This window comes from Zootoca vivipara, chromosome 12, assembly GCF_965207765.1.
Source record: "Zootoca vivipara chromosome 12, rZooViv2.hap1.1, whole genome shotgun sequence".
Classification (NCBI taxonomy): domain Eukaryota; kingdom Metazoa; phylum Chordata; class Lepidosauria; order Squamata; family Lacertidae; genus Zootoca; species Zootoca vivipara.
The window spans coordinates 41734091-41805031 of record NC_142595.1 but is presented as its reverse complement, the minus strand read 5'-3'; the positions used below and the strand labels follow the sequence as shown (position 1 = coordinate 41805031).

At 42.6% G+C, this 70941-nt stretch overlaps 9 protein-coding genes across 9 annotated transcripts; 2 read left to right on the top strand and 7 right to left on the bottom strand.

The window, feature by feature from the left end:
• The first annotated feature begins 5665 nt into the window (after positions 1–5665).
• LOC148684024 (uncharacterized) lies at positions 5666–11813 on the top strand. The gene is made up of 2 exons (XM_088654750.1): positions 5666–5901; positions 8066–11813. Exons 1-2 carry the CDS (start codon positions 5841–5843, stop codon positions 9103–9105), a joined length of 1101 nt encoding a protein of 366 aa, XP_088510876.1. The 5' UTR covers positions 5666–5840; the 3' UTR covers positions 9106–11813.
• Positions 11814–16834: 5021 nt separating this feature from the next.
• Positions 16835–17776, bottom strand: LOC118095632 (olfactory receptor 4Q3-like). Its single transcript, XM_035136878.3, has one exon. It carries the CDS (start codon positions 17774–17776, stop codon positions 16835–16837), a length of 942 nt encoding a protein of 313 aa, XP_034992769.3.
• A 6960-nt stretch (positions 17777–24736) lies between these two features.
• On the bottom strand, positions 24737–25684 carry LOC118095634 (olfactory receptor 4Q3-like). The gene has a single exon (XM_035136879.2). The coding sequence runs from the start codon at positions 25679–25681 to the stop codon at positions 24737–24739; it is 945 nt and encodes a 314-aa protein (XP_034992770.2). The 5' UTR covers positions 25682–25684.
• A 10044-nt stretch (positions 25685–35728) lies between these two features.
• Positions 35729–36673, bottom strand: LOC118078060 (olfactory receptor 4Q3). The gene has a single exon (XM_035101786.3). The coding sequence runs from the start codon at positions 36671–36673 to the stop codon at positions 35729–35731; it is 945 nt and encodes a 314-aa protein (XP_034957677.3).
• Positions 36674–41043: 4370 nt separating this feature from the next.
• LOC118095636 (olfactory receptor 11G2-like) lies at positions 41044–42412 on the bottom strand. The gene has a single exon (XM_035136881.2). The coding sequence runs from the start codon at positions 42055–42057 to the stop codon at positions 41098–41100; it is 960 nt and encodes a 319-aa protein (XP_034992772.1). The 5' UTR covers positions 42058–42412; the 3' UTR covers positions 41044–41097.
• Positions 42413–46727: 4315 nt separating this feature from the next.
• On the bottom strand, positions 46728–47743 carry LOC118095637 (olfactory receptor 11H6-like). The gene has a single exon (XM_035136883.3). The coding sequence runs from the start codon at positions 47726–47728 to the stop codon at positions 46946–46948; it is 783 nt and encodes a 260-aa protein (XP_034992774.3). The 5' UTR covers positions 47729–47743; the 3' UTR covers positions 46728–46945.
• Positions 47744–53885: 6142 nt separating this feature from the next.
• Positions 53886–54891, bottom strand: LOC118095920 (olfactory receptor 11G2-like). Its single transcript, XM_088655367.1, has one exon. It carries the CDS (start codon positions 54843–54845, stop codon positions 53886–53888), a length of 960 nt encoding a protein of 319 aa, XP_088511493.1. The 5' UTR covers positions 54846–54891.
• Positions 54892–61858: 6967 nt separating this feature from the next.
• On the top strand, positions 61859–62818 carry LOC118095638 (olfactory receptor 11G2-like). Its single transcript, XM_035136884.2, has one exon. The coding sequence runs from the start codon at positions 61859–61861 to the stop codon at positions 62816–62818; it is 960 nt and encodes a 319-aa protein (XP_034992775.1).
• Positions 62819–67153: 4335 nt separating this feature from the next.
• LOC118095639 (olfactory receptor 11H6-like) lies at positions 67154–68128 on the bottom strand. The gene has a single exon (XM_035136885.3). The coding sequence runs from the start codon at positions 68114–68116 to the stop codon at positions 67154–67156; it is 963 nt and encodes a 320-aa protein (XP_034992776.2). The 5' UTR covers positions 68117–68128.
• Positions 68129–70941: the final 2813 nt, after the last annotated feature.

Genomic DNA, 70941 nt, shown 5'->3' with positions numbered 1-70941 from the left:
ATTCCTTTCTTGGGCTGCCATATTTGCAAGTTCTGTGAATTCTGTCAATTTGTGCAGCCGTTGTTTCTTTTCGGTTGGGCTTTCTCTTTCTATCCAATTTATGCTATTTTGGCCACTGCTGTTGCATAAAGAAATAAGTTGTGTACCTTCATAGGGATCTCATCACCAATTATCACTAATATAAAGGCTTCAGGTTTTTTTTTTTAAAAATGTGATTTTAAGAATTCTTTTGAGCTCATCATAGGCCAGCTCCCAGTATTTTGGGGCATGTTTGCATGGCCACCAGAGCCCTCTAATCTGGTGTCCAAGCAGCTCAGCCATCAATCACAATCCTCCCTTCACTCAGCAGCTGGGAAGGACTTGATAGGTACACAGGCGCTGGGCGCATGTCACAGAAACCACCTAGTCCTAGAGGCTGCCTGCAGGTTTTGTTTCATAACGTTGTTGTTGTTGTTGTTGTTGTTGTTGCTGCTGCTGCTGTTGCTGTAGCCTGCCTTTCCCACAAACTGGAACTCAGAGCCACTTTACACATCAAACAGAAGTTAAAATCATGGAAAAGATACAGTTAGGTAGCTGTGTTGGTCTGACGTAGTCGAAACAAAATTAAAAAATTCCTTCCAGCAGCACCTTAAAGACCAACTAAGTTTTTTATTTTGGTATGAGCTTTCGTGTTCATGCACACTTCTTCAGATACCTCAGATGGAAAAGATAATCATTAAAAAGTTATAAAACACAAATAGAATTAAAACAATGTATTGAAAAGATCTATTAGAAGTACAGATAATAGCAACAATAAAAATACCACAGCGCCGGCCCTTTCCTCAAAACACAGTCAGTTCCCATCTGCCAGCAAGGAGGGGGCCCATCTAGCTTCCCTAGGCAGGGAGTTCCAAAGTTCTCTGGGAGGACTAGAGACCTTGCACCAGTTCTTAACTGGTTTGATAAATAATAAAAGGGAAAAGACCAGCCAAAAACCACATCCTGAAAAGGAGAGACAAAGCAAAAAGCTGTAAAATCAGTTGAGGGAAAGCAGGGGGAAATAGTGTGTAAATTTCAACAGAAGGTAGCAAACCAGTTTCTAGGAGTGGCTCATGCTTAAGATGTAAAACATTTTGAAAAATGTATGTTGCGGTTTCGGGAATGTCCCCCCGTTGACCAATAAATTCATCCATGGGGCAGAGATCAAATTTGTTATTAACACATTGACCTGCAGAGGAAGATATACCAGACCTTCATGGTTTCAAAACAATTCTGTTGTCTGCTAAGTGCAGAGCTCTGTATCCGATGTCCCTGATGTTTTGGAAGCAACCAAAGAATGGCTACATGCCCTGAAACAGGGTTTGAATGAAAGCAGGGCTTACCTGCCCATTAGGCCATGTGAGGTGATTACCTCAGGTGTCAGGATCTGCCCAATCCACCGGGCAGCGAATCTGACCCCCAATTTATAGGTGCCACTCCCACTTAGATATTTCTCCAACTGCACCCAACCCCTATCTTACTGTGGCCTCAGCCCTTTAGATATTTGAAAATGGCAATTATATCTCCTCTCAGTCTCCTCTTATCCAGGCTAAACATGCCCAGATCCCTCAACCATTGCTTATGAAGCCTTGACTTCCAGAGCCTTCCCCATCTTGGTGGCCTTCCTCTGCACCTGTTCCAGCTTATCTTTATCCTTCTTATATTGTGGTGCTCCAAACTGGACACAGTACATCAGGTGTGGTCTGACCAAAGCAGAATAGAGCAGTACTATTATTTCTCTTTATCTGGACTTTATCTGGACTTGTTTTGATGCAATCAAGACTAGCATTAGTTTTCTTTAGTGCTGCATCATGCTGTTGACTCATGTGATAATTGTGGTCTACCAAGACCCCTAAATCCTTGCCCCATGTACTACTGGCAAAGCAGTTGTCCCCCATCATATATTTGTGCATCTGGTTCTTCCTGCTTAAGTGTAGAACTTTATGGAGAAGACAGAGACATCTTCAAATATCTAAAGGGCTGTCACATGGATGATGGAGCAAGCAAGCTTGTTTTCTCCTGCTCCAAAGGGTAGGACCCAGAGCAATGGCCTCAAGTTGCAGGGAAGGAGATTCCGGCTAAACATCAGGAATAACTTTCTGACAGTAAGAGCTGTTTGACAGTGGGACAGACTCCCCTTGGACTCCCTTCCTTTTTAAAGCAGAGGTTGGATGGTCATCTGTCATGGATGCTTTAGCTGAGATTCCTGCATTGCAAGGGGTTGGAGCAGGTGATCCTTGGAATCCCTTCCAACTCTACAATTCTGTGATTCTATGCAATAACAATAGTGAAGATTATAATACCGGTAGACACTAATGATGATAGCAAAGACATTCTCATTTATTTATTTTTGCAACCAGCAGAATTAAAATTCAAAAGTTATTCTACACTATAACATGGCAAGTTGCCAGGGGATGGAGGAAGCTGCATGTATGAATGGACAATCCCCTGCAACAAAACCTACCAACAAACAAAAAGCTGGACACAGAATAGCAGCATAGCAAGGAGAAGGCTTTAGTGTAGCTTTCTCGAGTTCCAATGAGCCCTCTGCACAAGCTTCTCCTGTGGAAAAGCTGCAAAGCTCTGTCTGTTTACAATGGAATAAGGCACGCCAACCACCGCAAACTCTCACACACAAATGAATTTTTCGCTAACCTATTGCAGCTCCTTAGTGAAGCAAATTCACTCATACATTTATACCGGTACATTTGTATCTCACTTTTCCAAGTTCAAACCATGCTGTTTGGCTTACCACATGAAGAATTAGTCGTAATGACAACATAATAAAAATAATCATAAGCATTAATCAAAACACCCAAAAGTGCATAACCAAATTGTATAATTTGTATAATTTCCACATAAATTGTAATAAGAACTTTTTACAAAATTAATATAGTGGTACCTTGCTTCTCAAACCTAATCCGTTCTGGAAGTCCGTTCCAAAACCAAAGCGTTCCAAAGCCAAGGTGCACTTTCCTATGGAAGGTAATGCAAAACGGATTAATCTGTACCAGACTTTTAAAAACAACCCCTAAAACAGCAATTTAAAATGAATTGATCCATCAGATGGAAGAAATAATCAATGTACTGTACTATAAAATAAATAAAACAGTATTGTAGATGATAAAAATAAAAATTGAAAAAAAATTCTTACCTACACTGATGATAGTCATTGTTGGGTGGGGGGGGGGGCTTTTATCCATTTCCACAGTCACACAATCAATCAATCATAAAACGAAAAACAAGCCACAGACACAAAAATGAAAAAAGCCACACAAACAAAACCACAAAAGATAGCAAAACCAAAAGCACCAAATATCACCTCAGAACACTGCAATAAGAAACGGAAGGCTTTAATCACGATGGGGGGACTTAAATTTGCTGCTTAAGTGTTAAACAGGAGGGGGAAAGGCTTAATTACGATGGGGGGATTTAAATTTGCTGATTAAGTGTTAAACTGGGGGTGGGGCTAAAATTAACTGTGCAACAGTGAAAATGGCAATTCAGGAGGTTGTTTGGCTTCCGGGGCAAACCGGAACACCTATTTCTGGGTTTGCAGCATTCAGGCTCCGAGTTGTTCGGGAACTACCGTAAGCTGTTCGAAAACCGAGGTACCACTGTACTGTATACCAAAATTAAAATAAATCACAACAGCCCTTTCCCACTGCAACTGCACGCCCCTCCAAATCAGCGGGGGAGCAGGCCTTCCAAGTGGTTGGGCGAGCGCAGCAGGACGTGCCCAGGGTACGGGGTTCGGCGGCCTTGTGAGGAGGATGCAGCAGGAGAGTCACATGCCCTTCCAGTCAGACAGGTGCACACACCTGCCAGAGGCCAGCCCAGCGGAGGAGAGGGGCAGCGAAGCAGCCATTGCCTCTCTTCCTCCTTGCCGCTTCCGCCTCTGGTCAGGCCTGACCCGGGAGTGCAGCAGTGGCCAGCCCTCCCTCTCAACTGGCCCGGAGTGGCCCTAAAGAGAAGGAGCAGCTGCCACTGCAATTCCAGGGCATGCGAGGGTCTGTGTCATAGGGTCACCTTGTTGCACCCCCTCAAAAATGTGGCTGGGGCAATGGCCCCCCCCAGCCCCCATCACCATTGCCCTAAATCAGGCATCCCCAAACTGCGGCCCTCCAGATGTTTTGGCCTACAACTCCCATGATCCCTAGCTAAGAGGACCAGTGGTCAGGGATGATGGGAATTGTAGTCTAAAACATCTGGAGGGCCGAAGTTTGGGGATGCCTGCCCTAAATTATATACCAGCCCAAGAGTATGTTCAGCAGCCTCAGCTTTTGTAGCTGACTTTTTGGAGCCAGTCAGGGCCTCACCGCCACCACCCCCAGCCCAGGTGGGAAAAGGCCTCCAAGGCAGGGACCAAGTCTTCCAGGACTCACTGCCACACATGAAAGCAATAGCCACACATACAGATTTCGAACAAAGGAAAAATAAGAAGGAAGGGAAAGTTAGCATGGCAGGGTTGAAAAGAGGGCAGGGAAAGTTCTCGGGTGGGGGGGGGTGGAAAAGAAGGGAAGAAAAGACCAGCTTTGGGGCATAGAAGTGGGGGGAAGATCAGCATTGGCAAATGGAGGCTTTGGCTTTCCCTTCTTCTGAGTTGTCATCAGCTGCCCCTCTCCGGCCTTGGTGAAAAGAAGGCAAAGTTGTTGCTGCACAGGGGCCCGTGATGAAGAAGGAGTCTGAAGCTGAGCTGGAAGTCAAGGTCAGAGGACAGCCGTGGGCTGAAGACCTACGCAGGGGGAAGCACCTATGAGTTGGGGATCAGAACTGCTGAACTGTGGATTGGGCAGATCCTGACACCTGAGGTAGTCTCTGCACATGGCCTAATGAGCAGGCAGGCCCTGCCTTCAGTCAAACCCTGTTTGGAGGCAGATAACCATTTTTTTTTGGGTGCTTCCAAAACACCTGTTACTTTGGATACAGAGCTCTGCACTTAGCAGCCAACCGAATTGTTTCGCAATGATTAAGTTCTGGTATATCTTCCTCTTCAGGTCAATGCGTCATTGACATGCTTGATCTCTGCCCTGTGGATGAATTTATTGGTCACAGGAGGGACACCCCCAAAACCACAACATACATTCCTCAAAATGTTATAAATCTTAAGTATGAGCCACTCTTAAAAACTAGTTTTGTTACCTTCTGTTGAAATTTCCCATTTTTCTTCAACTGCTTTCTCCCCCGCTTTCTCTCAACTGGTTTTTTTTACAGCTTTTTGCTTTGTCTCTTATTTTCAAGATCTTGGCTTGGCTGCTCGGTGACTACTGGTGCATAGAACCAAAGACAGATGACTTGAGGTTACTTGAGTTCATAAAGAAGTGAATTAATTGTATCGTGCATATCTAGATCTCATCCCTGGAACCAGTGAGTTATGGCTAAGGAACCAGATGACACAGAACATCTTCCAGCCCTATGAGGAGATCCTGGGTATTGAATCTGGGATGTTCTGCAAATAATGCAGGTCATGCTCAATAAACATGTCAGCTGCAAGGGGCCACAGGCAAGATTTCCAATATGACTAGTGTGGAATGCAGAAGGATCAAGGGGCAACTCCATGGGTGCTCTGTGGGAGGCTTGGTCTTAAACAGAGATATGCTTGCTATGAGAGGGTCCTGTTTGCCTGCCCTCTTCCTATAAAATTGTGCATACCTTATAATCTGGAAAGCAGCTATGAAATGCTGCCCATCAAGATCTGCAAGACACTGTGTGTTATGGGCACATGTGATTAGCCAGGGTCTTTCATAACCCACCTCTGCAGCCCCTCACACCAGCTATTTAATAAATGGCCGGAGCCTTTCTGAGCACTAAGGAGAAGAAAGATGCTGTCAATCTTCTTGTTCCTCCTGGCCTGCCTATGTCAACAGGGGCTATCAACCCTACGTGAGTATTGAACAGCTAGCGCTTGGTAATGATTTCTTTTAAACAGAACATGAGTGTCTTGAGCAGTGGTGGGAAATATAGTTATTCATTTATTTTTTTAAAAAAAATCTCGACTGCTAAAAAAAAATCAAAGCACTCCTGGTGTTTCAGAGGTGAATGCCATAGTTCCTGTAGCCAAATAGCATGATTTGTGCACAAATAATCAGGGGGTATCAGGAGGCCCACAGAATGTCCAAGGTTCTCACAGTTCAAATAACAGGAATGTGTGGGTTGGCATGATTAATTGGGAGGGGAAACAACCCAGCGAGACCTAAGCTTGCTGAATTTTCATGGAATGTTGACTGACTGAAAGCACACAGGAGTTGAAATGGAGTGTGCTGCAGGAGGGCATGGAGAAGATGGCACTGAAATATAATAATAATAATAATAATAATAATAATAATAATAATAATAATAATAATAAATTTACACCCCACCCACCTGGTTGAGTTTCCCCAGCAATTCTGGGCGGCTCCCAACAGAACATCAAAAACAGAATGCTTCTACAGGGAACAAAGCTGTGTTGGACTCCAGCTCTCATCAGGCACACCCAGTGAGGCTAATGGTCAGGAATGATAGGAGACGTAGCCCTACAAAATTTTGGGACACCATGTTGGGGCGGGGATCAGTCTTAGACCTGTCCAACAATCTGGTTTAGTGACCCAGTGCAAGAGTTTTATGAAGGGGGGGGGGGCTATGCACTTTCTCTACATGATGCATACATTTTATAAAACTCGACCTCAACCCCTATACTTTAGTTACCTTTTAACTAAACCAAAAAGGCCCAGACACTACTACTACTACTAATTTATTATACCCCACCTATCTGGCTGGGTCTCTGGGTTATTTGTGGGTCCTGCCTGGTGTTTTTACGTGAGTAGAATGTGTCCTTTTATTTAAAATGCATCTCTGGTTTATTTGTGGGGCATAGGAATTCATTCATTATTATTTTTAAAATATAGTCTGCCCCCCCACAAGGTCTGAGGGACAGTGGGCCAGCCCTCTGCTGAAAAAGTTTGCTGACCTCTGCTCTAGACGGTCCTGAAGGATGTCATGATTGATGGTATCAAAGGCCACAGAGAGATCCAGCAGAACTAGCAAACAGCTTTTAGCTTTATCCCTAGCCTGCCGGAGATCATTGACCAGTGTGACCAAGGTGGTTTCAGTCCTATGATGAGGCCTGAATCTTGATTGGAAGTGATATAAATGGTCCGCATCCTCCAGGCGAGTCTGGAGTTGTTCAGCAGCCACCCACTCAATCACCTTGCCCAAGAATGGAAGATTTGAGACTTGGCGGTATTTTGCCATATTGGCCGGGTCTAAAGATATTTTTTTTTTTTTAAGAAGCGGTTTTATGACTGCCTCTTTCAGCAGATCTGGCCCTTCCTGGCACACTTTTATAAACCAGGATGGGCAGGGATCAAGGAGAAAGTTGGTTGGTTTCACTTGACCAAGAAGCCTGTTCACCTCCTTGGAGGTAACAGTTTGGAATTGATCCCATATAACATGACTAGACAGGACTCCAGCACTCTCCCACCTCAGTCCTGCTCCCATGGTGGAGTCTACCTCTTTCCGAATCTGATGACTTTATCTGCAAAAAAACATTTGCAAATTCATTGCTGGAGTTCTTGGGGGCCTTACCAGGCCGCGATAGTGCAGGCGGTTCCGTTAAATTACAAACCACCTGAAAGAGTATCCTGCTGCTGTTTTCTGCAGATGCCATAGAGGTGCTGAAGAAGTGCAGCGCCTCCCCCAACGGCGGCTCTTCTGCCTGCCCATGCGAGAGGCAGTGGCGGGACAATCGGCGAGAAAGGAGCCCTTTCTCGCTGCTTGTCCCTCCCGCTTACAAGAGCAGGCAGAGGAGCAGCCGTTGGGAGAGGTGTAGTGCAGCGCCTCCACCAACTGTGGCTCCTCTGCCTGCCCATGTGAGAGGCGGCGGCGGGACCAGCAGGATATTTTTTTTCTTGTTTTCCTCCTCTAAAAACTAAGTGCATCTTATGGTCCGGTGCGTCTTATGGGGCGAAAAATATTGTATGCGTTGGGGTAAGTTGGTGCAAGGAAGCTGAACAACAATTAACCAAACAACTGAGGGAACTAACTAGCCATTTCCTTCTTTTTTCTAAAGAGGTGAATGGAATACTTCCCAAGAGCAAAACTAAAGGAGTTGATTTCTGTGGTGTGGACGAGTATTACTACATTGTCCGTTCAGACCTGGGCTGCTACATGAGATCTACTAATTTCAATCAAGGCAAAGACCTCGAGATCTTCAGTCTGCACAATTCTGTCCGTGATGGAGACCACTACCTGGCCTATAAGGATAACTTATTTTACATCATCAAGGGGAACTCTTACCGCCGAGTAACCAACATGAATACAGACAGTGATAGTGTGGTCTACTCTCTCCATCCCAACTGCCGAAACGGGGACTTTTACTTTTCCTATGATAAGTACTTCTTCATTATATTCAAGAAGAGGGGAGTGTACCGCCGTGTCACCAATATGAATGAAGACTTAAATGCTGTTGAGTCTACCCTTCACCCAAACCTTAAAGACGGTCTGTATTACTGGGGAACCAAGAACTATATATACCTTCTGAGACCAAATAGCCAATGGGGAGTTGAGTATTACCGAGTCGAAGACATGTCAAGCAGAAACCCTTCCACATTTTCCATACATGGTAGTGTGCTCAACTTCCTCCCTGGAGGGGTGTCTTTAAATCATGGTAAAGCTTTTGGTGTCTGGCAGTCTGTCAAAACCATCACAAATGATGCCCTAATAACTGTTGCTTGGGAACAGCAAATTACCAAGAAGGTTGGATATGTGAAGGAACAGGTGAACAGCCTGGAGCACAACTGGAAAGTATCTTCGACTGTTACAGTTGGGGCAGAAGGTCTCGGTAAATTACTGATGACAGCACAATTTTCCCTAACAGCTGAATACGGTGGAGCAAGTATTGACACCACTGGTGAAACATGGAGTGAGGCAACTGAAGTCACTGAGAAAGTCAGCTTCCCTTTGCCTCCGAAGACCAGCATTTATTTCTGGCAATACAAGCTGGGTTTGGGCCAGGCTGACGTATTGTACTGCCGTGACCTAGCTTTTACTAATAGTTCTGGGCCACCTACTTATGTCCCATTGCCACCAGCAGCTGCAAGCGTGGCATAGTGGTTAAGAGTGGTGGACTCGTAACCTGGTGAACCAGGTTCGATTCCCTGCTCCTCCACATGCAGCTGCTGGGTGACCTTGGGCTAGTCACACTTCTCTGAAGTCTCTCAGCCTCACTCACCTCACAGAATGTTTGTTGTGGGGGAGGAAGGGAAAGGAGATTGTTAGCCGCTTTGAGACTCCTTAGCATAGCTGCCAAGTTTTCCCTTTTCTCGCGAGGAAGCCTATTCAGCATAAGGGAAAATCCCTGTAAAAAAGGGATAACTTGGCAGCTATGCTCCTTAGGGTAGTGATAAAGCGGGATATCAAATCCAAACTCTTGTTCTTCTTCTTAACCCAAAATAACATACCAATAGGCTGCTAATTCTTTCCTCTGGTTTATGGTACTTTTAAATTGTTTCTGTTCAGGCTCTTCTATTTCACCATCTGTGTTTTTCTTCACCTGCTTTCCTTACTTTGAGGTGTGGCCCTAGCGCAATTGTAACACATATACTTTCATTCGGTAGGTCCCAGGTTCAATCCATGGTAACTCCAGGTGGGCCTGGTTCAGACCCTTTCTCTGAAACCCTCGAAAGCAACTATCTGTCAATATAGATCAGGTGATGGAAAACCTGTTGCTCTCTGTGGATGTTGCTGAGCTACAACACCCATCTGCCCAGCAAACATTGCTAATGGTCTGAGATCGTGGAAGTTATACCTGGAGAGTCAGAGGTTTTCTAAACCTGATGTAGACAATACTTAGCTGTATGGACCAATGGTTTGACTCCCTACATTCCAAAATTGTAAAGTTTCAAGGATCAGGATGGTGCTGCAAAAGTAACTTTATCTGCATGGGTAACTAGTGGGGGCTGAGGAGTTTGCCCCCCCAAAAAAAAATTCAAAGAGGGATCTGGGCACCCCAAAACTGTCTGGCAATGTGCACACACACATGAAGGGTATGCCCTCTGTAACAAACCTCTCCTCTCTATTACTAACAGAGTGCTGAAGGAATCTCAGTTGTTGTTCAAACAACACACTATTCCTCCTTCCTCCCAAATAAATTCTCTTTTTATATGGGGTTGCCAGTATATAGAGTACAATTCCAGCTTTCCAAATAACGTGGCTCTGTATCCTTAAAAACTCCAGGCAAATTTTACAGGAACAATCTTGTGCCCTCAGTAAGGTTTCCCTCTCAACTCAGGTTCACCTCAGCAGCCGTTTGCCTCAGCACTTTAGCTCAGGCATCCCCAAACTGCGGCCCTCCAGATGTTTTGGCCTACAACTCCCATGATCCCTAGCTAACAGGACCAGTGGTCGGGGAAGATGGGAATTGTAGTCCAAAACATCTGGAGGGCCGAAGTTTGGGGATGCCTGCTTTAGCTACTTCGTGGCACTCTTTCCCTTCACTTGCCTCTGCTGTGCGTGATTTTGAGATACAAACTATCCACCTGCTACTCAGGCTTAGTTTTATCTCCACTCTTCAGTCACCACTTTTTTGAGTTTAGATAAATTGCTGGATTAAGGAGGAACATCCAATTTGACACAACATAGATGAAAGCTTTATTTAACTGGAGAACATGTATATTTATTTATGGCTTCATTTGTTTAATCTCTTACTTCATATTATTACTTAAAGCTGTAAAACTAGTACATTGGAATTAGCCTAGCATCACACTCAACCTCCTGCTCTTTTTTTTCTTCACCCCAACTGTCATAACTGCTCTTTTCTCCTCATAGAATGTCCATAACGCTGCCCCCACAAGCATGTGCTGTCACTCAAGGTAGAAGATGTATTAACCCTTATACATCCAGGTTGTAACCAAATATATCATCTTAGGGTTATTTCGTTACACCCTCCACGCTTGCACCTTTAATGTCATGCAGGGAGAATGAGGCTGAGCTTGAAGCCAAGCAGCTGCACTTTGCCTCCACATCATCACACTGTGTGGCATGAGCCCCCTCAATTGTGTGTGGGGGGGTGCATTAACTAGATGATGCCTGGGGTAGCTTCCAGCTTTACAATTCCATGATTGTTCTTCTTAGAAAACTATTGTTCTTCACTGAGGAAACAATGGAAGTGTACTGGAGGGCACCTCAATTCCATGGCAGGGCAGAGAGATCCTTTTCAGTCTGAGGTCCACCTTCCCCACTGAGCACAGTTCCATGACCACATGACAGCAGGATGCAGGGCCAGAGTCAAATGTGGGTCAGTCAGTGACAAAGGGTGCAGAGCAACAAATGAGAATGTTACCTTTGTATGCTATACTAACCCCTCCCCCTTCCGCTTTCCCCATTATATTACTCATCTAAACAATCAAGAGGCCTTATCACAGTTTGGAGACTCATTCTAGCCAGGTAAATATACTGACGGAGTGTGGAAGGCAGGGCCAGGGGTGTGGGGCCTGGCAAAGTGGAGTGTGGAAGGTAGGGAAGGTAGCCTGGGGAAGAATCCAAAGGGCTGAACAGAGAAGCCTGTGAGGCCATGCTCAGTCTGAGCTCTTTTTTTAAATAATAATTTTTATTGGTTTTCAATTACAATCCAATAATAGCCTAATTATAACAATACCAATTTATAATACAATTATTTATAAAACAATTACTAATACCAATTGTTCAAATACTGAATTTAGATAAAGTGGTCCCCCACATGCTAGATTTGATCATAGCTGCCAAGTCTCCCGTATTCCCCGGGAAACCCCCGTTTTTCCAGCTGTTCCCAGCCGGGGAAAAATGGAATTTTTTGTTTTTCCCCAGTTTATTCTGGCACGGTGGCCATTTTGGAACTGGGCGGAGCATGCTCAGAAGTGACTTTTGATGCTGCTCTGCCCAGTTCCAAAATGGCTGCAGCGCGACTTCTGGTGTGGCGGCCATTTTGGAACTGGGCAGAGCAGCATCAAAAGTCACTTCTGAGCATGCTCCGCCTAGTTCCAAAATGGCGGCAGCACTACTTCCGGGCTGCTACTTCCGGTCCGATCCCTTATTTTTCAGGCAGGAACTTGGCAGGTATGGATTTGATGGGTTGATTATTTGCTTTATTTCTGCATTCCAAAATCTTTTCCATTACACTCCAGGCATAATAATAATCCCTTATACAACAACTGCAATATTAATAACTTCTATTCATGTTGACCCATTAAACGATTTATAAAGCTACAAGTGAGGAATTCAAACTATATCCCCACCATCTTTCGCAGCGAATGAAGTTATCTCTCTAGTTCAAACCTTTATGACCTTGGAGCTGGTTCTGTTCCACAGTTTGTGATCTCACCTTTTCTAGCACGAGCCTGTACTTTAGTCCAAATTAAGCTCTAATTAACAAGAGTACCTCTGCTTCTTAATGGTGGCATTGGAGGGTTTTCGTCAGGCGAAGTGCTTTTGCACTCAGTGCATCCCTGCCTCCCGCAATCCATGCCGGAGCGAGACGAACTGTGAGTGAAGCAGATCCCCCCCCCCCGTCCCTGGGGGGAACTTGCAAGGATAATTACCCTCAATCATCCTTGTTTTTCCTTCGCCACTGATCTCCTACTGTCGTGGGCACTGCCTCCATTATGGCAAAGCAGAACCGGAAGCCTGCTTTATTACACTTTTTGTAATCTTATTGTACACTGCTCAGAAATTACAGTATTAAGCAGTATCTAAATTGCTCAAACAAACAAATGCTGAGAAAGAAATTGACACTGTTTCATTATCTCTAAAATTGGTAAAAATTATTGATCATTGCTTGATTTCACCTGGAGGAATTTCCCTCCAAACTGATGTCTTGCTGCTTGTTTCCCCTTACTGGTGTCTTCTGTACTTGTTGCTGGGAAGAATTGAATAAAGCAAGGCATAGCTGCCAAGTTTTCCCTTTTCTCGCGAGGAAGCCTATTCAGCATAAGGGAAAATCCCTTAAAAAAAGGGATAACTTGGCAGCTATGAAGCAAGGTTGGTGTCTCTGAAGTTCCTGTGTTAAGCATCACAGTCTTTCAGCATTAATCATACCCCTCTCTCAGTATGCTTCAAAGAGCAATTCTTAAAGCACTCATTGCTTATTAAGAGATCCCTATCTATTAGGGAAGGGACCCAGGTGGCGCTGTGGGTTAAATCACTGAGTCTAGGGCTTGCTGATCAGAAGGTCGGCGGTTCGAATCCCTGCAACGGGGTGAGCTCCCGTTGCTCGGTCCCAGCTCCTGCCAACCTAGCAGTTCGAAAGCACATCAAAGTGCAAGTAGATAAATAGGGACCGCTCCGGCGGGAAGGTAAACGGCGTTTCCGTGCGCTGCTCTGGTTTGCCAGAAGCAGCTTTGTCATGCTGGCCACATGACCCGGAAGCTGTTTGCGGACAAACACCGGCTCCCTTGGCCTATAGAGCGAGATGAGCGCCGCAACCCCAGAGTCGGACACGACTGGACCTGATGGTCAGGGGCCCCTTTACCTTTACCTTTATCTATTAGGGTAAAAGCAGACATTAGTCAAATCAGAGCCTTGGAAAGGGTCAGGCACTAGGGAATCATGTATGGGGAAAATGCTATAAATTGTCTTTGTAACCTATGCCCTGGGTCCAGAATCTGCAAAGAATTCCTCTGGCCAATTTAATGCTTTCTGCAAACTGCAATAAATCATATCTCTTTCCACACCACGTAAGTGTTTATTTAAAAGAACCAGCTATCTCCAGACATCCTTTGCAGGGTAACATTTTTACAAGAGCAGCATTTCCACACTTGAGGTATGTCAAAAATGAATCACTTCATCTCCTCTAATGTCTTGTGGGCAGCTAGCCTGAAATGTGTGAAGAGCTGCACTTCTGGAATTACCACTTCCTAAGGCAGATAATGGGGAGAAACCCTTATTCACAACAGGCTTAAAGAAAGATCCTTCTGACTCTGCTGAGGAGAGCGAGCAAGGTAGAAATGCGCAGGTCAAAAAGTGCTCTAACAAAGGACAGCCACCTGAAAGATTTAAGGATGCATTTGCCAAAAAAGGTGTTTGCTGGCAAAGCTGTTTTGGAACCAGAGAGTTTTAGGAAGATTCAGAATTTATCCCCTGAGGAAGCTAAGCCATTGATTGCTGCTATGCAAGCTGAACTAAATTCCTAAAACAAAAACCAAAAAAAGACATGGAAATTAGTCAAAAGACACTCATCCATGAAGCTGATAGATAGCAGGTGGATTTATAAAGGGAAAAGACAGATCAATCTGGTCCACCGGCACCACCTTGCATAAATTATTGAGGGGGCGCAACATAACTTACATGACCTCACACGTACATTGTGTCAGGCAGCTCAGTTTGGAGCAAGGGGAAGGGAAATGCAAGTGGGTCCCTGTCACAAAAATGCTTCCTGTGGCAGCGGCTCCATCCTTGCAAATAACACACCCTGCATGAAGCACACACACAAAGCAAGTTTGCTGCCCCACGTACTGGGGCACTGGAGCCCCTTTCTGCTTCTCAGTGGGGCAGGCGGCAGCAGCAGTTATTCCTGGAGACTTGTCCTCCCTCCGGCTCCAGTAGAACAGCCTTCTCAAAATCAAGCAGGCTTTGGGAAGGTGTTCCTAGTCCATGGGCAATGGTGTTTGCATAGGAAGGGCCCAGAGCAAGGCTTGGATAACTTAAGGTGGTTCTGGGGATTGTGCCAAAAGAATAAATACACAAGTATCTCTTTCCTTAATTGGGCATGCTAACTCATGAAAGAGAGGGGGAGAGAGGGAGAGAGTGTGTGTTACATCATAGGATAGACTTGGGGTTGAGGGTGACGTGGTTATCTTTCTTTGTACAGATCAGCAGTTTATTTAAGTATTAACTGTCATTTCAATATTTTTTTAAAGCTAATGAGTTTGGCAGAACTGTAACACTGTTTATCTTTTTATTAATATTGTAAATAACAACCCCTATTTGCATAAAATTGAAAATATACATTTAAATTATCAATAGGAAGCCAGAAATTAAAAATAAACAGGACTAAAAGAGTAATCCAGAGGCTGTTAAAATATACATATTTAAGAAACACATATTAAAATGCATGTGAGCTTCCTGCAGTGCAGGGGGGTGGATTAGATGACCGTTGGGGGTCCCTTCCAACTCTTATGATTCTATGTACACGACACTGAGATCCCCAGAAGACAAAGGTGGTATATAAATGTAATAAATAAATAAATAAATAAAATACATCAAAAGGGGAGGGAGAGCATAAAAATATTTTTTTTTAATTAAAGTCATCCTGAGGACCTAACAGCATGTTCCATTAAGTGTGTAATATTAGGGTTTGGGGTTGTTGTTTTAAAAGTTGATATGGGGAGGGTGGTGATTTTACAGAGGGACTAAAGTGCTTGGGGGAAAGAAAATTTCAACTTTTGTACCCCAAATCATTTGGAAGGATACAGTTAGGCAGCCTGCCCTACACCTGATATCATATATGATGTATGATGTCAGCTGTGTGTCAGGTAAAGATGCAAGAGGTGCAAAGGGATTTTTTTCAGACAACGATAAAAATCAGTGGTGCCCACAAACCCATGCACACTTTGCTTTGGAAGCACTGGCAATCAGCTGATGGCCATGTAAGGTATACTGAACGCCACCTCTGAAAAGAAAAAAATGTCTATATTTGGTCAAGGGGGGACATACACAAACACACAGATATAATATTGTGGCAAATAAGTCTTTCAGATTTATTGCATAGCCTTTAGCAAGGGAGGGGAGGAAAATGTACATTCTTCAGCTATGCCTTTTGGCATCCTCATTTTCTCTTAACGGGGCTACGAGGTTTGCAGATTCTGTCATGAGACAAAGGTTCTTGAGAGCAGAAGCAGTAAGGCTACAAAGGCTACACAATTATTCAAGCCTAAGCCTGCTAACTGCTAACTGGTAACAGCAAACTGCTAAATCACTGTGACTCGTGACTCATCTTGAGTCATGACTCATTCTCCCTATAAAAAGTAGCCAGCCTCTCTGTGGGTCTCTCTGTGTGTCAATGTGTGTATTGTGTTGTTGCAGACAGAGTGGCTCCAGGACTCTAGTAAATCAGTAACTAAGACTGTGCCTCTGAAGAGTCAGATAGCAGCTAGGAGCACTCTGTGTATGCTCTTTAACTATGCTGTTTATGAACAACTTAATTGTCTTCAGTAAAGTTTTATTCTGTTTATGAAGAAGACTCTGCATTGATTAATTTACCGCTTCACAACAGTGTCACCCTTTCTTGGGTGTAGTACAGAGCAGTGGCAGGCTGGAAGAAGGGTGCTCTTAAGTTCCCATACTCCCCAAGCCAAGCAAAGATGGCAGGTGACCCTGGAAATAAACAATCTACTGCATTACACACACATCCAGCGTTTTGCACATGCCTGAGAAAATGCTGACACCCACCTAGCCACACACTTTTCAACTTCAATTCCCTCAATGGTCCCCGCTCCATTCTCCACAATTTTTTTTTTTGAAAGTCCCTTCTGATTCAAAACTGGTTTGCCTTAAGATACAGGGCTCCCCTTTGAGGACATGGAAGGGAGACGGACCTCAGACAGAACCTGGTCCTTATACAATATTCAAACTGCTGTGACATATGTGCACTCTTCCACTTGACCCAAGAATGCTTTCTTCCCCCCTTCTACTTTCTCTTTCGAATAGGAAATTATAGGATGGCATCTTTAAAAATTTCACCCCATAACATGGTAATGGAAAACTATTAGTTGACTCCAGTCACACGGCTATTCGGAAAGCAGGAAAAGTCTGAGGCAATATTACAGTGATAAAACACTCCTGGCAAGAACTACTTGTACATTACCCATCACCTACTTTTACACAAAAATGGAAGAAAATGCAGTGGCTTTTTCCACCGCCCCATAGCCTCCTTCATTTCTCTATTTCTTAGTGTATATATGATAGGATTCAGTGCAGGGGTGACAATGGTGTAGAATAAGGAAGCCATTTTTTCCACACTGGAGCCGGAGAAGGGTACAAGATATACAAAGAGGCAGGGCACAAAAATAAGGCTGACTACTGTCAAGTGAGAGCTACAGGTCGACAGAGCCTTCCCTCCACTCTCCTTGAAGTGGCCTCGAAGGGTGGCCAGAATGACCCCATATGAGAGTAGTAAAACAAGGAAGCAAACCAGGGAGAGGAGGCCACTATTAGCTGCCATGAGGATTTCAGTGATGTAGGTATTGGCACACGCCAGTCTGACCACTTGTGGGACATCACAGAAGAAATTGTCCAGTTCATTTGGTCCACAGAATGGGAGTTGGACAACAAGGATAAACTGGGTGGCCGAGTGGATGATGCCTCCAGCCAAACAGAATAAGAGGAGCCTAGTGCAATGTGGGCGGTTCATTCTGGCGGTGTATGTCAGTGGATGGCAGATGGCCACATAGCGATCATAGGCCATGAGGGTGAGGAGGAACATCTCACTGCCCCCAGAGAAGTGAAGGAAGAAGATCTGTGTCATACAGCCGCCAAATGTGATTGTCTGGCCAGAACTGGCCAGCTCTGCTATCATCTTGGGGACAACCACGGAACCCACAGAAATATCAAGAATGGATAAACAAGCCAGGAAGAAGTACATGGGGGACTGGAGGAGGCGGGGCTCCACATGTACAGTCACCACAATGAGGAGGTTGCCCAATAGGATTACAGTGTAACAGGTGAAAACCAGAAGAAAGAGAAATATCTGGATGGAACGGGAATTGGAGAGACCCAGCAAGACAAACTCGGTGACATAGGAGTTGTTCATGGAGATGGATGGACCTGAATAGGAGAGAGATACAATGGGTGTTACCATGAGCAATTTTGATCAATCTATCCTACTATTCAAAGACAATACAGAAAAACCAACTATTGTGATATTTTCATAGGTCAACTACTACTACTGCTTCTACAACAACAACAACAACCATAACAACAACAACACTAGTAATTGCAACCTTAGATAAGATTCAGTTAAGTTAAATCATCTTTAAAAAAATTTAATATGATATTGACTTAGTAATTTAAAAGCATACATTGTGATGTTCCAATTATAATCATTGTTATTTGAATATTTTTCTATTGTCTAATGTAGTTCTAAATCATTCTAAATATAAAATATTAGGAATGTAAGAAGAAGACTTTAATTGATTTTAAAAATATTTTTTACCCATCAAGATACACGCACACACACACACACACACACACACACACACACACTGTACATCTTTATAATATCCATTCATTATTCATAATTCTCTTCTCCTACCAATAATAACATATTGGTGAACTGTGGAGGAGGGATCTCCCTGTAATTAAAAAGCAACATAAATTATATTGATGCATATTTTTTTTGCCAAATCATTTCCCCCCCCCCCCCAAAAAAAATTTTTTACCAACTCGGCCACAAAGTAAGACAAAATGAATACAATTTTTCCAAAAATTGGTTTCCCACACTCCGTTCTTGATGTGTCCAAGTTTTCATCTTGTGTTGATGCATTTTAATATATTTTAGTATACTTTTTTACTGTTTTTGAATGTTTTAAATTAACTATTTTAACTGTTTTTATTAATAATTTTAATATTTACTGTAACCTTTGATTGTATCACATTGCAACCTTCGATTGCATTGTTACAATCCAGCAGTATTGTATTCGAATTATGTTAATTAAATGATTTTTAAAAAAAATCTTCATAAGAGGTCATATATTTAATATATCCAAGCAATATTATTAGCAAGACCTTTAACATGTTATCACATTATACAAATGCAATATTAAAGCAACTGCTTGTTTTTGTTTAAATAATTATCTTTGTTTAATCTTTCAGTGCTTCATTAGAATAGAACCCAGAATACCAGTGGATTCTCAAACTTTCACAAGATATGAATTGGATTATGGAACATAATTAAAGATTCAGTCAGAAATATTCATTCAAATCTTTTATGCCAAACTAGTAATAAGGAAACTATTACCCCAGCCCACACCAAGTCACAAATTCATTCCTCAGTGCATTGCAGATATTTTGGAGAGAAAAAAAGATGCAGATATCTGTATGATTCAGTTCTTCCATAGGCTGACTCTTCTATAGTCTATAAGCAGATCGGTTTGTATTTGCCACAATGTGTTTTAAATTTAAAAAGCAAAGGGGTAGACAATGCATGAATGTCTTTACAGTGTTTAGCATCTGTCTGTCTACAGAGAAAATGGAGTACACCTCTGTGGGTGAAGTCAAGCTACTGAGTTAGCAGCACCAATGTGACCTTCCTGGGCACAAGCCAAGCCTGGGCAATCTTTGCCATCTCTATGCAAAAGTAAGTCTCATTGGGTAGTACTCACTCAGATGACAAACATACTTAGCAGTATAGAAACTACTACATTCCAAGCCAGACCATTGGTCCATCCAGGCCAGCATTATCAATACTGACAGGCAGTGACTCTCCCAGGCTCCAGGTAGGATTCCCCCCCCCCCAGCCTCACTTTGAAATGCTAGGGATATAACTTTAAACCTTTTTAATGCAAATAATGTTTAAGGCATTGACCGTAGCACAATCTTAGAGGATCTGTTTTGTATGCAGCAGCTCCCTATTCAATCCCTGGCATCTCAAAGTAGGGCCGGAAAAGATACAGTGGTACCTCTAGTTACGAACACAATTCGTTCCGGAGGTCTGTTCTTAACCTGAAACTGTTCTTAACTAGAGCCGTGCTTTCGCTAATGGGGCCTCTTGCTGACGCTGCGCCGGCGGCACACAATTTCTGTTCTCATCCTGGGGCAAAGTTCTCAACTCGAGGTAACTCTTCCAGGTTAGCGGAGTTTGTAACCTGAAGCGTTTGTAACCTGAGGCGCTTGTAACTCAAGGTACCACTGTATCTGGTCTGAAACCCTGAAGAGACACAGCCTGTCCATGTAGACAATACCGAGCTGGATGGAGCAAGGGACTGACTTGGTAAAAGGTAGCTTCCTATGTACCATTAAGTTACAGCCCCTCCCAATTATAAATCCATTTCAGCGTAACTAACAATGCAACTAGGAACACTTTCCCATATTATCAGATTCAGAGGAATGGGCTCTCACAACAGCAACTAGAACCAGAGATGCAATGACAAAGCAATTCTGCATGCTTGGGACATGGAACATACTCTGATCCAAATGATTCCCCACCCCCACCCCCACGTTAGCATCTACACTGCCTTCACTCAATATCTTCTTCTCATTAAAAGCGAGACATATATCAATGACTTAGTGTCTCTGCAATAATGATCCCACCTCATATTCAGAAACTTGAGGAAAAACCTGGATTACCACGACACCTATCTCTGATGCCTACTTACCATTCATGGATTCAGCACTCTGCTCCATTTCTCACATACCTTATTCTCAACCAGCATTGATCTGTCTTAATATATCCCCCGGGGTCATTGGTCTCCCAAGATGGCGCTGCAAGGATAAAGAAAGATTCAGGGGGAAAGTCTTAAGCACAAAAGGAAAGAGATGGGAAAGTGATAAAGAAATCTGGAAAGTCTTCTCAGATCTCTGTGTAACAAGAGCACCATCAAGGCTTAAGAGCAAGCATTGAACAATTCACAACAGCATCAAGTAGGAAATGTCTAGATGGAATCCTGACGCCCAGTCTTTCCTTTTACTCTAAAACACAAGCATAAGACCACTTACGCTTAGACCCAATGTGCATCTAGCCCACCGATCTGTTTACAGCAATAGTCAGGCTCATAACCTCTCAAGCACAGCATCATAGGTTTCTCATCTTCACACTTACCATCTCTTTAGGAAACCCCATTCTCTTTCTAGAGCTCAGGGTGAGAGATCAGCAGTGCTTGTCCATGCTGCTGGCAAGGTTAGAGGTTCTTTGAAAAATCAAGAACATCAGTAGCCATAAATCCATTACTTTGCTCCGCTTCCAATTCCAGAAGTTCCAGCAGGGCTCTGGCCAGGGAATGAGTCCTCCTCCTTCTCTCTCTCTCACACACACCTTCCTTCTTCTTCTCTCAGTGGTGAGCCAAGAATATATCTAAAATATTTCAGCAACCCATGATTACATCCCGGGGGGGAAGGGGTCACAAAGGCAAATCCCAGATCCCCATTCAGATACTTTTGCCAAAAGAGATAATTGTTGATTCATAGATGCAGGGCTAGGAGCCAGAACTCTCAAGTCCCTTTTGTCTACTGCATGAGAAAGAAAATGTACATATGTGCTTAAATTCCAGAAAGTCCACTTAATACGATTATAACAATGGTACAACCACAAAGTCAAAGCCATCACACTGTTACACAACACCCCAATCTCCAAGATAACAGGGGTTCCAGGAGTCTATCCAGGGATCACTTTCCTTGGAATGAGGAACAGCAGAAACCACGGACTTTGTGTTTTATATGATTTATTTACAAATATATGCAACCTGAGCCTACAATGGAAGTGCTCACTACCTTCTCCCCTTGTCACAACCTTGGATTCAAGCAGAAATCAAGCATAGTAGCTAATGATGATGATAATAATAATACATAATAATTATTATTTATAACCTTCCCACTCTTGGCGGCTCCCAACAGAATATTAAACAGAATAAAACATCAAACATTAAAAACTTCCCTAAACAGAGTTGCCTTCAGATGTCTTCTAAAAGTCAGATAGTTGTTTATTTCCTTGACATCTGATGGGAGGGCGTTCCACAGGGCAGGCACCACCACCGAGAAGGCCCTCAGTCAGCAGAGCACGTGAATGTTAAACTCAGGGTTGTGGGTTCAAGCCCCATGTTGAGCAAAAGATTCCTGCTTTGCAGGGGGTTGGACTAGATTACGTTTGTGGTCCTTTCCAACCATACGATTCTATGGCTCTGTCTCTCCAGTTGCTGCCTGCATCGAAGCCAGGTCTTTCACAGCACTCTGGCATCAGCACTCTGGCATCTTCTTTCTCACTACTGGTAGCAGTCGTGAGGGAGGGGGACCCACCCATTTGCCCTCTAGCACAGAGCAGCTTCTTTTATTATACTCATGACTTGGGGTCCTTGCCTGGCTAATTCAACAAGGGAATCCTTCATTAGATTTTAACACTTTGATCCAGGGGTTAGATCTAGGAATTAGAAGGGACTCAGGCATAATGTAGCCTAACCTGCTTCCCTTTCCCCACAGAACTTACAACTGTATTTTTCTTGGAATTATAGGAAGAATATCAATGCCATTTTGTTACACTGGGTGTCTTGGGTTCTGTTTTAGAATTATGAGTCCAATTCCAATCCCATCCCAGGGAGTGCACTAAGGTATCCCCATCCCAGTTGAAAATGGAAACCTTTTAATGTTTAGAGGGCCTATTTTGTGACCAGTTTTCTCTGCCAGGCATGCCCCTCATTTGCAATCATCATTACCCTTTGCACAAGGGTGTGAAACTGGGAAATGAGGTGAATCTTGGAAGATGGTCCCTCCATGGCAAGTTAGTAGCCAATGGTCTCTTTGTCTCAATCCCAGCGTTGACTAGTTGGGGTAATATGCAGTTTTTGGGGACCCAGATGTCAAGAGGCATTCATGGAAGTTAACCAAGTGTGCATTAATAATAATTGGATAGGTATTCCCAAGTCTGTAATCCATTCACATTGTGTCATTATCAATGTGAGATAGCATACCAGTGGATGCCCATAGCCCCATCTCCACCCACATATTCAGCTCCAATGAGCTGTTGCTAAGAAATGCATGCCCTCAGCAGGATATGGAGGAAAGGCTTGCCATGGAGTGCAAGTGTGTAGCTCCCAAAAATATGATTCCCCATTGCTGGTGTAAACAGCAGTGTAACCCTGACTGGTTGCAATGATGCAGAAAGGAAGCTTCCCCTCTTCCCACCATTTGCACCCACTGGGTGGGTGGATAACCTGATGTAAAGTCTCAAAAGGCCTGATGAACTCATGACTTGTATCGCTTTATGAGATCACAAACACACTCTCCCTGAATTCCAAGTAATATCCAAATGGGGGATCCTGAAAAGTGGGGATATTGACAGACAGACAACACATTTCTCTACATCTGTGCAAGAGAGGTGGCTGAGATTTTGAGATGTATTCATTTCTGACAATACAGCAGACTGGTCCTCCACCACCTTCAGAAAACGCCTCAATCCGGATTTTATTTTGTTTTATTCTGTGGTAGATTTACAAGAAGAAAAACACAAACCAAGAAACAAATGTTAGAAAGGGGCAAGGTTAGACATGGAGGCACAAATCATTCTCTTTTGGGGGGGAGAGAGAAAAGGCTACCTGGCACTTCGCTCCCCTTTCTTCCCACCCAGGGGCCCCCACACTCTGCCTGACCTTCAGAGCCAGCACACCATGTGGAGCTTGGCCTCAGCAGCAGATGCCTCTTCCTCACCTGGTCTCCAGCAGCTGCTACGAGCTCCCCAGAGGTGGAGGTTGGCAACAGCAGCTAAGGGGATGCCATGGAGAGGCAATGGGATGCTCCCTCATTGCCACCACTACTCGGGATGAGTGCCGCCTCATCCTCCTGCTTGAACTCAGTAGTGGCAGCAATGGTGAGGGAAACAGGGAAATTTGAGGATCAAATCAGAAGCTGGGATGGCTTTCGTAATTCTAGGACTGTCCATGGAAAATCAAGACACTTGGAGGGTGTGTCCTGAGACTCCTCTAGTAGTATAACTGACCAGGGATTGCCACATCCCTCCAACTGGTTTGGGTTTCTTATCTTTCTCAAGAAGTTCTTTCCCCTCCTTACTGAATGGAGACCTAAGTGGAGAACAGCTCTACTTTTCCCATCCCCAATTCAGCTTCCCATTTTTTCTCTTGCCTGTATACTTCTAAAAAGACACTAATTAGTTTCTTTCGATCTAAGCTCAGATACTTCCTTCTCTTGCTACAGATATGTTCCTCCAAGTGGATTCTACACACACAGTTCAGGAGCTTGCCCCCATAACCGCTGGGCACAGTGACATCACACGCCCACATTGTGGGCATGGTGACGTCGTGCACACACGCCTTATAGCATGTGCATGCAGCAGTCAGCACACTTTGTGGGTGCCCAGCTCTATTCAAACTGCTAACTAGCAGATGGTTTAACGATTTTCTTTTTTGGATACATTTTGGAATCATGTGAAATTTCCATTTGAGTATCGATGGTATGCACTAAAACATAATTCTAATATTTCTAAATTAAATGGCAAATACCTTTTTTTTCCATATTTCTTCGAAGAAAGTCATTGTTTTTTTAAAAAAGTTACTTAAATATTGTCAACCTATTTCGTATACCAACAGTTCAATTTGAATTTTATCCAAACATTTAGGCAGGGGTGGCTAACGTCTAGCCCTCCAAATCTTCTTGGACTACAACTCCCTTCAACCCTGACCATTGGTCATGCTGGCCAGGGTGGGTGGTAGTTAGCATCCAACAACATATGCAGAGCCACAAATCAACCATCAGTGCTCTAAGCAATGCCTATGTTTTGTGGTTGGCAAGATAAAATTGTGGAAGGAACCAAAATTTACATTCACTTCAAAATTTAGATCTAACCACATGGATTCAAGGAGAACATTTCTTTCTATCTGTGCATATGTGGGTTTTGCATAGCAGCTCCTGGGACACTAGCCATGAAATAGGCACAGCCAAAGACCTCTAATTATACAGAGAGCCAGTTCTCCGTAGGTTTTGGTGGCAAAGCCATTCATAAATCAGGAGAGGAATGTGGGACTGTAGTAGGTATAATATGTTGGGGGAGAACTCATTTTTGTCCATTGACACAAGAATGGAAGAAGATGCAGCGATTCTTCAACCGAACCATAGCCTCCTTCATTTCCCTATTCCTTAGAGTATATATCATAGGGTTGAGTGCAGGGGTGACTACAATGTAGAAAATGGAAGCCATTTTGTCCACACCAGTACTGGAGAAGGGTACAAGGTACACAAAGAGGCAGGGCACAAAAAAGAGGCTGACCACGGTCAAGTGAGAGCTGCAGGTGGACAAAGCCTTCCCTCCACTCTCCTTGAAGTGGCCTCGAAGGCTGACCAGGATGACACCATAGGAGACTAGCAAGATAAGGAAGCAAACCAAGGAGAGGAGGCCGCTGTTGGCTGCCATGAGTATCTCAGTGCTGTAAGTATCGGCGCAAGCCAACCTGACCACCTGTGGGACATCACAGAAGAAATGGTCCAGTTTATTTGGTCCGCAGAATGGGAGCCGAAGAACCAGGACCAGCTGGGTTATAGTGTGGATGAGGCCACCAACCCAACAGGATGCCAGGAGCCTCCTGCAACGTGGGTGATTCATTCTGGTTGTGTATGTCAGTGGGTGGCAGATGGCCACATAGTGATCGTAGGCCATAATGGTGAGGAGGAGCATCTCGGTACCCCCAAAGAAGTGAAGGAAGAAGACCTGGGCCATACAACCACCGAATGAGATTGTCTGGCCATAATTTGCTCGGCCTGCCAACATCTTGGGGACAACCACAGAGCCCAAAGAAGTATCAATGATGGAGAAGTTAGCCAAGTAGAAGTACATTGGGGTCTGGAGGAGATGGGAATCTGCATGCACAGTCACCACAATGAGGAGGTTCCCCAATAGGATTGCTGTGTAGGAGACGGAGTCCAGGACAAAGAGAAGGAGTTGGATGGAGGGGGAGGGGGAGAGACCTAGGAAGGCAAACTCGGTGACACTGGAAGTATTCATAGAGCTGGCTGGATCTGAAGAGGGAAGAGACAAAGACATGTTAAGAGTCAGTAGCTCTCGTCCATCTTTCCCTCACTGTTCAAAGACATCACAGAATAGCCTTTTGTTGGGATTTACATAGAAGTATGACAAGAAAGATTAACCTCAGATAATGATATTCAGTAGACTTAATATATTTTACCACATTATGCAGTGATAATGTTAAAGCATGTGTTTATTGCAATATGTCAGTTTAAATTATTAGCATAGGATGCAGAATAGTAACTCAACTAGGCAGTGGATCCAAAAAGTTCCACAATGCATGACTTTAGGGAACATATTGTCAGGACGATTCGTTGTAGTCTTTCCTGCCAAACCAGCAATAAAGAATTTTTTTAAGGAAAGGAAAGAAATTACATAGACCTAACCCCTTTCTGTGTTCTGATAATCTTCCCTTCTCACCCTAAAGCAAGTAACACCTTCACCATGCTTTCATCCACCCCTCTCTTGCCTTGACAAACCTAATCATGTCCTAGTTTGCATGCAGTGTGTTCTCAGGCATGAGTTTAGAGAAATGGGTGTTTAACTCTTTCTTCTGTTCAAACACATTTTATTAATTTTGCCAAACATCTCTAGTGAATACACTCAAAAAAGTCCCAGAACTGAGTATCAGAAACATGTTAACATTGCCTGCTTTCATGCGAACCAAACACTGCATAACACTGGCAAAGCATTTTGAGATCCCACAAATTATTCGGTGTGTTCTTAAGATACTTTTATCATCAAGAATTATATATCTTATCCTGGAATCAGAAATGCAATCATGGCTTGGACTCTCAGTCTCCATAGTCCCTAGTCTTCTGTGCTTCACTTGACCTTGAAGCTATCATCAAAACCTGTTTGCTGCTCAAGGTGCTATTCTTAGCCATCAGACAAAGGGCACATATAAGAACCAATAGATTAATGCAATAAATTATTTGACCAAAATATCTTGCTGTATGCATTCCCATCCATTTCTACTTTGAAGCCCCACTCAGTCCAATACTCCCAGGAAGTTTGGAAAGGTATGTAGGCTTAAAAGTCTGCAGTCTATACTCTCCCACTGTCAGTATTGACACACATTACAAAAAAACCTGTCTGTTTATATTCTGTAACTGTTTGGTGGCCAGTGACTTTTTTTGCCAATTTACAGTTGGGGGGAGTCCTCATTCATATGCTAAATACAGTAGAGTCATGCACACAGGCAAATGCTTCATGCCATGTCAGTCCATTTGCCTGTCTGCTGAAATATCACCAGCCAGCACTGACTGGTTTTCATATTGGTGTTTTCATACAGGAGTATTTCCAAGTAAAACCTTGACTAGAAACTGGAAACTTTCACATACAACATGTGCACTCTACCCCTGCCTAGTATCAACCCATTTTAGTGTAACTAACAATGCAAAAAGTAGCAATTTATGGGAAGGGGTGAAAATGCTTACCTGACTTTCCATCACTGTAGGTTAAAGGGAGGGAGAGGAGAGTGGAGCCTGGCAGGGGCCTGGAAGGTCAGTGTGGTGCAAACAAACCAGCAGAACTCCTGGTGCAATGGCACCATGCCATGTTCCTTGCTGTCTTTCCCTCCCCCTTTCTGGTATGCCATAAAGAAGCTGATGGAAGCTGAAATATCCAATCAATCAGTTTATTATGGTCATAGACCAGGAAGCTCACATAAGGGCTGTTGCCCCTCCCTTCTTACCATCTCTGAATGCAACCAATAAGCCATTTCAGAGTTAGAACTTCATTGGAATGGGTCCTTAAAGCCACACATATACTGTATTTTTTTGAGTATAAGACTAGGTTTCCCCCCTAAAAAATAATGTCAGAAATTAGGGGCTGTCTTATACATGGATAGTGCTGAAGGTGGGTTGTCTTAAATCTGAGCCCCCCAAAATAGGGGGCATCTTATACATGGGGTCGTCTTAAAGACGGAAAAATACGGTTACTTAGGCATGCAAGGACACTGCCAGAGCAATGTTGCATGTCTGGGCTACTGAGCACACTCAGATCCCAATCTCTTTTTTGCAATAAGCAGATATGTCTTCTCACTAAATTCATGTATGCAGTACTTCAGTGATCTAGTGCTCCCACAATGAAGCCCTCACCTCATATCCAGCAGCTTGAGAAGATCTTGGAACCCCAAGACACCAACCTCCGGTGCCACCTCAATGGTATCTTCCGTCATGCATTCAACATTCTACTCCTTTTCTCACATACCTTGTTCTCAGGCAGCATTGATCTGCTTTAGGGTGCCCTCCTGTGTTGTTGGTCTCCAGAGATTGCACTGCAAAGGTGAAGAACGATTCTGAAGAATAATGTTAACACTAAAGGGAAATAGGAGGAAAAAAGAGGGGGGAAATATTGCTACTTTTCTATGATTTCTTTATAACATGACCATCATCAGGGCTTGAGGGCAAGGAATGAATTACCTTGCACAGGCATTAAGTGTGGACTATCAAAACAGAATTGAGGAATCCAGATTCCCAGCCTTTGCCAAACACAAGCATAAGACAAAAGGTCAATCTACCATCCAATCTTCTTACAGCAATAGGCAGGCAGATGCCTTCAAAAGCTCAAGGACAGCATAATGGCTTCCTCAGCTTGGTTCGAACCTACCATTTCATTTTAAACCCTATTTTTATTTCTCTGTATTCTAGAGATCAGCAATGTCTGTTCTTTGTAGTAGCACAGAGTATTTCTCATCCAGGGCTACTGAAAAAACCTCCAGACTGTAATTTGGAGAACTAGATGTAACCATATCATTACCTTTTTCTGCTTCCAGTACTGGACACCCAGCAGTCTCTCTGATTATGGAACAAAGTGTCCTGCAGTTTCTCTCTACAGTGGAAGTAGAAGCACATCTATAATATTCCAGGAACCTGTGATTATACTCTGGGGGGCAAGGGGCGGATCCCAGCTGCCTTTCGGATACCTTTGCCAAAAGATTTTATTGCTGAAACAATCATAGAGGTAGCGGTAGGAGCAAGAATCTCAAGTCCCTTTTGTCTCATGTATTTCACAGAAAATTTAGGAAGGTGGCCAAAATCCAAAGGGACAGCCTAATGCAATGCATATAACTAACGCAACAACAAACTCACAGTGGTGCTATGCTATCTGGAATATCAACTAGTTGGCGAAGAGGGCACCCACTGACTCTTTATTGGCAGGACGTTCCACAGGACTGGGCTGATGACTTTAAAGGCTCGATTTCTCGTGGTTGTAAAACAAGACTCATCAACTCTGGGAGAGATCAAAGATGCTCCTGCGTCTTGTTGGAATAAGATATCTCCAAGGCATTTGGACCTATGGTTCTTAGCCTAATCCAACAATGCATTATTGTCTGGTTGCAGAAATATGTGGCTGTGCTCCGAGGCCCCCAAGACTGACCCCCTTGAAATAACTTCACACAGACACTTATTTTAGTTTTAAAGTTATTGGGCAAATTTTCCAGGACCCTAGCCCCTCAAGCAGACTTCGGACGAGATCCAGGACCTCCAGATTCCTTTAATGAAATACCCAGATCCTGGAGGTAATCCTTCAGACCATCATGGACTTCGGCCAACCATACATCATTACCTTCATCAAATAAATGAACACCATCAGCCCTAAACAGGGCCATATTTGTAAACTTAATACCTGGGTGGGGAATCGCCCTGACACGGCCAAGGACAACACCTTCCACATCACTTTCCGGTCAATCCATTTCCGAGCATTATCAGTTACAGCTGAGTTTAAACTGTTCTTCCAAGCATGCCGCACCAGGGATCGTGACCAGAAAATAATTGTGTAGGGGCAAGACACAGCCAGCTCCTGTAAGTCTCTTTCAATGCGGGACCTTCAGTCCACCCCCCTCAAAAATAGCAGGTCATTTTCACCTAGCTGCAGAATCATGCAGAATCATGGCCGACGGCGGACCCAGGCTTGCCACCCGAGCCTTCACTAATGGCAAAAGTTCTCTCCAGAGCATTCCACCTCCGCCAACCATGAAATTCTTAACTGAGCAGATAAAGCGATATCACGCCCCATGCTGGTCTCCACTGCTCGCATGCTGGCCCAATGTACAATGCAATGGCCCAGAACCCAAACTTGGAACACTGGTGGCACTAAAAGAAAGAAAATGGCAAACAGGTGAGTAACAAGGAAAACTGCAAGGAATCATCTCACGTAGCCCCTGTAGGTGTCAGACCTCCAGTGCCCGAGATTCTTAATCCTTTTTGGTTGACAAGCCCCAATGAGTGGCAGTCATCCTTGACCAGGCAGGGACCTCCAAGAGTCGATGCTGGAAGTCGGAGTTGTGCTCCCCTGGCCCGCTGGTCAATCTTAGACCTGTGAATCAAAACCTACAAACAATTCTGCTTCCCCCAAGGTGACAAAGTGTTTCCTACGTATAACTTATCACATGGACAGCATATACAGTAGACAACATTTTTAGAATTACAAGTAATTAATGAATTGATTGTGAATGCAAAACATACATTTTAACTTTTAAAAATTGCAAACCCTCATGTCAGATTTTCTAATAGCTCCTGTGGTGTTTCACCTCTAGGGGTCTAGCAAGAGTTAAGTTGCAAGGGAGGTAAACAGGCAATAGGAGCTCTTCAGGCAAAAGCAGGGGAATATAAGGAGAAGCAGGCAGACAGGAGGGGAAGATAAAGGAGTTAAGTTGATGGGAGTTGATGAGAGAGGTGGAGAGGATTTTTAGATAGAGAGAGGGTTAGAGAAGCTAGGGAGGTGAGCCGTGGTGCAGAATCTGTAAGAGTAATAAGAAGGGAACTTCAGTCAGGGAGGAACAGGGGGAGAACTAATACTAAAGGTTAAGTTTAAGTAAACATATTTGAGAAACCATGAATAATTTTTATGCTTCTAAGATCATCACCTAAATAAACTTAATTGTTTTGTTCACTGTTCATCTGACTGGATTCCAATAAATTGTGTACCAGTACACAGACTTACTGGTTGGTAGCAGCGAGGGAAGAAATAGGCAAGGGAGGTATTGGGTCAATAGACCGTTAAACGTCCGGGGGCCCTTTACTGGTGTATCTCGCCACAGCTCCATTCAGTGAAATAATAACACTCTTATGAAACCATCGTCAGTGGTTAGTTTGCCATGAATTGGGTGGAGCCCAGAGTGCATTTCAGTTAGAATTTGAACTCCATTTACTATTTAGAAATGCTCTTGGTGTCTGAAGGTTGTGGCAGCATTATCTTCACGTTAAGGCAGAAGCATTGTGTTATTTGATGGTTCAGCATTTCAATATACAGTAATACTGGAAAAGGAAACCTTATTTTTTTATTTCTTTTGCTTTAGATAAGAGGTGGGAAGGAAGGAGTTTGGGACATACTGGTAGATCTATGTAGCATTTCAGCAAGGACTCTAAGTTAATTTACTATGGCAACAACAGAATTAAGAGATGTTTTAAGCATTAACCATAAGTACGGTAATATTATTTATATTTATATTATATTTATATTAATTTGTCTAATCTCATTTCGGGCTGCTCCTTCCTCGTCCTCTGCCTTTGCTGCTCTCGGCATTTCCCACCCTTGGTTTATACTTAAGTCAATACGTTTTCCCAGTTTTTTGTGGTCAAATTAGGTGCCTTGGCTTATATTCGGGTCATTTTATACTCTAGTATGTACGGTATGAGTCCAACTCCAATCCCATCCCAGGGAGTGCACTAAGGTATCCCCATCCCAGTTGTAAATGGAAACCTTTTAATGTTTAGAGGGCCTATTTTGTGACCAGTTTTCTCTGCCAGGCATGCCCCTCATTTGCAATCATCATTACCCTTTGCACAAGGGTGTGAAACTGTGGGAAATTAGGTGAATGTTGGAAGATGGTCTCTGCATGGCAAGTTAGCCAATGGTCTCCTGTCTCAATCCCAGCATTGACTAGTTGGGGTAATATGCAGATTTGGGAACCCAGATTTCAAGAGGCATTCATGGAAGTTAACCAAGTGTGCATTAATAATAATTGGATGGGTATTCCCAAATCTGTAATCCAATCACATTGTGTCATTATCAATGTGAAATAGCATACCAGTGGATGCCCATAGCCCCATCTCCACCCACATATTCTGCTCCAATGAGCTGTTGCTAAGAAACGCATGCCCTCAGCAGGATATGGAGGAAAGGCTTGCCATGGAGTGCAAGTGTGCAGCTCCCAAAAATATGATTCCCCATTGTTGGTGTAAACAGCAGTGTAACCCTGACTGGTTGCAATGATGCAGAAAGGAAGCTTCCCCTCTCCCTCCCCACCATTGCACCCACTGGGTGGGTGGATAACCTGATGTAAAGTCTCAAAAGGCCTGATGAACTCATGACTTGTATCGCTTTATGAGAGCACAAACACACTCTCCCTGAATTCCAAGTAATATCCAAATGGGAGATCCTGAAAAGTGGGGATATTGACAGACAGACAACACATTTCTCTACATCTGTGCAAGAGAGGTGGCTGAGATTTTGAGATGTATTCATTTCTGACAATACAACAGACTGGTCCTCCACCATCTTCAGAAAACGCCTAAATCTGGATTTTATTTTGTTTTATTCTGTGGTAGAATTACAAAAAGAAAAAACACACACCAAGAAACAAATGTTAGAAAGGGACAAGGTTAGACATGGATATGTAACACATTAGCCCCAGGATGGAAGATTTATTACACCCTGGATTAGAAAGAGTTAATCCACCTCCAGCTTAACTGACAGCGCATCTTTAGGAGGCGGGACGGTGCCCGGTTTAACGTTTTGGCAGTTGGAAGAGGGGGAGTGGGGTGACGAAGAGGGAAGAAGAAGGTTGTGGGGCCAGGATAGTGGTGGTTTAGGTTAGGCTTAGGATGACTTGAAGTTAAAGTCTGACAGAGTTAATGTATAACTGTAACTAAACTTGTAAACTTATGCATCGTTAAGAAAGAAAAACCTATGTTCTCAAGTAAATAAAATTCATCTTCTTTTTGTGCCAAAGAGTATCATCTTGGTGATTCTTGGTTATTCCAGCAGCGTATTAAAACTCACAGAGGTGGAGACTCAGAAAAGGCCAAAACTTACCTAAGGAAAAGGGGATAGTTTGTGTCCTAGAGTCACACAGGAAGGGCAGTATGGTGAAAACCTAGAGTGCCACAAGTTTGCCAGGGTGATATGGCAGACTGATACAGTGGGGATCTGTTCTGTAGGCAAGAGGTTGTTCATTCAAATAGCCCTGATTGTTTGTGAGATCAGGCCACGAAAGCTGGAATTAGACTCTCTTTACTGAGAAGTCCAGAATTGAGGGTTTTATTTTAAGGTGTAAGGAATTGAGTGGGGATTGCTTTTCCCCTGTACCCTTTCGTCTCATAATCTATTGGCAACGTCGGCAAGGGGGTTCGTCGCAAGTGACTCTAGTTAAGCCTGACAGGACAGCTTACTTTCTTTCCAAGTATTTATGTACCTGTCTTTAAATATATTAATATTTTAGCTGTCAGCCATGCACCCAGATATTTAACTTTCTTATGTATACCTACCGTATATCTGTAAGTTGTTGGACATCCTTTTTATATTGTTCTGTTATATTGTACTGTCACGTTCTTCACCAAGGTCTTAGTTTTATTTATATTTAATTTAAAGCCTGCTACCTGTCCGAATTCTTGGATCCTCAACAGAACCTTTGGTAAACTATTCTTAGGGTCTTCTACAGTAATCATAAGGTCATACCTTAACTGTTAAGATGGGGTACATCAACCTGGGAAGGCAGCCCATCTAAAAGAAGGAAATCTCAGATCCTCTATTGGCTTGCAGGAAAGCTTTTTTCTATTGGCAACGTCACCGAGGGGGTTCGTCCCAGGAGGCACAAATCATTCTCTTTTTTTGAGAGAGAGAGAGAGAGAGAAAGATACCTTGCACTTCGCTCCCCCCTTCTTCCGACCCAGGGGCCCCCACACTCCGCCTGACCTTCAGAGCCAGCACACCATGTGGAGCTTGGCCTCAGCAGCAGATGCCTCTCCTCTTCCTCACCTGGTCTCCAGCAGCTGCTATGAGCTCCCCAGAGGTGGAGGTTGGCAACAGCAGCTAAGGGGATGCCATGGAGAGGCAATGGGATGCTCCCTCATTGCCACCACTATTCAGGATTAGTGCCTCCTGCTTGAACTCAGCGGTGGCAGCAATGGCAAGGGAAACAGGGAAATTTGAGGATGAAATCAGAAGCTGGGATGTCTTTCATAATTCTGGGACTGTCCATGGAAAATCAAGACACTTGGAGGGTGTGTCCTGAGACTCCTCTAGTAGTATAACTGACCAGGGATTGCCACATCCCTCCAACTGGTTTGGGTTTCTTATCTTTCTCAAGAAGTTATTTCCCCTCCTTACTGAATGGAGACCTAAGTGGAGAACAGCTCTACTTCTCCCATCCCCAATTCAGCTTCCCACTTTTTCTCTTGCCTGCATACTCCTAAAAAGGCACTAATTAGTTTCTTTCGATCTAAGCTCAGATACTTCCTTCTCTGGCTACAGATATGTTCCTCCAAGTGGATTCTACACACACAGTTCGGGAGCTATACCCCCAGCGGTGCCAGCTTGCCCCCATAACTGCTGGGCACAGTGACATCACACGCCCACATTGTGGGCATGGTGACGTCATGCACACATGCCCTATAGCATGTGCGTGCAGCTGTCAACACACTTTGTGGGTGCCCATCTCTACTCAAACTGCTAACTAGCAGATGGTTTAACGATTTTCTTTTTAGGATACATTTTGGAATCATGTGAAATTTCCATTTGAGTATCGATGGGTATGCACTGAAACATAATTCTAATATTTCTAAATTAAATGGCAAATACCTTTTTTTCAATATTTCTTCGAAGAAAGTCATTGCTTTTAAAAAAAAGGTACTTAAATATTGTCAACCTATTTCGTATACCAGTGATGGCAAACCTATGACACGTGTGTCAGACGTGACACGCAGAGCCCTCACTGCTGGCACGCGCCCCATCGGCCCATTTGCTCTGTTGTTGTTGGTTCCCCCATTTGTTCTCCCACTCCTCCTACAGCTTGTCTCCGCTAGAGCTTGTCTCCGCTGTTAAAACCCGGATCCTTTTTTGTTGTTGTTGTTGCTGGTAGCCAGATTGGTTTTTTAACCCGTTCTGTGCTGGGGTTTTTTGTGCTTTGGCAGACTATGTCAGTGCTGCATGTTAGTTCCAGCGAAGGTATTATTCGTCATTTATTTCTGTTCTCTTCCCCCCCCCAAAAGCGCAGCAGCTTTGGGGTATCCCCCCCAAAAAAGCAAAGCAACTTTTGCACCCCCCAAAAAACCTCCAAAACTTGGGTTAGCAGCTCCCCCCAAAAAGCTCAACAACTCTGGGCACTTTGTGATAAATAAGGGTTTTTTGGTTTGGTTTGGTTAAATAATTAGTTTTGGGTTTATTAAATACAGTTATATATTACAATTATACATTTTTGTTATTTAAACTATAAATATCTCAAAATTATTGTTTTTTTCTCGAAGTGACACACCACCCGAGTTATGCTCGGTTTTTTAGCGAATTTTGACACACCAAGCTCAAAAGGTTGCCCATCACTGTCGTATACCAACAGTTCAATTTGAATTTTATCCAAACATTTAGGCAGGGGTGGCTAACTTCTAGCCCTCCAAATCTTCTTGGACTACAACTCCCTTCAACCCTGACCATTGGTCATGGTGGCCAGGGTTGGTGGTAGTTAGCATCCAACAACATATACAGAGCCACAAATTAACCATCAGTGGTCTAAGCAATGCCTATATTTTGTGGTAGGCAAGATAAAATTGTGGAAGGAACCAAAATTTACATTCACTTCAAAATTTAGATCTAACCACATGGATTCAAGGAGAACATTTCTTTCTATCTGTGCATATGTGGGTTTTGCATAGCAGCTCCTGGGACACTAGCCATGAAATAGGCACAGCCAAAGACCTCTAATTATACAGAGAGCCAGTTCTCCGTAGTCTTCAGTAACAAAGCCATTCAAAAATCAGGAGAGGAATGTGGGACTGTAGTAGGTATAATATGTTGGGGGAGAACTCATTTTTGTCTATTGACACAAGAACGGAAGAAGATGCAGTGATTCTTTAACCGAACCATCGCCTCCTTCATTTCCCTATTCCTTAGAGTATATATCATAGGGTTGAGTGCAGGGGTGACTACAGTGTAGAATATGGAAGCCATTTTGTCCACAACAGAACTGGAGAAGGGTACAAGGTACACAAAGAGGCAGGGCACAAAAAAGAGGCTGACCACAGTCAAGTGAGAACTGCAGGTGGACAAAGCCTTCCCTCCACTCTCCTTGAAATGGCCTTTCAGGCTGACCAGGATGACACCATAGGAGACTAGCAAGATAAGGAAGCAAACCAAGGAGAGGAGGCCACTGTTGGCTGCCATGAGTATCTCAGTGCTGTAAGTATCGGCGCAAGCCAACCTGACAACCAGTGGGACATCACAGAAGAAATGGTCCAGTTTATTTGGTCCGCAGAATGGGAGCCGAAGAACCAGGACCAGCTGGGTTCCGGTGTGGATGAGGCCTCCAACCCAACAGGATGCCAGGAGCCTCCTGCAACGTGGGCGATTCATTCTGGTTGTGTATGTCAGTGGGTGGCAGATGGCCACATAGCGATCGTAGGCCATAATGGTGAGGAGGAGCATCTCGGTACCCCCAAAGAAGTGAAGGAAGAAGACCTGGGCCATACAACCACCAAATGAGATTGTCTGGACATAATTTGCTTGGCCTGCCAACATTTTGGGGACAACCACAGAGCCCACAGAAGTATCAATGATGGATAAGTTAGCCAGGAAGAAGTACATGGGGGTCTGGAGGAGATGGGAATCTGCACGCACAGTCACCACAATGAGGAGGTTCCCCAATAGGATTGCTGTGTAGGAAACGGAGACTAGGACAAAGAGAAGGAGTTGGATGGAGTGGGAGCGGGAGAGACCTAGGAAGGCAAATTCGGTGACACTGGAAGTATTCATAGAGGTGGCTGGATCTGAAGAGGGAAGAGACAAAGACATGTTAAGAGTCAGTAGCTCTCGTCCATCTTTCCCTCACTGTTCAAAGACATCCCAGAATAGCCTATTGTTGAGATATATATAAGTATGACAAGAAAGATTAACCTCAGATAATGATATTCAGTAGACTTAATATATTTTACCGCATTATAGAGCGATAATATTAAAGCATGTGTTTATTGCAATATGTTAGTTTAAATTATTAGCATAGAACCCAGAATACTAAGTCAACAAGCAGTGGATCCACAAAGTTCCACAATGCATGACTTTAGGGAACATATTGTCAGGACAATTCGTTGTAGTCTTTCCTGCCAAACCAGCAATAATGAATTTTTTTTTAAGGAAAAGAAAGGGTGGCACTGTGGGTTAAACCACAGAGCCTAGCGCTTGCCAATCAGAAAGTCGGTGGTTCGAGTCCCCGCGATGGGGTAAGCTCCCATTGCTCGGTCCCAGCTCCTGCCAACCTAGCAGTTTGAAAGCACATTAAAGTGCAAGTAGATAAATAGGTACTGCTCCAAACGGGCAGGTAAACGGTGTTTCCGTGTGCTTCCCTGGTTCGCCTGAAGCGGCTTTGTCATGCTGGCCACATGACCTGGAAGCTGCTGAATGCCGGCTCCCTCGGCCAATAAGGCGATGGGCGCCTCAACCCCAGAGTCGGTCATGACTGAACCTAATGGTCAGGGGTCCCTTTACCTTTAACCCTGTTCTGATAATCTTCCCTTCTCACCCTAAAGGAAGTAACACCTTCACCATGCGTTCAGCCACCCCTCTCTTGCCTTGACAAACCTAATTATGTCCTAGTTTGCATGCAGTGTGTTCTCAGGCATGAGTTTAGAGAAATGGGTGTCTAACTCTTTGTCCTGTTCAAACACATTTTATTAATTTTGCCCAACATCTCTATTGAATACACTCAAAAAAGTCCCAGAACTGAGTATCAGAGAGATGTTAACATTGCCTGCTTTCATGTGAACCAAACCCTGCATAACACTGGCAAAGCATTTTGAGATCCCACAAATTATTTGGTTTCTTCTTAAGATACTTTTATCATCAAGAATTATATATCTTATCCTGGAATAAAAAATGCAATCATGGCTTGGACTCTCAGTCTCCATAGTCCCTAGTCTTCTGTGCTTCACTTGACCTTCAAGCTATCATCAAAACCTGTTTGCTGCTCAAGGTGCTACTCTTAGCTATCAGACAAAGGGCACATATAAGAACCAAGAGATTAATGCAATAAATTATTTGACCAAAGTGTCTTGCTGTGAGTCCCATTGAGTCCAATACTCCCAGGAAGTTTGTATAGGATTGTAGGCTAAAAAGTCTGCAGTCTATACTCTCCCACTATCAGTATTGACACACATTACACAAAAACCTGTCTGTTTATATTCTGTAACTGTTTGGTGGCCAGTGACTATTTTGCCAATTTAAAGGTGAGGGGAATCCTCGTTCAGATGCTAAATACAGTACTGTAGATTCATGCACACAGGCAAATGCTTCATGCCATGTCAGTCCATTAGCCTGTCTACTGAAATATCGCCAGCACTGACTGGTTTTCATATAGGTGTTTTCATTCAGGAGTCTTTCCAAGTAATACCTTGACTAGAAACTGGAAACTTTCACATTTAACATGTGCACTCTACACCTGAATTTCAACCCCTGCCTAGTATCAACCCATTTTAGTGTAACTAACAATGCAAGCAGTAGCAATTTATGGGAAGGGGTGAGAATGCTTACCTGACATTCCATCATTAGAATCACTGTAGGTTACTGGGAGGGAGAGCAAAGTGGAGCCTGACAGGGACCCGGCAGGTCAGTGTGGTGCAAACAAACCAGCAGAACTGCCAGGATGCATCAGCAGTGGTACTGGTGCAATGGCACAATACCATGTTCCTTGCTGTCTTTCCCTCCCCCTTTCTGGTATGCCATAAAGAAGCTGATGGAAGCTCAAATAACCAATCAATCAGTTTATTATGGTCATAGACCAGGAAGCTTACATAAGGGCTGTTGCACCTCCCTTCTTAGCATCTCTGAATGCAACAAATAAGCCATTTCAGAGTTAGAACTTCATTGGAATGGGTCCTTACACAGCCACACATAGACCATATATTTCTGTGTATAATACTAGGTTTTTCCCCAAAAATAAAAATAATGTCAGAAATTAGGGGCTGTCTTATACGTGGATAGTGTTGAGAGTGGATTTTCTTAAATCTGAGTCTCCAAAAATAGGGGGCATCTTATACATGGGGCCGTCTTAAAGAGAAATACAGTTACTTAGGCATGCAAGGACACTGCCAGAGCAATGCTGCATGTCTGGGCTACTGAGCACACTCAGATCCCAATCTCTTTTTTGCAATAAGCAGATATGTCTTCTCACTAAATTCATGTATCGAGTACTTCAATGACCTAGTGCTCCCACAATGAAGCCCTCACCTCATATCCAGCAGCTTGAGAAGATCTTGGAACCCCAAGACACCAACCTCCGGTGCCACCTCAATGGTATCTTCCGTCATGCATTCAACATTCTACTCCTTTTCTCACATACCTTGTTCTCAGGCAGCATTGATCTGCTTTAGGGTGCCCTCCTGTGTTGTTGGTCTCCAGAGATTGCACTGCAAAGGTGAAGAAAGATTCTGAAGAATAATGTTAACACTAAAGGGAAATAGGAGGAATAAAGAGGGGGAAAATATTGCTACTTTTCTATGATTTCTTTATAACATGACCATAATCAGGGCTTGAGGGCAAGGAATGAATTACCTTGCACATGCATTAAGTGTGGACTATCAAAACAGAATTGAGGAATCCAGATTCCCAGCCTTTGCCAAACACAAGCATAAGACAAAAGGTCAATCTACCATCCAATCTTCTTACAGCAATAGGCAGGCAGATGCCTTCAAAAGCTCAAGGACAGCATAATGGCTTCCTCAGCTTGGTTCGAACCTACCATTTCATTTTAAACCCTATTTTTATTTCTCTGTATTCTAGAGATCAGCAATGTCTGTCCTTTGTAGTAGCACAGAGTATTTCTCATCCAGGGCTACTGAAAAAACCTCCAGACTGTAATTTGGAGAACTAGATGTAACCATATCATTACCTTTTTCTGCTTCCAGTACTGGACACCCAGCAGTCTCTCTGATTATGGAACAAAGTGTCCTGCAGTTTCTCTCTACAGTGGAAGTAGAAGCACATCTATAATATTCCAGGAACCTGTGATTATACTCTGGGGGGCAAGGGGCGGATCCCAGCTGCCTTTCGGATACCTTTGCCAAAAGAGTTTATTGCTGAATCAATCATAGAGGTAGCGCTAGGAGCAAAAATCTCAAGTCCCTTTTGTCTCATATATTTCACAGAAAATTTAGGAAGGTGGCCAAAATCCAAAGAGAAAGCCTAATGCAATGCATATAACTAATGCAACAACAAACTCACAGTGGTGCTATGCTATCTGGAATATCAACTAGTTGGCGCAGAGGGCACCCACTGACTCTTTATTGGCAGGACGTTCCACAGGACTGGGCTGATGACTTTAAAGGCTCGATTTCTCATGGTTGTAAAACAAGACTCATCAACTCTGGGAGAGACCAAACATGCTCCTGCGTCTTGTTGGAATAAGATATCTCCAAGGCAATTGGACCAATGGTTCTTAGCCTAATCCAACAATGCATTTTTGCCTAGTTGCTGCAATATGTGGATATCAGAGCATCACCAGAACAAGGGTTACCCAGGGTCCCACTTGGTCAGTGCGCAACAATACATTTCAGATCTGTTGGCTCCAGTCCAGACCATTGCAGTTACCACTGTTCCCAGCTCAGCAGCAAGCCTGGTGAATGCAAACTGAATTCTACTTTTTAATGTTTAATGTTTTATAATGAAAAATACAACATTACCAATATAATTTTTCAAAGAAGACAACTTTATTTAAACAAATAAAATAATGTCATTTATAATGTTTTTAAACCATGAATATGCGCAATGTTTTTGTCATATCAACAGTTCAAATACCATTCCGTTCAAACAATAAGGTGGGAACAATTTTATTTTATTTTAATTTTCAGTTGCATGAGATTTTTCAACTTTTTCATATATGTTGTTTCCATGCTGATTTCACATCTGAAGTCAGTTTTGTTCTTTAAGCTCTAGGGTTTTTGTTTTTGTTTTGCAATTCATGTTTTTCACCATAATCTTTGTTTTTCGCGATGCAAGAATTCAATATTTTATTAAACACATAGCCAAAGTAGTACAATATGATTATAAATGTAAGTGACTTAAATAGCATTCAACACAACATGTATAGCATTGAAAATGACATGTATATCTATGCACAGTTGAAGGTATGCAAAAAAAAATTGTATTCCCTTGGGATACAGTATATTCAGGTCAGAATTTGTGCTTTTTTACCCTCGTACTTTTCTCCTCAGAATTATCACCCTTTTCCTCAGCTGCCTGCCTATTGCCTCTTTCACCTGATCATTCCTCAGACAATAGATCAAAGGATTAAGAAAAGGTGTAATAGCAGTATAGAAGACTGTCACTGCCTTTGTGACCTCCAACTGGCTTTCTCCATCTGGAGTTACATACATCCCTCCCACTGAGCCATAAAACAGTGTGACAACCACTAGATGGAAAGATATGGTGGAGAAGGCCTTCTTACGTGAGCCTTGGTAAGAGGGTTTCATCAGAGTGAGAATCACAACACTATAGGATAGCACAACAAAGAAGACATTGCCTAAAACTAGAACATTCATGAATATCTGGCACACACGAGGAGCATTTCCCAGAGGAGGGCAAGCCAAGGACAGAATTGGACCAGGATCACACAAAAAATGGTCAATGATGTTGGGGCCACAGAAAGACAACTCGAAGATCTGAAAGACAGGAAGAAGGTACCACAAAAAGCCTAAGACCCAACAAGTGGCCACCAAGGCATAGCAGGCATTTGGGGACATAATTTGTGGGTAATGCAGTGGGTGGCAAATGGCCAGATAGCGATCCAAAGCCATAGTTGTAAGAAAGAAGCATTCAGTGCTTCCAAGAGAGAAGAAAACATAGAACTGGAGGAAGCAGGCATGGAAGGAGATGATCCCATGATGAGACGATAGGTCAAAGAGCATACGGGGTACTGTAGCAGTGACATAGCACATCTCCAGCCAGGAGAAGTTGCCCAGCAAGATGTACATGGGCAACCGGGCCAAGCGGCCATCAAGAAGCACAAGTGTAATAATGAGGATGTTTTCTGCCAAAGTGAGCACATAGAGAATGGTGAAGAAAATAAGGAGGAGGAAGCGCTTCTGTTGGTCAACTCCAAAGCCCAGCAAAACAAATTCTTCAATGACAGTCCCATTGGCCAAATTCATCTGTGATAAGATAACAGAATCAGCACTATGTATCAATAGGAAACATGTAATATATCATATAACGTAAGCGTTGTATACCATTAGCTGGCCTCTTTCCATTTGGAAGAGAAATATTAAGTTGGCTTCATTATTGAGTACAGTAGAAAAGGGGGGAAGCCTCTATATTTCAAATCATACCTCAAATTCATTTTTATTTTATTTTTGTTATTATATGTAAACTATGACTTTCATGATGTAGCCCATGGATCTCCCTCATCTATGATCTGATTATGGATGAAGAACCTGATCTGGCATGTATCACTGAAACCTGGGTGGGTGAACAGGGTAGAGTTGGTCTCACCCAGCTGTGCCCTCCTGGGTACTCAGGGAAGCAGCAGGGCCGACTCAAGGGTCAGGGAGGGGGAGTTTCTGTGGTCTATAAAGATTCTCTCTCTATCTTCAGGCTCTCTGTCTAGACGGGGTGGAATGTAGTGTGTGTTCCTGGCGTTGGGCAATCGGGACAGATTAGGGATTCTGCTGGTTTACTGTTTGCTTTGCTGCCCTGAGCGCCCTTCTCACACTTTGTGGAGCCCGTTTGGCCCCCTGGTATACTCCAGAGCTTAAGGGGAGGGAACAAGATGGGTTTTATATTTTGTGGTTTTATATTTTGATTTTATTCTGTGAACCTTCGGGCAAGAGATACAGAACAATTAAATCAAGAACAAATCGATTAAAAAACAGTTTCTATCCAAGAGCTGTAACAATCTTAAATGCTGTAACTAAATAATATGAGCCTGGGGAGTTGTGATGGGTGTGTGTGTGTGTGTGTGTGTGGCTGTAATTGTGTTTTTGTTTTGTTTTTATGGGATGGCATTCAATTTCATTGTACTGTACTATGTACAATGACAATAAAGTATCTATCTATCATCTATCTATCTATCTATCTATCTATCTATCTAACCACCCTGAGACCCCTGGGTATAGGGTCGTATATAAATTCTAATAATAATAATAATAATAGTTGTCACAGATGGGTGTTGGCTACTCCCGAGTAAGCACTCCACACCTCCTCTGGATTTTCAGAGTTTTATTGTGCATGCTATATACAGTGGTGAGATGTCTCAAATCATGTCTGCTCTGCATGGGGCATAAGCCTGCAATAGCCTCTGGCAGGCTCTGACCCAGCCTTTAAGACTGGTCCCCAAAATGCCACTCCTACTGGCGCTACGGGATCCCCATTGTGTCAAACCTTTCTCCTCAGCTGTCACTGATTCTTCCCTCTCCTTTCCACCCTCTGATGCAGCTGGCTCCACCCCTTCTTCTCTGCTTCCCAACTGCAGTTGAGGCTCCAGTATGCTGCTAGAGCCCTGGAACCTCCTTCCTGCCTTGATGCTCTTGCTGCTGCTCTCCCATCTGATGGAAGTAAGCAGAGTGGGCTGCTCTCTGCAAGCCCTCTCTCTTACAATAGTAATTCTGAAAATATCCATGAAGAAGTTCCGCACCCACCCAACCCACCCGAAGATGATGCACATTCAAATTCATCCCTCCTCAGTTCCCACTCAAGTCTTTTTTTGCTCTGGTAACAATTCCCATTTACTGTATGTACCTTATTAAGAGTCAAAGCATCATCTCATTCAGCAGAAAGCCTCTGCAAGAATTTTGGGCAATGAACATTCTTCCTTGAGCCCTGGCATGCTGCTTATATGCAGGTTGGATGGCGTGAAGAAGGAAAAGGACCATAATGTGAGCTTCATAGAAGGGAGATTCCATGTGCCTGTGCTGATCACAGCTTCAGTGCCATTGGCCAACTCTGGCTGCAGTTTTTTAAACATTTACTGAAAGGAACCTTGGGAACATCTCTCTCAAGAACAATGAGAACAGCGCAATATATACACAGAAACACCATCCCTTGGGAGACAGAATTCTCCCATAGGTCTCACAGCTCTTCATTATAGTGCATGCTGCATTATAAGTTTTTTAAATGAGTTTTTCTTAAGGATTTTTTTTGTCATACAAAGCAAACAAATAAGCAAGGAAAACTACATATAGCACTGTAGAAATTTTAATTGTGCATTATGACTAGATGGTGCACGCTTTTTAGATGTGTTTTTATTGCTTCTTTTATTTCTTGTACTTTATTGTATTACAACATCCACTCTGTAGAATTCAAAGTGCAATACAAGAAAATACATTATTGGGGGGGGGGGGCGCAAAAGAGAGAGAATTAAAATCAATACAAATATTTAATATGCACATTCTACAGACACCTGAATGAAGCTCACAGACCCCTGGTAGTCTGTGGATCACAATTTGGGAACCCCTGCTTTAGAATTAGGAGTGGGGGAAAAATTTGATCCAGTTTGAAACTTAACACAAACCTACGCAGCCTGCATTCTCTACAACAATATGTGAACTCAAACACTTGAAATTTGCACTTTACAAAATTTTGTGATGCAGTTCTCCAACCAAATAATGTGTGTAAGAATGCATTGAAGAGAAGTGTACATATCCATGAAAGTAACATAAAAGGCATTGCATAATGGAAAATATTTACGGCAGGCATAATTGTATAGAGGAGTCTGTTTATTAGGAAACATCAACACTAAAATGCTGCTGAATTTTCATGGTGACGTTTTTAAAAAATGCAAACTGATGCAGGAATGTGGAGCACTGCCTGGAAAACAGAGGAACTGAGAGATATCAAAACTAGCAGATTTGTCCGATCCCTTTTTGCAACTTGCATAGGCTCATTAATATGTATTTTTAAAACGTTGCTGCACTAAAACAACAAGTCAAGGGGGAAGCATGGCTATACCCCCTTTCCTTGGCATGCCTCTTCCAAGGACTAATGTTTGCCCCGCAGCTAGACTGGTGACTGGGAGCGGCCGCCAAGACCACATAACACTGGTCCTGAAAGACTACATTGGCTCCCAGTATGTTTCCAAGCACAATTCAAAGTGTTGATGCTGACCTATAAAGCCCAAAACGTCCTGGGTCCAGTATACCTGAAGGAGCATCTCCAGCCCCACCCCATTGTTCAGCCAGGACACTGAGGTCCAGCGCCAAGGGCCTTCTGTCAGTTCCCACACTGTGAGAAGTGAAATTGCAGGGAACCAGGCAGAGGAGGGCCTTCTTGGTAGTGGCGCCCGCCCTATGGAACGCCCACCCATCAGATGTCAAATAAATAAACAACTATCTGACATTTAGAAGACATCTGAAGACAGCCCTGTTTAGGGAAGCTTTTAATATCTGATGAATTATTGTATTTTAATATTTTGCTGGAAGATGCCCAGAGTAGTTGGGGTATAAATAAATTATTATTATTATTATTATTATTATTATTATTATTATTGTTATTGTTATTGTTATTGTTATTATTATTATTATCCCATTGTCCCTGTGCCTGTCCTTTGCCCATGCTGCTTGGACTAAAGGTTCTATTGTCACCAGGCAGTGTGGGTTGGGGACTCATTCAGAGGAAAGTGTAAAAGACCCCCATACCCCAACATCGTGGTCCCAATCTGGGGTCCATCTCCTATTGCTGCCATGGCTGCTGTTTGTTTACTAGTTTTAAATGCAACCATACAGGAACTAATTATGTGATATGTCTAGTCTATATACAATAAAAACAAACAACTGAAAGCCTAACAATGAAATAACAGTTCAAGCAATAACATCAGGAATTCAGCTTTGGGAAGCGCTTGCCCAAACAGGTGTGTCTTCAGGAGCCGGCAGGATGCCAATGCTGATGGCAATTGCTATTTATTAATTTTAGACCATCACTTCATTGTCAAATGCGGGGAAATTGAAGAGAGTTATTGGGCACAGCCCTCTACATGTCCAAAGCAGAAGAAACATGGACCCTCTATCTGTGATGGTGCCCCTTCCTATTTCACCCTGACAATGTGATTCCAAACACAATGGTTATGGGCTTTTGAATTATGGTGCTGGAGGAGACTCTTGAAAGTCCCATGGACTGCAAGAAGATCAAACCTATCCATTCTGAAGGAAATCAGCCCTGAGTGCTCACTAGAAGGACAGATCCTGAAGCTGAGGCTCCAATCCTTTGGCCACCTCATGAGAAGAGAAGACTCCCTGGAAAATACCCTGATGTTGGGAAAGATTGAGGGCACAAGGAGAAGGGGATGACATGGTTGGACAGTGTTCTCGAAGCCACCAACATGAGTCTGACCAAACTGCGGGAGGCAGTGGAAGACAGGAGTGCCTGGCGTGCTCTGGTCCACGGGGTCACGAAGAGTCGGACACTACTAAACAACTAAATAACAACAACATGTATGAGTATAGGATGCTTTTTCTGTTAGAGGCAGGGAGTGCACAGAAAACAGCAGAAAATGGCAGAACATAGAAAGTGAAGTCATGTTTGTTTATTAAAATGCTACATTTGTGTTCAGATTGTAAATGATGAAGTGTTCACCCTTTACTAAAACATACACATACACTGCCTATATAGGCACACCTGTTTGGAGTTTCCATCGAATTATTTTTTTATTGCATTTATAACATTTCAGAAACATACACAAATCACACTAGTGAGTTTATCACTTTAGGAGAAAAAACACACGCCCACAGATAATCCTTTTTATGTGCTATTTCCCATCAGTTTGCAAAACAGATTATTCGCTTTATTTTGTTTTATGATCAGACTTCTGCTCGCATAAGGGACTTTGCCATCTTCTCCTCAAAATCTGCTTTGAATGGTTCCTCTGGAGGAGATTTTGGGGGGTTATGCAAGGGGAAAGAGAGGAAGGTTAAGTCACACTATACAAATAAATGTCAATTCAGGCAAGTGTTCTATTCTACCTTATGGACTCCAACTGTAAATACATTCATTTTAATAAATTTGAATACATGCTTAGGTGTTTTGTGACACTTGTTTCCTTCAGCCTTATTAAACTACCATCTTTCTCCTCAACCATCTTTCCTTTTTCCTCAGCAACCTGCCCACGGCTTCTTTCACCTGGTCATTCCTCAGGCAGTATATCAAGGGATTAAGAAAGGGTGTAATTGCTGTGTAGAAGAGTGTAACTGCCTTACTGACTCCTGAATGAGTTTTCCCACTTGGAATCAAGTACATCGCTGCTAATGAGCCATAAAAAAGTGTGACAACAACTAGGTGAAAAGATATGGTAGCAAAAGCTTTCCTACAAGTGCCTTGGTTAGAGGTTTTCATCAGGGTGAGAATCACAATGCCATAGAATAGTAGAACAAATAAGACATTGATTAAAAACAGAGCGTGCATAAATATCTGGCAGACAAGGGGAACATTTCCGAGTGGAGGGCAGGCCAGGGACAAAATGGGCCCAGGATCACACAAAAAATGGTCAATGATGTTAGGTCCACAGAAGGACAACTTGGAGATCAAAATCACTGGGATAGGGTACCACATGAAACCAACAACCCAACATGCACCTACCAGAGCAGAACAGGAATGTTGGGACATAATTTGTGGGTAGCGAAGTGGGTGACAGATGGCCAAGTACCGGTCCAAAGCCATGGCTGAGAGGAAGAAGCATTCAGTGTTGCCAAGTGAGAAGAAGATGTAGAACTGGAGGAAGCAGGCATGGAAAGAGATGAACCCAGGAGGAGACACCAGGTCAAAGAGCAGTCGGGGCACAGTGGTGGACACATAGCACATCTCCATCCAGGAGAAGTTTCTCAGCAGTATGTACATGGGGAGCTGAGCCAGGTGGTTATCTAGGAAGACGACTGCAATGATGGTGATGTTCTCAGCCATAGTGAGCATGTAGAGAATGGCGAGGAAGACAAGAAGGAAGTATTGTTTCTGCTGTTCAACTTCAAACCCAAGCAAAATGAATTCCTGCACTGCAGTCCCATTGGCCATCTCTATCTGGAGTCAAATAATATAATCACTATTGCATAGCATAAAGAGGTATACAGTTGTTTAAATACCATTAGCTTGCATTGAAAAACAAAGGTTATACAGACTTGCCATTTCAGAATGCTGTGGGACATTTCTTCTGCCCACCCCATTTTACAGTTCACAAGTGATTATTCACACAAAGCACCTATTTTTCCTGGTTAAGTATAAAATATAACATAATGCACTTAAAATATATTGCTTTGAGGCTATTTAATTCTGATATCCTAGAGCTTTGCAGTGAATAGCATATCCCCAGTTTTGCGAAAGTCTCACTCCTCTCAAACACCACTGAATCCAGAAATAACACCAAACTGATAGTGTGCCGAGATTACTTAATTTTAAAATGATAAAGCAAGAGCAGCACAAAACCTTGATAAAATAATATATTTGAGATTTATTGTACAATTTACATTAGAAAGTCAATTTTTATTTCATTTTGTATTTCTGGACTTTGTGGAATTTCTTTTCTGGTTTAAATGTTTGTGAAATGTGAGTTCGAACTTTATTGTTAATAAGACTTGAAGAATGCAGCCAGCTTGTTAAAATGGAGTCGAGAAAATAAACTGTGATCATATTCCACCCCACGTGACAAGTTTTGACCTTGGCAGGATTGAATTATGTCAACAAAAAAGTGTTCCCCTGAGTTCCAGCGGTCTGTTTTGACCTTAATGTGGGAAACAAGAATAGAGCTATGTCAAGAGGAGACACGACGGCAAGAGTTACAGAAAAAATTTCAGATGGTGATGGCAGAATATGATTTTTTAGGAGATGAAGCTTTTGACACTGAAAAAGATGAATGTGAGAATGACAATGATGATGACTGTGATTTGGAAGGAAAAGATGAAGATGAGGACTGTGATGATTCAACACAAAATGAAGCACACCACGGAAAAAATGATGACTTTACTCTACAAAAAGTTGGATGGAGTGCCCCGCTTTTGAGGGGGGCACGATTGGTATTATTGGAACTCCAGAACGCCCACAGGGAAGAAGGAAAAAATATGCAGAGAAGAGAAGAAATTCAGGGGCCCTGTATGGTGGCCTGGATGGCAAAAGACTGTAAACAGGGGGTGGGGTGAAGGGAAAGTGATGTTGTGATTACATGGATGGATTAACAGGTTTATAACTGGTCTGCTGATTATGGAATTTGCTGGATTGGGGGGGTGGAGCCGGTAATCGGGGATGTAAGGTTAAATTGAGAATAGTTATAGTTTTAAAAGTGAATGGATTTTGGAAAATGTGAAAATATGGAGGCTTATAGAGGGAGAAAAAATTAGGCACGGGAAGATAAAATGGGAGTTTGATTTTTCAGTGATTTGAAGTTGTATAAGATACAAAGGTGTATTTCTATAAAGTAAGAAACTGTTGCAGATGATAAAAAAGGGATGAAAACTGGGGAAGGGGGGGGAGGGGAAGCCCACAAAATATGGTTTTAAAATCATGAATGTAAGAAAAATTTTTCTGTTTTGTATTGTTTTTTTCTCTTTTTTTGCCCTTTCTTTTTTTTCTTTTTTCCTATTTCTATTTTTCTCTTTTTTTTTTGGTATGACAATAGATGGTTGGATGGATGGCCTCCTGCGTACTGCCCTGGTTTGCTGGAGCTCCCTGGTGGCAGGGGGGGGCTTTGGGGTCAGGGGAGGGGGAGGAGGACAGAAATCCAAGCATAAAATGGAACATCTCTGACTGTTCACATACATGGGATACTTCTGTGGCAGGGGAGGACCCATGTGGGTGGGTAGGAAGGAGGTGGAAAAGGTGTTTATGTATGTACGGTTTTTTTTGTTTTTTTTGTATTCTGTAAAAATAATAAAAAGTATGTTTAAAAAAAAATAGAAAGTTTGTTCTTTGAATTATATCCTAGAACCAATCGCTGCTGCTGTTTTACAGTGGTTAGTCTTCATTCTATTGTTATGCATTCCCAAATGCCTTGCCCATCCTTTTGATGAGAGAACAGCAGGTATTTGAGTTGCAGCTTCTACATTTGCTTTATTTACAAGTATACAAGCACAATGGAAATAAATAGGGTCCTGTAAGAATGCAAAATAACTGGAACTCCTGCTTCAAAGTCCCCTGAAGAAAACTAAACCACAACAATGATTCTTAAATTCAAACTAACTCAGTGCCTTCCGAAAGAGATATATATTACCTTCCGAAATAGATATTTTCTCGCCATTAGAAGTGCACCTATTTCACCTACCGTGTTTCTCATATTATAAGACATGTCTTATATTCATTTTTTCCTCAAAAAAAACACACTATGGCTTATTTTCAAGGGATGTCTTATTTTTTTCCTCCTCCTCCTGCCGCGGCCGGCATTGCTGCTGCACCTATCACTATGTCTTATTTTCGGGGTATGGCTTATATTCCTTGAATGCTTAAAAATCCTGCTATGGCTTATTTTATGGGTATGTCTTAAAATATGAGAAACAGGGTATTTACAAGTTATCAGTCACACAAAGGAGGGTTTCCAGCCATCATTTTAAGCAATGCACATGCAAGTTGCATGAAGGGGAAAAGTTGGTTCATACCCTTTGACTTAATAAAATCTGGGGTCTAAAATCCGGGATGTAGCTTAGAATCATTGGCATGTCCCACGATCCTTTCCTCTTACTCTAAATTCTCCCCACAATCATTTTGCAATGTTTTCTTTAAATTTCCTAGAAGAAGCCAGAGACCCCCACCCCCCACCCCGTGAGAAATGACATTCAAATCCACAGTTCCCACCTAGGTTTCTTTTTTCTTTTTTGCTGGCAATGACTCCCATAAGAAGATCCTTACTGGGTCACATCAAAGGCCCACCTAGCCCAGCAGGTGGAAAACCAGTAGCCCGTGGGAAGCCCACAAGCACAACACAACTATAACAACACTCTCAGTACCTCAGTAGGAGTCAAAATGCTGCTCTGTCATCCAGGAAAAACTCACTAGACGTTCATGACATGATTTGGGGGAAAGGTTGTCAAGAGGAGTTAAAACATTGACCCGGCACTGGCTCATCAGAAGTGCAGCAGCAGAATCTGGGATGGAGGTTAGTGTTCTCTGTGCACTGGTAGTTGTCTTCCAGGCAGATGGTTTGAAGGACATAAAGGACCATCCTGCAGTTCTGGAGGAAAGGGGGGGAAATCACCAGATATACCGTACATGGAGAGTGGAGTTCAAATGCCCCTGATCAGTGCTGACTACAGCTTTAATCAGAAACTGAAATGAATCTTGGGAATATCTCTCCCAGGAACAATACATTTTTATTTATCAAAACAGCACCCTTGGGGAGTGGGATGCAATGCTATACCACTGGCTGCCTCCCTCCACTCTGGCATGATGCATGCCTCCTGTTTTCCAAAGCGCTACCTCTTCCAAATGTTGCTCTTCTTAAAGAACAAATTGGATGGCCAAAGCTTGGAGCACATGAACCAGAGCCGGTGTGATGTATTGTTCTTAATATTATGGTCATTAATTTATAGGGTGCCTACAATTTTCTAAATTCTGCTTACTGATTGGAAACAATTTTGTCTCTGCCAGCAGGCTTCCAATTGAGAAGATGTGACACTAAAGGAGAAAAGGAATGAAGAGGGAACAGGAGAACAGGCCAACTCAGTTAGCTGTTCTAAAAAATTATGTAATTGGACTTACTGTAGCAAATTCATGTTACAGTATACCAGCACCCTTTTTTTCCTAGAGGGAAAGCACTGCAATTAGCTAACTTTTTAGTTCCCATGGAACATCCAGCTCCTCTGGGCCATTACTCTAGGGAAGGGGTCAGCAAGGTTTATCTTGCCTGGGCTAATTCGGTCCCACGGAGATCCCTCCGTAGGCCGGATCTCTCGCGCATGAACGTGCACACCCATGATTTTCGGCATCTGCATGTGCACAGACATGATTTTTGGCATCTGTGCATGTGCAGACGCAATTTTCGGCGACTGCACAGATGCGATTTCCGGTGTCGCGGAAGCGAGTCCCCGCACCGCACTGCACCGGTTTAGTGCAGCACACGAGTGGGCAGCTCAATTCAGGGGCAGCTTGTGGCCGGTCAAACGACCTTCGCGGGCCGCTTCCATCCCATGGGCCTTAGATTGCTGACCCCTGCTCTAGGGTGTCATATATTGCAAAGAAGATCTGGTATATATTGTTACAAAAGTTAGGTGCATCTCTTTCTCTTTGTGGACAGTGGCGTAGCAGGGCCAGATGGTACCCATTGCAGAAATTCTTTGTCACCTCCCCACATTGAAATGCCCCCTTCCTCCCTCCACCCCTGTCAAAGACAGCTGTGCAGGCAGCTATCTGATGTAGATCCCGCCTTCTCCGCTTTCCTCCCTCCACCCCCCCCTGAAAGACAGCCACGCAGGCAGCTATCAGATGTATATCCCAGCTTCTCCCCCTTCCTCTGGCCCAAGGCGATGCGTGCGCAGCCGGGCCATCACATGGCCTCCCTGAGAAGAGGAGGTGGAGGAGGAGGAGCCGCAACCAGGCTCAAGGGTTGGTGATGGTGTCCTGGAGGTTTGGGCTCGCTCTGACTTCTCCCCACCCTCAGCCTCCACATCCACATCCACCTCCACCCTGCTTCTCCTTTCCCGCCAGGGCAACTGGCGGCGGCGGCAGAAGGAGTGTGGTGACGTTGTTTGCCTAAAGCCACTGGTGGTCAGGAGTGGGCGCATTGAGCATTTTGTCACCACCCTCATAATGACACCCAGGGCGGACCACCCCTACCACACCCAGCTTCCTCTGCCGCTGTTTGTGGAGTGGTCTGTGAAGAGTCCACGGGGCTCCAGGCACTCACCCAGGATCTGTGTTGCTTTGGAGAATTGAGACATGGTGGGAGACTGCCGTAGCTTTAAGAAATATGGTTTGTTTACCTATTTACACATTCGGTCTGCATGGAGGGAGTCCAGATCTTATATCAAGTTCATTTCAAGAGGGGCTTATCCCCCACAGAAGTGCAGCCAGCCTTCAGCCAAGATAGATCCCAGTCTCTTTACACCCTTCTTCTTCCCAGCACCCCCTGTTCAAGACTCTCTTTTCCTGCTCCTTCAAGCACACACCCCATCACCTTGACAACATCTGTGTCCCAAGCCAAAGGGTTCCTCTCAGATGGCCAATCAACACCTTTTGTCATATTAACAGATTTGCTCTCCCCTAGGCCAGCCAAGCTGGTTTGTTATGAAGCAAGTTCTGGAAGTAAAAGTTGTAATTAAACTTATGGGCCTTGACAATGTTTTATTTCCAAAAAGGAGTCAGTTTTCATGCATCTACAATCGTGGTGTGCCCCCCCCCTTTCCACAAGCAATTAATCATTCCAGAAACACCTTAACCAGAATCAGTTTTGTTTGGAGGAGAGGAATTCAGACATTTGTGCTATTTTACCAATATTTGTTTTATTTCCATATATGCAAGAATAAGTTGCGTAAGACTTATTGCATAAGACAATATTAGCAATATTTGTTTTATTTCCATATACTGTATGCAAGAATAAGTTGCATAAGACTTATTGCATAAGACAAGAATAAGAATAGGACACACACTCCTCCAAAACAGCAGAAACCCTGAGAGAGGCACCCTGCACCACAAGGTCCATTCAGCCTACACTTCCCTCCCTGATGGACCTTTCTGCCTCTCTCTCTGCCTCTGCTATTTCTTCACACACTCCTACACACCTACACTACATCATTTCAGGGTGGGACTTTGACAGAGGAACTTCCTATAACACCATCAAAACCCTTAGAAGGTGTGGGGCTTAAGGGTTTTGAGAGGATATGTTCCACCTATACTACTATGTTGATTGACTTAACTTGAAAGAGGGATGTGTGCCCCGCTTGCATGTCTTGGGATAAATTAACTTGATCTGAGGTTGGTCAAAATGACTCTGAGGGTCCCTTCCAACTGCATGATTCTATGATCTCTTCAAATGGGCATATTGCTTTGTTTTAACTTTATTTCCCCCTCCTAGCAGCATTTTTTATACCATGCCCTTTGTCACCAGCAGGCGTGATATTCTCCTTAGCAACTTGCCCAGAGCCTCCCTCACCTGATCATTCCTCAGACAGTAGATCAGGGGGTTCAGAAATGGCGAAATAGCAGTGTAGAAGAGCGTGGCTGCCTTTGTGGCCTCTGGTTGGCTTTCTCCATGTGGAATTAAATACATAGCTCCCACTGTGCCATAAAAGAGGGTCACCACTAAGAGGTGCATAGATACGGTGGAGAAGGACTTCTGACGACTCCCTTGGTCAGAGGACTTTATCAGGGTAAAAATGACTGTGCCATATGATAACACAACAAATAATACATTGACTAAAAACAAAACATGTATGATGACCTGGCATATAAAGGGAACATTTCCAAGAGGAGGACAGGCCAAGGACAGAATTGGCACAGGATCACACACAAAATGGTCAATGATGTTAGGTCCGCAGAAGTTTAGCTTGGAGATCAAAGCAGCTGGGACGATATAGGCCAGAAATCCAAGGCCCCAACAAGAGGCCACCAGGGAATAGCAGGAATTTGGGGACATTATTTGTGGGTAGCGTAGTGGGTGGCAGATGGCCAAATATCGGTCCAAAGCCATGGCTGAGAGGAAGAAGAATTCAGTGCTGCCAAGTGAGAATAAGAAGTAGAACTGGAGGAAGCAGGCATGGAAGGAGATGAGCCCAGGAGGAGACACCAAGTCAAAGAGCATATGGGGCACAGTTGTGGTCACGTAGCATATCTCCAGCCAGGAGAAGTTGCTCAGCAAGATGTACATGGGAAGCTGGGCTAAGTGAGCATCTAAGAAAACGACTGTGATAATGGTGATGTTCTCAACTAAAGTGACGATGTAGAGGATGGTAAAAACAATGAGGAGCACTAACCGCTTCTCCTTCTCAACTCCAAATCCCAGCAAGATGAATTCCTGCACTGTGGTACCATTGACTAACTCCATCTGGAATCACATAACAGAAGCAGTATCATACACCATCGGAGAGGTATCGGTTTCGTCACATACCATGAGCCTGTCTGCCTGTTTGTACCAACATACAAAGGCTAAACAGCTATGAAATTTAGGGAGTGCAGTAGGGCCTTTGCTTCCTTGCACCCTGTGTATCAGATCACAAGTGAACAGTGTTCAGAAGCAATTATTTTTTCTGATTAGCTATAAATTTAAAATGGATTAAGAGCAAATGTACTTAAAGCAGACAACTATGGGGACATATAATTCGGAATAGTTCTAGCAACTTTGCAATGAGCAGCTTGTCCCCAAATCCACTGAATTCTTTCACCTGCCCTGCCACAAACACACAGTGAGTGAGAGAGACAGAAATAAAGAGAGAGGAAGGCTACTAAATCCAGAAATGGCATCAAACCAAATAACAAAATTCAATATATAGTACAGTGGACGCTCGGGTTGCGAACGTGATCTGTGCGGGAGGCACGTTCGCAACCAGCAGCGTTCACAATCTGCAGCCCTGTGTCTCCGCACGTGCGGGTCACAATTCAATGCTTCTGCATGTGCGCAAAGCACAATTTAGCGCTTATGCACATGCACGAGCACCGAAACCCCGAAGTAACCCGTTCTGGTACGTGTGTGTGTGTGTGTGTGTGTGTGTGTGTGTGAGAGAGAGAGAGAGAGAGAGAGAGAGAGAGAGAGAGAGAGAGAGAGAGAAGACTGATAAATACTTTACCTAAATCTGGTTATGAGTGAAATATGTCAGGGGACGGGACATTGATGCCCTGAGACATTTTGCTGTTTGCTACTATGCTTTGGATCAACACTTTTATTTTGTATATAAATTTTTTTATTACATTTCCTGTTTTGCACTTTAAAGTACTCATTTTTACATCCTTAAGATATCAATGACTTCTCTTCTCTTTTCATGGTTCATTCTACATATTATAAATCCCTGCATATTTTACAGAAACTGTACCATTCAGTATTCCATTATTACTTCCATCATAACTTATTCATACTGTTGAGTTTATCTTAATACTGCCAGCATTTTCGGCTGTACACAGTTATTTTCCACATATCCAATAAATGTTTTCCAGTCTTCTCTAAACATATGTTCTTCTTGTTCTTTTATTCTATATCTGCAAACTGCATATATTCTGTCAACTTAAGTTGCCACTTTTTAGGGAAGTTTTTAATGTGTGATATTTTAATGTATTTTAATCTCTGTTGGAAGCCGCCCAGAGTGGCTGGGGAAACCCAGCCAGATGGGCGGGGTACAAATAATATATTATTATTATTATTATTATTATTATTATTATTATTATTATTATTGGAACATTGCTTGTTTTCCATTTGGGGGCTAACAAAACATGAGCCGCCGTAGTCGCATACATAACTAACCTTTTTTGACACTTTTAAAAGTCTTGCTGCGTAATTCAGACCACAGTTTCATTTGTCCCTCTAATTTTGCCACCTGAAATAGCCTTTGGCACTTTGCTCAATTGTAGGGACAGCCCTATGGTAACAAAATAGCTCCTAAAATATACATTAATTCGATTTAATCAAATTTAATTAGATGTAAATACATTTAATATCATATTCCTTTCCCTCATAATTATCTTAAGGTTTCAGCATTTAACTTTTTTACTTTGCTGGGTTAACTGAAAACAACAGGAATATTTAGGAAATTAAATTTCAGATTGTGTTTTTAAATTAATTTTGATCAAAATATTGTGTGTCAAAATAACATACATACATACCATTAATTAAACTGCAACAGGTTTCAGAACATCTCAGATATTTGTTTGACACTGCTGTTGTCCTGGGTGCTTAATGTTGAATGATGGTCCTTGAGGAGCCACAGTTTGGCATAGTATGTTGGTTGCCCCATGTAATCTACTGGGAACGACCTCCTTCTTGAGTTGGCATTCCAGCTCTGATACAAGTTCCCACCTAGGTATCTTGTGCTTCCATCAAAAATCCAGTTTATGTCCCTTAATAGCTAGTAGTTTGTTTTCATCATTCGTCAGAAATGCTCGCCCCAAGTCCTCTCTCAGAATTTGGCAAGGAAGCATGCTCCTCTCCTCGTTTTATATTATCACACACAGTGCCGGATTTACGTATAAGCTAAACAAAGAGTTCAACTCAACAGCACACAGAAAGCTGATCCAGCCATCCAAAGACCTGATGCAGATAAAGTCTCAGTATTTAGGGTCCATGGATATTTAATTCTGTCATTGCACCTGCTCAGAACTGGGTTTGGAGACTGATAAATAAAGGACTACACTGCAGGGTGTGTGTCTGGAAATCTTAGTTGTGGGTGCCATGCTGAGTTCAGAGCATTATTTCAAAAGCTTTGCATAGGTTTTAATTGCAGAAAGGAAGCACGCTCGGGAATTGCCCTATCGAGGGTAATTCTGTTTTTCTTCAAAGCAAGAACTCCTCAGAGATTGCTGAAGACCTTATAATTTATAATATCTTAGTTTGCTAACACCCAGAACCCTCCAAATTGGATTATTGGAAGGTGCTTCTCTTTCTTTTTAATTTTTTAAATTAAAAATGGATTTCTATTTTGAGATAAAATTAAAAATACAAGCAGCAAAACACACATCACAAACAAAACAAGATCACTCATTAAAGGAAATAGAAAAGACACTGATTATAATCTTTTGTGTATTACTATGGTTAAGGTGTGGAGCACTTAGAGAATGGGTAGGCAAACTAAGGCCCGGGGGGCGGGGGCGGCCCAATTGCCTTCTAAATCTGGCCCATGGGTAGTCTGGGAATCAGTGTGTTTCTACATGAGTAGAATGTGTGTTTTTATTTAAAATGCATCTCTGGGTTATTTGTGGGACATAGAAATTCGTTCATTTCCCCCCTCTAAAATATAGTCCGGCACCCCACAAGGTCTGAGGGACAGTGGACCGGCCCACGGCTGAAAAGGGTTGCTGGCCCCTGACTTAGAGTTAAAGACCCTAAGGAGGAACTCACAAACTATTGAGGAAGTTTGGTGGTATATCATGTGGCCAAATCATATTCAGAAATAAACCAATGGGAAGTTTTTGAGGGGAAGGGTCATAGGTTAGTGGTAGGGCATCACTGGAAAGGGCTGAACACCCCTGGCTGAAGCCCCGGGGCATAGGAGCCAACTCCTAAGGGCTGAGGGGTCTTCGGCTCCCTCAACAAAATATTTGGGGGGCAGGCCCCCCCAGGTTGATGGGCATTGCCAGGGCCCAATATCTTATTCAAGTTGGGACTCCTGCCCTGGGGAGCCACTATTAATTGAGTATAAACACTGTTTATACTCAGACCTACTGAGCTAAGTCTGACTCATTGCAGCTTGCTAGCTTGTTTACTGATAAGATTGCCAACATATAGAATCTGAGGAAGACCTGTGCCCCAAAGGTGGTCCTGTTTTTCAACTTAGGTTCTCTGTGTGTAAAGCATTGGTTGATTGATGAAGCTTTGGTTCATAAGGGAAGGGAAGGGAAAGGGAGGGGAGGGGAGGGTCTTCATGTGCCACCTCCATATGAGGTCCACAGGGTGGCAACACAAGGATGGGCCTTTCCTGTAGTGGCCCCCCGTTTGTGGAATGGGCTCCCCAGGGAGGTTCGCCTGGCGCCTTCATAATGTATTCTTAGGCACCAGGGGAAAACGTTCTTCTTCAACCAGGCCTTTGTCTGATTAATATCCCACAGCCTTTTAAATGTATCTGTGGGAAGGAGGTGGTTATTGTTTTGTTCTTTCGGTTTAATTACTTAATTGTGTTTTATCTTTTATTTTATTCTGTGAACTGCCCTGGGATTGCTTGATGAAGGGAAGTATATAAACCTAATAAATAAAATACATAAACTAGTCCAAACCCCTGCAGTGCAAGAAATTTCAGCTAAAAAGGTCAATTAAAGCATCTTAAATATTTTGTTCCTATCTGGTAACAAGGTTCATACTGTGCTACTATTTTAATATTGTGAATGAAATATATTCTTTATTTTTGTGGGATTATTTGGGCAAAGGCCTGGTCTAAATCAGTGCTTCAGATGACTTCAGTCACAACTGATTACTGCATGTTTGCCTCGTTTTGCTTCAGGCTTCAGGAAGCAGAGAGTGGGGACTTTAGATCTTGCTCCAAATTCCAAATTCCACCACAGAACCTGTTCCATGACACAACACAGCCATCTGATTACTCTTCTTCTTTTTATTTATTTGCAGTAAAGACACCATTATGACATTTTAAAACATTAGCAATAAATAGCATTAATAAAAATGCACATTAATACAACTAAAAGCACGCAATGACAATAATAGATAAAGGAATCATAAGTGGTCGGATAACAATGGTCTTATTACATTGCCACTTGCCCTGTGAGTGATTTGTTGGAGTCCTGAAGCAAAAAGACTCATAAGAGTGTCCAGGGAAGGGTTGTGTAATGAGGCATTTTAGATATTTCCTAGCCCCTTGACAAAAGGGGGGACATGAGAGACAGAATCCACCTTTGTGTTGCTAGAAGGGAAATATCCATTGTTCATTGGCGTTTTATTGTATCTGCCATCAAATAAATTAGAAGGGAGAACATTAAACCTTACCAAAGAGAAAACCCTGCCATATTTAGGCATTTTTTACGTATCCCAAGTATGGTATTCCATCTTTACAGGGGGGGGCATGGTAACCCCAGTAACTGAGGGAAACAGGGTCCCCATGAAGGTCATTGAAACTAGGTCCATAAACCTTTGTTTAACAATTGATTTGGCACCCTTTAGACATAGTTAGCAGGTAAGAGGGTGATAGATCTGTTGAGGCAACCACAATCTTCAACAAAGGTGATTAAAAATAACCAAACATTGCCTCAGAGTCCAATGAATTGGGGGTAAATACAAGACAGCAGTGGAGCCAAAAATAGGTAGAATAAATTCACACAAAACACAATCAGAATATTCAGTCCATGTTTAGCCAAAAAGAAAACAAAGGTTTTTAACAATGGAAATTGTCTGTGTTTTCACCATGGTTGAAGGAAGTAACCTGTCTCTTGGCTTTTAATAGCTAATGGCATTGGTTCTTGAGGGACACATTCCCAATGGACGCCTAATATTTAACATGAGCATTCAGGATTTCTGTAGTAGATACAAAGACTCACTCATTCTTCTCATATAGCCCATGAATATGACAACTGAACACCCATGCAAGGCAGAGGGAACAGCAACATGTTCCCATCTACGAATCCTGACACAACATTTGTGATGAGCCTTCAGCTGGATGGAGGAACGTATCGAAAACTACTGAGGTAAAGAAATGGAGACTTCTAGAAAGAGTTGAAGGCTGCTTCAAGGAAATGTGATAGATCATTAGAGAAGTGTGTGGTCAAAGAGACATAGATGAGTACTTGGGAAGGGCTGTGAGATGTCTCTGGGATTCCGAGCTGCATTCCCTGATTTTTACTTAACAATCATACCAAATAATTTGGTTCTCTGCTATCATTTGTGGCCTACAAATCCTCTTACCTTGCAAATTGACACCAACTAACTAACTAAGTTAAAGTAACCTCACTGGCCTGTCTTAAAAATCTCTACAGCAAATTTCATGGGCAATAGTTTTATTAGGTCAACTGAAATGCCACAAAATAAAGTGGAAGCTTCATTGGGCTTGATGGTACACAATGAAAGGGTTGTAGGGGGGAGTTGACTGTTCCACGAGTCTGCATCTCAAAAGAGTCTTAAGATGGAACATGGGAGAAGAGTGTTAGCTACATCTCTCCTCCTTCTTCCTACGCTCCATCTTAAGGCTCTTATAAAAGGTGCAGGCTCATGGCTTAGCCGCCATCCAAAGTTTCTTCTACTCTCCCCAGCACCCTACCCCGCAACTTTACTTGACATCTAGTCTGATGAAGAATTCTGGAGAACATGAAGACCTGTGTGCTATTTTGTGATATTTTGGTTGGTCTAATGAAGGTATTACACTAATATAGAATTTTGGAATAGATCTCACCCAAAAGTATCATTTAAATTGTTTAGTAATGTAAGATGGGATGACTTTCACTCAAGGTGCCTGACACGTCTGTGTTTGCTCCTTGTCTCAGGAAAGAGCTGAGAAGCTTTTGGGAGGGGGTCACCTATCTGCAAAATAACAAAAGGTGGTGGTGCAGGGGGGATAGACTAGGAATAAAATTGTAGTTAGATCAGTGTATTTATAGTTTATTTCACTTTTGGAGGTGTTCATTCATAAGTCTGTTCAGTCTTGAGTCTTCATTAAACTGTACTTTAATAGCTAAAGGAAAACTCCTATTTAAAACAGTATTTTTATATGGATTTTCTTGAAAAATACACATTTCTAAATATATATCCTTTATGAAAGGATGCATTTCTAAATATACTTTATCCCAAGTGTCACATTTTGTAAGTATTGTGTGTGTGTGTGTGTGTGTGTGTGCGTGCATAAATATCATTGCAAAATTAGGAGAAGGGCTAACTTCTAAGTAGATACACAGGGTTTCAGTGGAAGTAGGTAATATATAATCCCATGTTGGATAGGATAACATGTTGCAAAATAATAATAATTAAGGAGTAAGAACATACGCACAAACCTCTAGTAAGGCATTTTATATAGGTGATTATTCACTACCTTTTAAAAAAAGATAGCAACTTTCAATGATTATAAATTACATTTTTAGCTTTGCCTTCTTTGTTTCTAGGACACCTAGGAAATGTTTGCTGCTGGATAGCTATTTAAGTTCAATGAATTAAATGCCTCATTTCAGGTTCCAGCAGACAAATGATGATACTTCTCTGAGACTGTGAACAATATTCACAATCAGGGTCAAGCTTGGATATGTTCAAGATTACACTAACCCAAGCCAAACTATTCTGAATACATTTGCCATGTTTACTTTTTAGATTCAAATGTGATCTGAAAGAGGAGTTGGAAGGATCACTTTTCCTCACTTTTCCTCTGCCTTTCAGTGGTAACAGACAGACATAACCTCTATGTGGTTTACAGTGCATCCATCTTATTCCAGATGGAGATGGACAATACGACTTCTGTCCAGGAATTCATTTTGCTGGGATTTGGAATTGGACAGCACAAACGGTTCCTGCTCCTCATTTTTTTCACCATTCTCTACATGCTCACTTTGGCGGAGAACATCACCATTATCACACTGGTGTTTCTAGACAACCACTTGGCTCAACTTCCCATGTATATTCTACTGAGCAACTTCTCCTGGCTAGAGATGTGCTACGTATCCACCACTGTGCCTCGCATGCTCTTTGACCTGGCTTCCCCTCATAGGGTCATTTCTTTCCATGATTGCTTCCTCCAGTTCTACATTTTCTTTTCACTTGGTTGTACTGAATGCTTCTTCCTCTCAACCATGGCCTTGGACCGGTACTTGGCTATCTGCCGCCCCCTACGCTACCCACACATAATGTCCCCACACTTCTGCTACACTCTGGTCGCTCTGTGTTGGGTTGTTGGTTTCCTGTGGTACCTTGTCCCAGCAGTTTTGATCTCCCTGTTGTCCTTCTGTGGATCTAACACCATCGACCACTTCTTGTGCGATCCTGGACCAATTCTGGCCCTGGCATGCCCTCCACTCGGAAATGCTCCCCTCTTCAGCAAGATTTGCCTCAACGGCCTGATTATAGGCAACGTCTCCTTTGTTGTGCTGTCCTACAGCACTGTAATTCTCACCCTGATGAAAACCTCTAGCCAAGGTAATCGTAGGAAGGCCTTCTCCACCATATCATTCCACCTTGTGGTGGTCACACTTTTCTATGGCTCAGTCGCAGGGATGTACTTGATTCCAGGTGGAGAAAGCCAGTCAGAGGTCACCAAGGCAGTGACCCTCTTCTACACAGCCATCACGCCCTTTCTCAACCCTTTGATCTATTGTCTGAGGAATGATCAGGTGAAAGAGGCAGTGGGTAGGTTGCTGAGGAGAAAGGTGAGGTCTCTGGGGAGAAAGGAAACAACTTAAAAAGTGGGGAAGGAAAACAACGACAACAAAGCAAAGCACCCAAATATGTAACCAATATGTACAGCTGATATGTACAGAGCTGGATAGAAAGAAGCAATTTTCTTTATTAATAATAATAATAATAATTTCATTTTAATATTCATTTTATAAGAAAACATAAAAAATACATAAAAAATAAAAAAAGAAAAGTTTCCCTTACAACATCATAACATTTTCCTTACACCAGTAAGTGACTTCCCCCTGTTCCCCCCTTCTGAATTTCATTTTCCATATATTATTCGGCAGTTTCTAATAACTAATCTCTTATACAATGTTTCCGTGAAAAACATCTTAAATTTAACCTATATCCTAAGCAAATTCCGAAAACCTATACCTCCTTTCCTAGACAATATTAAATATTACAATATTTTTTTCAGATATAAATTAAAATTTTTCCCAATCTTCTTCCACCGTCTCTTCTCCCTGCTCACAAAGTCTCCTGGTCAGCTCAGCAAGTTCCATAAAGTCCATCATCTTCATTTGCCATGGGTAGAAAGAAGCAACTTTCCCTGCTGATGTGTTTTGCAAAAATCTAAGGTATGGTGAGAAATCAGGAATGAGTTCATAGTTACCTGATGACCACATTCCCTGACAACGCAGTTCAGTTATTTGCTTTAAGAACAAGCCCAAAACCAGTTGTTGGGATTTTTTCACAATTTGTCTGATGGCTAGTTGCTAAACTTATAATGAAATGAATCTCACCACCCTTGACAACATCAGGGTTGGGGAAGCCTATTCAGACCGAACTCTATGTTGGCTTCTCGTCAAGCTTCCAAGAAGCACATGCCGGTGGGCAGGGCCAGAGGTGGAAGCAGGCAGAGCACCAAATGTGAATTCTAGCTTTGTGCTGTGGGTTCGTTTCCACACACATTCACACATCCTTCTCTGTTCTCCAGCCTAACAAGCAAGAGGCATCAGCTAAGTTCAAGGAAACATTCCATCAAGGGAAAAACGATGATTTCTTTTTGTACATATCTCCCAGGGGGGCTTATGGAAACAGTGAGGATGTTGGCATAAAGTAGACAGAGTCACTGATTTTCTTAACAGGTGCAACAGGAAACACAGATAGAAGCTTTGCATCATCCTGGCGATCTGTTATTGGATGAGAAAACCTCTGTCAATTTCTAGTTCTTATCACTTATGTTTAGTCTTTATTAGTCTTTGTTCCAAATCTGTGTATACTGTAATTTGTGGTGGGTGGGTGTCTTGCAGAGTCTCTTTTATTTGTATAAATGATAAAGTCATGCCACACTAAGAATGAGCCTGGTATTGATTGTCCCTTGAAAAAATCATTTTGGTGGGTTAACTGTTCTGGAATGGCTATAAGCCTATATAGATATAGATATAGACATACACACAAACACACACACAAGCTCAGGTCTTTCGTTGTTGTGAAGTGATCCATCTGGCTGCAATATAAACATGAATGGTTTAAAATTGTGTATATTATGTAATATTTTGCATTTTTTCTTAATAAAAAATCATTTGAAATTGTGCTCATTGTATACTTATGGATTTGGATTACATTTTAAAATGTTGGTTTTTTTATTATTGTAAGCAGCTTCAAGACCTGTAAACATTAAGTGATCATGAGGTGGATGGACCAAAATAAATAAATAAATAAATAAATAAATAAATAAATAAATAAATAAATGTTACTTATTCCTTAGATTTTATATCCATATTAATGTTGCCACGTACTCTTTTCTATTTGCTCTATATCTTTAGATGACCTCAACAAGTGGTTTCATACACTGTAGATGTTAAACAGCACAGAACATGAGAATTTAACTGGATCAGTCCAGGGGCCCATGTAAACTAGCATCCTCTTCTCACTGACCAAGCATATGCCTATGTATAAACACACAACACAACAGCAATTCACCCCACCATTGTCTTCCAGCAACACAACAATGTAGGGAGACCGTAGCCACAGTGTCTAGTAGCCATTACTGTAATAACATTATTATGATGAGTAGTAGTATTTTAAATTTATATACTTCCCTTCATCTCAGGCGCGCCAAGTTGGGCCCAACATGTACATGATGTCACATCATGTGTGATGTGCCAGGTCTAGCCGGGATGGGCGGCTGTCCTTTTGAAGAGTCCATCCCAAATTGTAGAAATCTAAATTACACTACACTTGGGGGGGGAATAAAAGGCACAAATACAGGATGGGAGACACCTGGCCTGAGAGCAGTACATGTGAAAAGGATCTAGGAGTCTTGGTAGACCACAAACTTGACATGAGTCAACAGTGTGATGCAGCAGCTAAAAAAGCCAATGCAATTCTGGGAAGCATCAATAGGAGTATAGCATCTAGATCAAGGGAAGTAATAGTACCACTGTATTCTGCTCTGGTCAGACCTCACCTGGAGTACTGTGTCCAGTTCTGGGCACCACAGTTCAAGAAGGATACTGACAAGCTGGAATGTGTCTAGGGGAGGGCAACCAAAATGGTCAAAGGCCTGGCAATGATGCCATATGAGGAACAGCTTAGTGAGCTGGGTATGTTTAGCCTGGAGAAGAGAAGGTTAAGGGGTGATTGATAGCCATGTTCAAATATATACAGTGGTACCTCGGTTTATGAACACAATTGGTTCCGGAAGTCTGTTCATAAACTGAAGCGTTCATAAACTGAAGCAAACTTTCCCATTGAAAGTAATGGAAAGTGGATTAATCTGTTCCAGACGGGTCCGTGGAGTACTCAACCTGAAGCGTACTTAAGCCAAAGCATGGGTGTAATTGGTTCCGGAAGTCTGTTCATAAACTGAAGCGTTCATAAACTGAAGCGAACTTTCCCATTGAAAGTAATGGAAAGTAAATTAATCCGTTCCAGATGGGTCCGCGGCGTTCGTAAACCGAAAATTCGTAAACCGAGGTATTCATAAATCGAGGTTCCACTGTAAAAGGATGTCAGCTAGAGGAGGGAGAAAGGTTGTTTTCTGCTGCTCCAGAGAAGCGGACACGGAGCAATGGATTCAAACTACAAGAAAGAAGATTCCACCTAAACATTAGGAAGAACTTCCTGACAGTAAGAGCTGTTCGACAGTGGAATTTGCTACCAAGGAGTGTGGTGGAGTCTCCTTCTTTGGAGGTCTTTAAGCAGAGGCTTGACAGGCATATGTCAAGAATGCTTTGATGGTGTTTCCTGCTTGGCAGGGGGTTGGACTGGATGGCCCTTGTGGTCTCTTCCAACTCTATGATTCTACGAAATTCAGCACTTGAAGGAAACATATTGAAAGCAAGATGGGAGGTAGAGAATGTTTTGAGTTGTGCTAGTTATCATTAAATGTTAGAATAATCAAGCAGGAGTAATAGAAAAATGATGGGCTTCATTTAAACCAGCTGGCATTCTCTTTCTCTGCCTCCTTCCTTAATCTGTGCCTTCTCTCTGTGGTACTAAGTTTCTGTCTTAACCCTCTTGCTTTATGACACATTCAGGGAATACCATTTTTGAATCTTTCCTTAAGTAAAAAAACCCAAAAACAAAAACAAAAACCATGCTAGTATAAACTGGCCAATGCATCATACTTCTAGCAGCAAGAATTTCATGTAAAAATGTCACATGTTGGGAAATGATATTCAATGAACTGAAGAAATGTTTACAATAACATTTGTTAAAAAAACAGAAGCTTTGCTGTTAGGTATTTTAGGAAAAGAGTTACCAAAAGAAAATGGACTTTATTTACATATGCTACAACAGCAGCAAGAATCTTAATAGCACAAAATTGGAAGACTGGAGAAGTACCATCAAAAGAACAATGGCAAGAAAATTGATGAACTATGCAGAGTTAGCAAAGTTAATGGACAAATTGTGTGAAAAGGACAATAGTGACTTTGAAAAAGAATGGGAACCCTTTACAATATAATTGCAGAAACAAAAAGAAAATGGACTCGCTGGCAGGATTTAAATAAACATTTACAATTTTATTTACAGAGAACAAAAGTAGAACAATGTGATAACATAGTATTATATATAAATAGCAGAACCTATCATTGGATGTAATAAACCAGAAATGGAAGTCGAGGGAAGTCAACAGGGAGGGGGGAAATTGAAAAACGAATGTTTAGTAATGATACTGGATATTTGTTATGAGAAAAGAAAGTCAATAAAAATTATTTTTTTAAAAGAAAAGAATTAATAATAATAATAATAATAATAATAATAATAATAATAATAATGTGATACACTCATCTGCTATAAGAAGTGCAACAGCTCATCCTACCGCAATTTTTTATTGTGGTAGGCTGGTGTTCTGCTTCTCCTTTTTCTTTTCTTGCAATATTTTTACACTATCGATATTCTCCAGTGCAACACCATTTCTCCATTCTCTTCAACAACCTCCCTGCTGCCTCTTTGATCTTATCATTCCTCAGACAGTAGATCAGTGGGTTGAGGACAGGTGTGACGGCAGCATAAAAAACTGTTGCTGCCTTTGTGATCTCTGGGTTGCTTTCTCCACCTGGAGCAGCTAAGTATACGCCTCCCACAGAACCATAAAAAATCGTCACCACCATTAGGTGAAAGGATATGGTGGAGAAAGCCTTCTTACGACTTCCTTGGTTTGAGGTTTTCATCAGAGAGAGAATCACTGCACCATAGGACAGGATGACACACAACAAGTTGCCCAAAATCACAGCATTCACAAAAATCTGATAGATGAAAGGAGCATTTCCTAGTGGGGGGCAGGCCAGAGACATAAGTGGCCCAGGATCACACAACAAATGGTCGATGACGTTTGGTCCACAGAAGGACATCTTGGAGATCAAAGTCACTGGGACAATGTTCCACAGGAAGCCAAGGATCCAACAGGTAGCCATCAGGGCATAGCATGCATTCTGCGACATAATTTGTGGGTAGTGCAGTGGGTGGCATATGGCTAAATACCGATCCAAAGCCATGGCAGAGAGGAAGAAGTCCTCAGTGCAACCAAGAGAAAAAAAGATGTAGAACTGGAGGAAGCAAGCCTGGAAAGAGACCTTCCCATGAAGGGTTATTAGGTCAAAAAGCATGCGAGGTATAGTGGTGCTCACATAGCAAATCTCCAACCAGGAGAAGCTCCCCAGCAGGAGATACATGGGAAGTCGTGACAAGTGGGAGTCTAGAATGACCAAGGTGATAATGGCCATGTTCTCAGCCAAAGTCAGCACATAAAAAGCAGTCAAAAGAATGAGGAGCAGCAAATGCTTCTTTGGCCCACCTCCAAATCCTAGCAAGATGAATTCTGTGACTTGAGTCTCATTGGCCATCTCCATCTGCAATCACAAAACAGAAACACAGTCACATACCAAGAGCGAGTCTCATCTGCCTGTCTGCTTGTAGACTCAGCAAGCTTATCATTTGAGGGTGGTGTGTGCTGAGGGAATAAATCCTTTTGCTTAGAGGAAAACACTACCACAAACCAATGTCTCCCTCTCTGCTTTCATTGAAAGGCAAAGACTAACCAGGCATGCTGGTTAAGGAAGGCAGCAGAATAGTCCACCTCCTTCATTTTAGATTACATATACTTATTTTTGAGATTACATATCAGTTATGAGGCATAACAAGTAATTGTGTTGCATCAATTTTATTTATATTTATTTATTGAGGGGGAAAATATAGGCCACTTTATCAGAAGAATCTCTAAATTATGAACATAATAAAGTAGTCAATAGCACATAGATAAAGACTTAAAGAGAAATATAGGTAGCTAAATTATAGCTGAATTATACATTTTAGGACAAAAATATGTAAAGTTTCAGAAGAATATAGGAAGCTGCCTTATACCAAGTTGGGCCATTGGTCCATTTCTCTGGTCTTTGACAGTAATAAAGATTTGTTGTTGTTGTTGGTCCATTTTCCTCAGTATGGTCCACACTGATGGCCAGCAGCTTCTGAAGTTTCCAGAGAGGTGCCCCAGAGATCCTCTGTATGCAAAGCAGTTGGTCTACCATTGAACTACGGCCCTTCCCAAGTATTCTAAACTTACCTATGACCGCTAAAATGTGCACCACCACATCATTATCAGAATGGTATGTGAGAACATGGAATATCTAAATGGCACTTCCCAGGTTATGTTGGACTCCCCACTCCCATCAGCTCCAGCCAAGATAGCCAATGGTCCAGGATCATGAGAGTTGTAGTCCATCATCATCTGAAGTGCATCCTGTTGACTACCTATGTTCTTATTTCTTTAAAACATCCTTTTAGTCCATAGGACTGGACTTCCTTAAGCATCTGTTGTTATCAACATGGTCATTTCTTTTTATGTGTTTAGGAATCTAGTGCTAGTGTATTGTTTGTTTGTTTGTTCATGTATTATGTATTTTGTGTTCTTATTTTGTATATATTTTTTGTGTGTGAACCATCCTGATTTAGTAAGAAATCAGGGGTGGACAAGTTTTAGCACTCTGTATGTTGTTGGATAACAACTCTGAGGAATTCATCTGAGAGCCCTGTACTTGTTTCTCCCTCCCTCCCTCTGACAGAGACCCTCTTGCATTATGATGATGATGGTGATGATGTTATTGATGATAGTGTTGCTGCTGCTGCTGCTGCTTCTCTGGGATCTTTTTTAGATTATGAGTGTGGTAAGGTAAAGGGACCCCTGACCATTAGGTCCAGTCATGACCGACTCTGGGGTTGCGCACTCATCTCGCATTATTGGCCAAGGGAGCCGGCGTATAGCTTCCAGGTCATGTGGCCAGCATGACAAAGCCGCTTCTGGCAAACCAGAGCAGCACATGGAAACGCCGTTTACCTTCCCGCTGTAGCGGTTCCTATTTATCTACTTGCATTTTGACGTGCTTTCGAACTGCTAGGTTGGCAGGAGCTGGGACCAAGCAACGGGAGCTCACCCCGTCACAGGGATTCGAACCGCCGACCTTCTGATCAGCAAGCTCTAGGCTCTGTGGTTTAACCACAGCGCCACCTGGGTCCCCTATTAGTGTGGTAGAAAAGGTATAAATAGTTAAGTAAGTAAGTAAAGATCTTTCTCTCCTACTTTCCTCTTTGTCTCAAATGATGCTCCATATTGGTGTGTCAACATTTCCTTGCCCATAATCTTATTTCTGAATAGGGCCACCCATTGAAATAGATCCCCTCTGGTCTCTTACCACAATCTCCTTTGCCTTGTTAAAGGTATCAATTTATGTACCTCAGTAGCATGCAAGGAGTCAATCCCTCCAGCAGAAGGCTCACCACATTGGCTGTGTTGGAGTTCACAGATTGTGCAAAAGAAATATATAGTTGTTTCCCGTGTCTTTTAGAAAGAGATGGTAGACTTATCTGGAATAACGCTTGAATGCTGGTGTTAAATATTCAACAGCCTTTGGAGACGGGTCTCTAAGGAATGTTCTCATTATCCACTAAAACAAATTCTCTTTTGGGATGGAACATCTTCATTTGCTATAGTGAAACATGGGTAATTCCACAGGCAATTGTTATTTTGAGTTGAAGACACTGTTCAGGGTGGTAAAAACAAAAGGGGATTGTGAGGAGCTCCAAAAGAGTCTTTCCCCAATGCATAAATGTGCATTAAATTGGGGGGGGGGGTTGTAACTCAGTGTAAATAAGAGTAAATTGATGTACATTGGGACCAAAAATCCTAACTTCACATACACAGCTTGGTGAAATTGTGGAGCCATGTGTGGCAGCTGTGAATTAATTTCATGTTAGGGATCGTCTGGAAAGGGGTTGAAAATAAAACGGTCAATTTCTTAAAGATTTACAGTACCTAATCTTAAGTGGCATAGAGAGTCTGCTCATTTACATAATACAGTGGTACCTCGGTTTAAGTACACAATTGGTTCCAGAAGTCTCTACTTAACCTGAAGCCTACTTAACCTGAAGTGAACTTTCCCATTGAAAGTAATGGAAAGTGGATTAATCCATTCCAGACGGTCTGCGGAGTACTTAAACTGAAGCGTACTTAACCTGAAGCGAACTTTCCCATTGAAAGTAATGGAAAGTGGATTAATCCGTTCCAGATGGGTCCGCGGAGTACTCAACCTGAAGTGTACTTAACCCAAAGAATGAGTGTAATTGGTTCTGGAAGTCCATACTTAACCTGAAGCATACTTAACCTGAAGCAAACTTTCCC

Bases quoted from the DNA above. Each gene is read 5' to 3' on its own strand.
- LOC148684024 (XM_088654750.1), top strand. From the start codon at position 5,841: ATGCTGTCAATCTTCTTGTTCCTCCTGGCCTGCCTATGTCAACAGGGG. The intron at 5,902-8,065 runs GTGAGTATTGAA...TTTTTTCTAAAG, and splicing joins ACAGGGGCTATCAACCCTAC to AGGTGAATGGAATACTTCCC.
- LOC118095632 (XM_035136878.3), bottom strand. From the start codon at position 17,776: ATGAACAACTCCTATGTCACCGAGTTTGTCTTGCTGGGTCTCTCCAAT.
- LOC118095634 (XM_035136879.2), bottom strand. From the start codon at position 25,681: ATGAATACTTCCAGTGTCACCGAGTTTGCCTTCCTAGGTCTCTCCCCC.
- LOC118078060 (XM_035101786.3), bottom strand. From the start codon at position 36,673: ATGAATACTTCCAGTGTCACCGAATTTGCCTTCCTAGGTCTCTCCCGC.
- LOC118095636 (XM_035136881.2), bottom strand. From the start codon at position 42,057: ATGAATTTGGCCAATGGGACTGTCATTGAAGAATTTGTTTTGCTGGGC.
- LOC118095637 (XM_035136883.3), bottom strand. From the start codon at position 47,728: ATGTACATACTGCTGAGAAACTTCTCCTGGATGGAGATGTGCTATGTG.
- LOC118095920 (XM_088655367.1), bottom strand. From the start codon at position 54,845: ATGGAGTTAGTCAATGGTACCACAGTGCAGGAATTCATCTTGCTGGGA.
- LOC118095638 (XM_035136884.2), top strand. From the start codon at position 61,859: ATGGAGATGGACAATACGACTTCTGTCCAGGAATTCATTTTGCTGGGA.
- LOC118095639 (XM_035136885.3), bottom strand. From the start codon at position 68,116: ATGGAGATGGCCAATGAGACTCAAGTCACAGAATTCATCTTGCTAGGA.